Source organism: Palaemon carinicauda, chromosome 20, assembly GCF_036898095.1.
Source record: "Palaemon carinicauda isolate YSFRI2023 chromosome 20, ASM3689809v2, whole genome shotgun sequence".
Taxonomy (NCBI): Eukaryota; Metazoa; Arthropoda; class Malacostraca; order Decapoda; family Palaemonidae; genus Palaemon; species Palaemon carinicauda.
The window spans coordinates 33,176,777-33,248,865 of NC_090744.1; positions in this window are offsets into that span (position 1 = coordinate 33,176,777).

The window sequence follows — 72,089 nt, forward strand, 5'->3', positions numbered from 1 at the left end:
GTAGATGTTCCTCCTGAAGAATCAGATGACTGAATGTATCAAGTTCCTTCCGATGTTTTGTTTGAAAATTTGCAAAATTTAGGAATCTTGCAGGAAGGTTTGGAACATTTGGATGTTAATAAAAAAAAAAGATGTGCTTGATATAATTTATTCCTTTACAGATTTATTTCAGGATTCTCCAGGTAGAACTGAAATACCTTACATATATATTTATTTGATAGAACAAGAGTATAACTGGCTGTTACTGGTAATATAACAAAGTGTTTGTTTAAAGTAGAGTAATTTTATAAATATGTTGTTATATTGGGTTGGTGATCATTTACCGAAGAGCAGTTAACATTTACCTCTGGTATTGTAAATACTTATCTCTCGGGTCTGTATATAGATATTGGATTAACAGGATTACTGTAGCTTCGGTTGAAGACAAAATAAAGAAGGTTTACCGACATCGGTATTATCTCTGATTATTCCATCAAATACAAGTGGGATATAACAGATGGTAGCAGAGACGTCGTCGAATCTCGGACCTGGACATCGAGATTAACAAGTGTTTTCTTGTGATTAATAAGTTCCAAAAGTTTTGTGAAAATTTTTGTAAAGTCTAAAATGCCAGAAAACAATGGAGTAAAACACCCTTACCAAGGGGGTGGATGGGTCAACCATCAGCTATGTTTAGAAGAACAAAGGAACTTTAACTTTTCCCGCCAAAAAGCTCCCTCTAAGATGATATACGGAGTGTAAGGTTCCTCATGTATAAAGAAGACAACAAGAGGCATTACTTATATTACCAGCATTACTTTTTCTATTGAAAAGTTGACGCTGGTTGACATAAGTTGACGCTTCAAAGAAAATTCTGAGTGAGAAGTTTTACACCCAAGAAAATTTACGAGAACTCTAGTATGCGTGTATTTTTTTTCTTTTAATTCTATAAAGATAAATTAAGTTAACATTTTTCAAATTTAAACATTTAGAAATTTTAAGCTGAAGGTTACCCTGAAAATCCCCCTGGTGTTTAAGAAAAACTGAATTGAAATGGATGTTATGTACAGAGAAAGTATGGACTTGAACAAAGAGATTTGTGAACTTGAAAAATTTGGTCATATTCAGAAAACCGATGGTAGTTTTGTCTTTCATCATTGTAAAAATTGTGGAGGACCTTTGCTTGGCCACATAAAGGATGAAAAGGATTGTGACCCAAATAGGAAATGGACCCAGGATGAAGTAGATAGGATAGAAGATATTTTATCTGCACATGGAATGTTTTCTGTAAATGTGGCACGTATGGACACAAGAAAAACAGTTATTAAATGTGATATATGTAAAAAGAATTTCATGAACAGGAGGGAGAAGGAGTAGCATATCAAAATTATGCATAAAGATATTTCGACAAGTGTGGTAAAAGAAGGTGCTTATGATTTAACAGCAATCATTACAATGGGAAAAACTATTGGTGAAGAAATTGCCAAAGGATTGGAAGCGAAGAAATCAACACAGATTACTAAAGCGAAACCTCCTCCAATCTGGGTTGGTCAAACTTTTGAAAAGTTTTTCCAAGAAGTAGAAGCGTGGAATACCTCGAACAAGGATGATGATTTTACGAAGTATACTGATTTTGTTTGGGAAGTTATGTTTATCCTTAGTTTTTCCTTCTTATTAATATAAGAGATTTTCATTATTTTGCGTAATATTATTAGTTAGTCTCGTATTCTCATGGTTTGCTTTTATTGCTTCCTTATACTCTGAAATAAGCATTAATCATTAAAGTTATATCCTGCTGTTTGGGTGTCTTTGTTCTTCTGTTGTAATTGCTTGGTAAATATATGCATTTCCTTCATCATTTAAATAAATGTTTGGTAAATTGATTTTCTTTTAACTTAACTATACCAAGCACCAAGCAAACGGTAGCGAAGGTAGTTAATTACGTTAACCCTGTAACTAGTTACTGCCTAGTTTGGTTATCTTCCAGTGTCAACCCCGTTCCCAAAATACTTTGGAGCAGGAGTAGCTTGGAAGGAGAGGGACAGTGAAGACGTGACCACTACCTAGCACAGCGCGACTTTGAGATCGGTACTACGATCATACAAATCTTAAGTGCAGTGCATTCTAAAGGAACTATGAAGAGCTAAATGTATCTGTGACCTGGCCCATGTACCGAGGGTGGGGAGGCGGATAATGCTGCCTTTTATCCCCCTTAGGCCGCCACCATTTCCACGAAGAACAACTTGCCAACCGATACCATCTAGTTGCTAATACGATTATTCGGCTTAATTGGACCTGGAAAGGATAGCTGAAAATTTGAAGGTTCGTTGCAAATTTCGTTTGGTGCTTGTCATTTGCGATTTCAATTTCAGTAATTATTGTTGAACAATAATGTCCTTACAGAATTTCCCCATGAAATTTATCAGAGAATCATATTCGATTGGTACCCATGTATGTAATTATATTTACCAAGTAAGCCTATTATATGTCTTTTGGACCTTCATTTAAAGGCAACATTCATATTTCTGGAGCTAGCATATTACTTTTACTTATATTTAACAGGTAGTAATTCATATTTTTCAAGCCATAATTTTATATTTATGGTCTGCCGGGTTAACCCAGTAACTACTTGTTCATATCAGATAGTTTTGCTTAGCCTCTCAATCTCGTGCTTCGTTGCCTCATTGTTTTTACGTATGTTTGGATGGACATGCCCACTTATTTGCATTGCTCTTGAGCATTTAGAGGTTTACTTTATATATATATTTTACTTGAGTCATTTTCTTAAGTTTTACATTAATTTTGATTTAGTTAATTTGATTAGGAGTCCTTTCTTATATTAGGATTTCCCTCATTTCAGATTCTCTTGATTTATTCTGAAACTGTGAGTTGGCACCAGGGCCAGCACCATCCCTCTACCGCGTATGGTTTGGGATTACCTGTTGCAAACCAGGAAGCAAGGATATTCCCAACAGATTGATAAATTAAACTGTAGAATTTATTATTAAATTTCTTGTGTTTTTTCTTGGTGTATTATTCACAGTAATTAATTCAGAATATACTTAACACGTACAGTGCTATAGAAGTCAGGAGGTAGACTGGAAAGTAGACATCATACTTAACAGCTACATTATTGCAGAAGTTAGGAGGTAGACTAGAAAGTAGACAGCAGACTTAACACGTATTATTTATGTCTATTTTCCAGTCTACCTCCTGACTTCTGGAGCACTGTACGTGTTAAGTCTGCTGTCTACTTTCTAGTCTACCTCCTGACTTCTGCAATAATGTAGCTGTTAAGTATGATGTCTACTTTCCAGTCTACCTCCTGACTTCTATAGCACTGTACGTGTTAAGTATGCTGTCTACTTTCTAGTCTACCTCCTGACTTCTGCAGTAATGTAGCTGTTAAATATGATGTCTACTTTCTAGTCAACTTCCAGACTTCTACAGTACTGTACCAGTTAAGTATGCTGTCTACTTTCTAGTCTACCTCCTGATTTCTACAGCACTGTACCTCTTAAGTCTACCTCCTGACTTCTATAGCACTGTACGTGTTAAGTATGCTGTCTACTTTCCAGTCTACCTCCTGACTTCTACAGCACTGTACCTCTTAAGTCTACCTCCTGACTTCTATAGCACTGTACGTGTTAAGTATGCTGTCTACTTTCCAGTCTACCTCCTGACTTCTACAGTAATGTAGCTGTTAAATATGATGTCTACTTTCTAGTCAACTTCCACACTTCTATAGCACTGTACGTGTTAAGTATGCTGTCTACTTTCCAGTCTACCTCCTGACTTCTACAGTAATGTAGCTGTTAAATAGGATGTCTACTTTCTAGTCAACTTCCACACTTCTACAGTACTGTACCAGTTAAATATGCTGTCTACTTTCTAGTCTACCTCCTGACTTCTATAGCACTGTACGTGTTAAGTATGCTGTCTACTTTCTAGTCTACCTCCTGACTTCTATAGCACTTTGTGCTAAGTCTGCCGTCTACTTTCTAGTCTAATAAAAAGCATGAGTTTAATCTGAGCTTTCAAACTAACGGGATTTACTACTAGAAAAAAAAAATAATTCAGCCAAAAAAAAAATGATTTTTTGATTAGTTTGATTGAGTCCTATCACTTAAATTTCAATTTAAAGACTCCCCTTCCCGAAAATAATTCATACAATGGAAAACCAATATCCACAAATCCTAAACCTTCAAATTCAGATATTTACAGAGTCCAGTCCAATATTCCATCTCTATACTCTTATGATAACTTCACCCTAGTACCAAATGTCACAAAATCTAACCTAGGTTTTAAAAGCACACAACTTTCAAAATCAATTTGACCATCCTAAAGGAAGTTGACAGTATTGGATCATTGAAAATGGCAGACTTAACTCGGGTCATACTGGAGACAGGAGACTGAAGACCTTCATCACAATCTTTCAACTTGAGGATCAACAGCGTCTGTCTTCGCGTCCTCTAGGCTTCGGTGCCATACCACACAAACTGGATCACAAATCTGGAAAGAATTGAAAAGGACAATTCAACAGAATTTTTGTTTTTGCCTATTTTACAAAGTCATTTTTCCTAAAATTGTTTTGACAAAAAAAAAGTAAACTTTAAGTTTTGTTGTCTCAAAAAAGTAGGTCTAATGGAGACCTAGAATTAAACTTCTACAATAATATACCTATTAAGTAGGATGTCTACTTTCTAGTCCACCTCCTGATTTCTACAGCACTGTACCTCTTAAGTCTACCTCCTGACTTCTATAGCACTGTACGTGTTAAGTATGCTGTCTACTTTCCAGTCTACCTCCTGACTTCTACAGCACTGTACCTGTTAAGTCTACCTCCTGACTTCTATAGCACTGTACGTGTTAAGTATGCTGTCTACTTTCGAGTCTACCTCCTGACTTCTGCAGTAATGTAGCTGTTAAATATGATGTCTACTTTCTAGTCAACTTCCACACTTCTACAGTACTGTACCAGTTAAGTATGCTGTCTACTTTCTAGTCTACCTCCTGACTTCTATAGCACTGTACGTGTTAAGTATGCTGTCTACTTTCCAGTCTACCTCCTGACTTCTGCAATAATGTAGCTGTTAAGTATGATGTCTACTTTCCAGTCTACCTCCTGACTTCTATAGCACTGTACGTGTTAAGTATGCTGTCTACTTTCTAGTCTACCTCCTGACTTCTGCAGTAATGTAGCTGTTAAATATGATGTCTACTTTCTAGTCAACTTCCACACTTCTACAATACTGTACCAGTTAAGTATGCTGACTACTTTCTAGTCTACCTCCTGACTTCTATAGCACTGTACGTGTTAAGTATGCTGTCTACTTTCTAGTCTACCTCCTGACTTCTGCAATAATGTAGCTGTTAAGTATGCTGTCTACTTTCTAGTCTACCTTGTGACTTCTGCAATAATGTAGCTGTTAAGTATGATGTCTACTTTCCAGTCTACCTCCTGACTTCTATAGCACTGTACGTGTTAAGTATGCTGTCTCCTTTCTAGTCTACCTCCTGACTTCTGCAGTAATGTAGCTGTTAAATATGATGTCTACTTTCTAGTCAACTTCCACACTTCTACAGTACTGTACCAGTTAAGTATGCTGTCTACTTTCTAGTCTACCTCCTGACTTCTATAGCACTTTACGTGTTAAGTATGCTGTCTACTTTCTAGTCTACCTCCTGACTTCTACAATAATATACCTATTAGGTAGGATGTCTACTTTCTAGTCCACCTCCAGACTTCTACAGTACTGTACCAGTTAAGTATGCTGTCTACTTTCTAGTCTACCTCCTGATTTCTACAGCACTGTACCTCTTAAGTCTACCTCCTGACTTCTATAGCACTGTACGTGTTAAGTATGCTGTCTACTTTCCAGTCTACCTCCTGACTTCTACAGCACTGTACCTCTTAAGTCTACCTCCTGACTTCTATAGCACTGTACGTGTTAAGTATGCTGTCTACTTTCCAGTCTACCTCCTGACTTCTACAGCACTGTACCTCTTAAGTCTACCTCCTGACTTCTATAGCACTGTACGTGTTAAGTATACAGTCTACTTTCCAGTCTACCTCCTGACTTCAATAGCACTGTACCAGTTAAGTATGCTGTCTACTTTCTAGTCTACCTCCTGATTTCTACAGCACTGTACCTCTTAAGTCTACCTCCTGACTTCTATAGCACTGTACGTGTTAAGTATGCTGTCTACTTTCCAGTCTACCTCCTGACTTCTACAGCACTGTACCTCTTAAGTCTACCTCCTGACTTCTATAGCACTGTACATGTTAAGTATGCTGTCTACTTACTAGTCTACCTCCTGACTTCTATAGCACTGTATTTGTTAAGTATGCTGTCTACTTTCTAGTCTACCTCCTGACTTCTAGAGCACCATACGTGTTGAGTATGCTGTCTACTTTCTAGTCTACCTCCTGATTTCTACAGCACTGTACCTCTTAAGTCTACCTCCTGACTTCTATAGTACTGTACGTGTTAAGTATGCTGTCTACTTTCCAGTCTACCTCCTGACTTCTACAGCACTGTACCTCTTAAGTCTACCTCCTGACTTCTATAGCACTGTACGTGTTAAGTATGCTGTCTACTTACTAGTCTACCTCCTGACTTCTACAGTACTGTACCAGTTAAGTATGCTGTCTACTTTCTAGTCTACCTCCTGACTTCTATAGCACTGTACGTGTTAAGTATGCTGTCTACTTTCTGGTCTACCTCCTGACTTCTACAATAATATACCTATTAAGTAGGATGTCTACTTTCTAGTCAACTTCCAGACTTCTAGAGTACTGTACCAGTTAAGTATGCTGTCTACTTTCTACTCTACCTCCTGACTTCTATAGCACTGTACGTGTTAAGTATGCTGTCTACTTTCTACTCTACCTCCTGATTTCTACAGCACTGTACCTCTTAAGTCTACCTCCTGACATCTATAGCACTGTACTTAAGTATGCTGTCTACTTTCCAGTCTACCTCCTGACTTCTACAGCACTGTACCTCTTAAGTCTACCTCCTGACTTCTATAGCACTGTATGTGTTAATTATGCTGTCTACTTTCCAGTCTACCTCCTGACTTCTACAGCACTATACCTGTTAAGTCTACCTCCTGACTTCTATAGCACTGTACGTGTTAAGTATTCTGTCTACTTTCTACTCTACCTCCTGATTTCTACATCACTGTACCTCTTAAGTCTACCTCCTGACTTCTACAGTAATGTAGCTGTTAAATATGATGTCTACTTTCTAGTCAACTTCCACACTTCTAAAGTACTGTACCAGTTAAGTATGCTGTCTACTTTCTAGTCTACCTCCTGATTTCTACAGCACTGTACCTCTTAAGTCTACCTCCTGACTTCTATAGCACTGTACGTGTTAAGTATGCTGTCTACTTTCCAGTCTACCTCCTGACTTCTGCAGTAATGTAGCTTTTAAATATGATTTCTACTTTCTAGTCAACTTCCACACTTCAACAGTACTGTACCAGTTAGGTATGCTGTCTACTTTCTAGTCTACCTCCTGACTTCTATAGCACTGTACGTGTTAAGTATGCTGTCTACTTTCTAGTCTACCTCCTGACTTCTGCAATAATGTAGCTGTTTAGTATGATGTCTACTTTCCAGTCTACCTCCTGACTTCTATAGTACTGTACGTGTTAAGTATGCTGTCTACTTTCTAGTCTACCTCCTGACTTCTGCAGTAATGTAGCTGTTAAATATGATGTCTACTTTCTAGTAAACTTCCACACTTCTACAGTGCTGTACCAATTAAGTATGCTGACTACTTTCTAGTCTACCTCCTGACTTCTATAGCACTGTACGTGTTAAGTATGCTGTCTACTTTCTAGTCTACCTCCTGACTTCTGCAATAATGTAGCTGTTAAATATGATGTCTACTTTCCAGTCTACCTCCTGACTTCTATAGCACTGTACGTGTTAAGTATGCTGTCTACTTTCTAGTCTACCTCCTGAATTCTGCAGTAATGTAGCTGTTAAATATGATGTCTACTTTCTAGTCAACTTCCAAACTTCTACAGTACTGTACCAGTTAAGTATGCTATCTACTTTCTAGTCTACCTCCTGACTTCTATAGCACTGTACGTGTTAAATATGCTGTCTACTTTCTAGTCTACCTCCTGACTTCTACAATAATATACCTATTAGGTAGGATGTCTACTTTCTAGTCCACCTCCAGACTTCTACAGTACTGTACCAGTTAAGTATGCTGTCTACTTTCTAGTCTACCTCCTGATTTCTACAGCACTGTACCTCTTAAGTCTACCTCCTGACTTCTATAGCACTGTACGTGTTAAGTATGCTGTCTACTTTCCAGTCTACCTCCTGACTTCTACAGCACTGTACCTCTTAAGTCTACCTCCTGACTTCTATAGCACTGTACGTGTTAAATATGCTGTCTACTTTCCAGTCTACCTCCTGACTTCTACAGCACTGTACCTCTTAAGTCTACCTCCTGACTTCTATAGCACTGTACGTGTTAAGTATGCTGTCTACTTTCCAGTCTACCTCCTGACTTCTATAGCAGTGTACCAGTTAAGTATGCTGTCTACTTTCTAGTCTACCTCCTGATTTCTATAGCACTGTACCTCTTAAGTCTACCTCCTGACTTCTATAGCACTGTACGTGTTAAGTATGCTGTCTACTTTCCAGTCTACCTCCTGACTTCTACACCACTGTACCTCTTAAGTCTACCTCCTGACTTCTATAGCACTGTACGTGTTAAGTATGCTGTCTACTTTCCAGTCTACCTCCTGACTTCTACAGCACTGTACCTCTTAAGTGTACCTCCTGACTTCTATAGCACTGTACGTGTTAAGTATGCTGTCTACTTTCTAGTCTACCTCCTGACTTCTATAGCACTGTACGTGTTAAGTATGCTGTCTACTTTCTAGTCTACCTCCTGACTTCTACAGCACTGTACGTGTTAAGTATACTGTCTACTTTCTAGTCTACCTCCTGACTTCTAGAGCACTATACGTATTAAGTCTGCTGTCTACTTTCTAGTCTACCTCCTGACTTCTGCAATAATGTAGCTGTTAAGTATAATGTCTACTTTCCAGTCTACCTCCAGACTTCTATAGCACTGTACATGTTAAGTATGCTGTCTACTTTCTAGTCTACCTCCTGACTTCTGCAGTAATGTAGCTGTTAAATATGATGTCTACTTTCTAGTCAACTTCCAGACTTCTACAGTACTGTACCAGTTAAGTATGCTGTCTACTTTCTAATCTACCTCCTGACTTCTATAGCACTGTACGTGTTAAGTATGCTGTCTACTTTCTGGTCTACCTCCTGACTTCTACAATAATATACCTATTAAGTAGGATGTCTACTTTTTAGTCAACTTCCAGACTTCTACAGTACTGTACCAGTTAAGTATGCCGTCTACTTTCTACTCTATCTCCTGACTTCTATAGCACTGTACGTGTTAAGTATGCTGTCTACTTTCTACTCTACCTCCTGATTTCTACAGCACTGTACCTCTTAAGTCTACCTCCTGACATCTATAGCACTGTACTTGTTAAGTATGCTGTCTACTTTCCAGTCTACCTCCTGACTTCTACAGCACTGTACCTCTTAAGTCTACCTCCTGACTTCTATAGCACTGTACGTGTTAATTATGCTGTCTACTTTCCAGTCTACCTCCTGACTTCTAAAGCACTATACCTGTTAAGTCTACCTCCTGACTTCTATAGCACTGTACGTGTTAAGTATTCTGTCCACTTTCTACTCTACCTCTTGATTTCTACATCACTGTACCTCTTAAGTCTACCTCCTGACTTCTATAGCACTGTACGTGTTAAGTATGCTGTCTACTTTCAAGTCTACCTCCTGACTTCTACAGCACTATACTTGTTAAGTCTACCTCCTGACTTCTATAGCACTGTACGTGTTAAGTATGTTGTCTACTTTCCAGTCTACCTCCTGACTTCTACAGCACTGGACCTCTTAAGTCTACCTCCTGACTTCTATAGCACTGTACGTGTTAAGTATTCTATCTACTTTCTACTCTACCTCTTGATTTCTAAAGCACTGTACCTCTTAAGTCTACCTCCTGACTTCTACAGCACTATACTTGTTAAGTCTACCTCCTGACTTCTATAGCACTGTACGTGTTAAGTATGTTGTCTACTTTCCAGTCTACCTCCTGACTTCTACAGCACTGGACCTCTTAAGTCTACCTCCTGACTTCTATAGCACTGTACGTGTTAGGTATTCTGTCTACTTTCTACTCTACCTCCTGATTTCTACAACAATGTACCTCTTAAGTCTACCTCCGGACATCTATAGCACTGTACGTGTTAAGTATGCTGTCTACTTTCCAGTCTACCTCCTGACTTCTACAGCACTATACCTGTTAAGTCTACCTCCTGACTTCTATAGCACTGTATATGTTAAGTATTCTGTCTACTTTCTACTCTACCTCCTGATTTCTACAGCACTGTACCTCTTAAGTCTACCTCCTTACTTCTATAGCACTGTACGTGTTTAGTATTCTATCTACTTGCTACTCTACCTCCTGATTTCTACAGCACTGTACCTCTTAAGTCTACCTCCTGACTTCTATAGCACTGAACATGTTAAGTATGCTGTCTACTTTCCAGTCTACCTCCTGACTTCTACAATAATATACCTGTTAAGTATGATGTCTATTTTCTACTCCACCTCCAGACTTCTACAGTACTGTACCATTTAAGTATGCTGTCTACGTTCTACTCTACCTCCTGATTTCTACATCACTGTACCTCTTAAGTCTACCTCCTAACTTCTATAGCACTGTACGTGTTAAGTATGCTGTCTACTTTCCAGTCTACCTCCTGACTTCTACAGCACTGTACCTGTTAAGTCTACCTCCTGACTTCTATAGCACTGTACGTGTTAAGTATGCTGTCTACTGTCCAGTCTACCTCCTGACTTCTGCAGTAATGTAGCTGTTAAATATGATGTCTACTTTCTAGTCAACTTCCACACTTCTACAGTACTGTACCAGTTAAGTATGCTGTCTACTTTCTACTCTACCTCCTGACTTCTATAGCACTGTACGTGTTAAGTATGCTGTCTACTTTCTAGTCTACCTCCTGACTTCTGCAGTAATGTAGCTTTTAAATATGATGTCTACTTTCTAGTCAACTTCCACACTTCTACAGTACTGTACCAGTTAAGTATGCTGACTACTTTCTAGTCTACCTCCTGACTTCTATAGCACTGTACGTGTTAAGTATGCTGTCTACTTTCTAGTCTACCTCCTGACTTCTGCAATAATGTAGCTGTTAAGTATGCTGTCTACTTTCTAGTCTACCTTGTGACTTCTGCAATAATGTAGCTGTTAAGTATGATGTCTACTTTCCAGTCTACCTCCTGACTTCTATAGCACTGTACGTGTTAAGTATGCTGTCTCCTTTCTAGTCTACCTCCTGACTTCTGCAGTAATGTAGCTGTTAAATATGATGTCTACTTTCTAGTCAACTTCCACACTTCTACAGTACTGTACCAGTTAAGTATGCTGTCTACTTTCTAGTCTACCTCCTGACTTCTATAGCACTTTACGTGTTAAGTATGCTGTCTACTTTCTAGTCTACCTCCTGACTTCTACAATAATATACCTATTAGGTAGGATGTCTACTTTCTAGTCCACCTCCAGACTTCTACAGTACTGTACCAGTTAAGTATGCTGTCTACTTTCTAGTCTACCTCCTGATTTCTACAGCACTGTACCTCTTAAGTCTACCTCCTGACTTCTATAGCACTGTACGTGTTAAGTATGCTGTCTACTTTCCAGTCTACCTCCTGACTTCTACAGCACTGTACCTCTTAAGTCTACCTCCTGACTTCTATAGCACTGTACGTGTTAAGTATGCTGTCTACTTTCCAGTCTACCTCCTGACTTCTACAGCACTGTACCTCTTAAGTCTACCTCCTGACTTCTATAGCACTGTACGTGTTAAGTATACAGTCTACTTTCCAGTCTACCTCCTGACTTCAATAGCACTGTACCAGTTAAGTATGCTGTCTACTTTCTAGTCTACCTCCTGATTTCTACAGCACTGTACCTCTTAAGTCTACCTCCTGACTTCTATAGCACTGTACGTGTTAAGTATGCTGTCTACTTTCCAGTCTACCTCCTGACTTCTACAGCACTGTACCTCTTAAGTCTACCTCCTGACTTCTATAGCACTGTACATGTTAAGTATGCTGTCTACTTACTAGTCTACCTCCTGACTTCTATAGCACTGTATTTGTTAAGTATGCTGTCTACTTTCTAGTCTACCTCCTGACTTCTAGAGCACCATACGTGTTGAGTATGCTGTCTACTTTCTAGTCTACCTCCTGATTTCTACAGCACTGTACCTCTTAAGTCTACCTCCTGACTTCTATAGTACTGTACGTGTTAAGTATGCTGTCTACTTTCCAGTCTACCTCCTGACTTCTACAGCACTGTACCTCTTAAGTCTACCTCCTGACTTCTATAGCACTGTACGTGTTAAGTATGCTGTCTACTTACTAGTCTACCTCCTGACTTCTACAGTACTGTACCAGTTAAGTATGCTGTCTACTTTCTAGTCTACCTCCTGACTTCTATAGCACTGTACGTGTTAAGTATGCTGTCTACTTTCTGGTCTACCTCCTGACTTCTACAATAATATACCTATTAAGTAGGATGTCTACTTTCTAGTCAACTTCCAGACTTCTAGAGTACTGTACCAGTTAAGTATGCTGTCTACTTTCTACTCTACCTCCTGACTTCTATAGCACTGTACGTGTTAAGTATGCTGTCTACTTTCTACTCTACCTCCTGATTTCTACAGCACTGTACCTCTTAAGTCTACCTCCTGACATCTATAGCACTGTACTTAAGTATGCTGTCTACTTTCCAGTCTACCTCCTGACTTCTACAGCACTGTACCTCTTAAGTCTACCTCCTGACTTCTATAGCACTGTATGTGTTAATTATGCTGTCTACTTTCCAGTCTACCTCCTGACTTCTACAGCACTATACCTGTTAAGTCTACCTCCTGACTTCTATAGCACTGTACGTGTTAAGTATTCTGTCTACTTTCTACTCTACCTCCTGATTTCTACATCACTGTACCTCTTAAGTCTACCTCCTGACTTCTACAGTAATGTAGCTGTTAAATATGATGTCTACTTTCTAGTCAACTTCCACACTTCTAAAGTACTGTACCAGTTAAGTATGCTGTCTACTTTCTAGTCTACCTCCTGATTTCTACAGCACTGTACCTCTTAAGTCTACCTCCTGACTTCTATAGCACTGTACGTGTTAAGTATGCTGTCTACTTTCCAGTCTACCTCCTGACTTCTGCAGTAATGTAGCTTTTAAATATGATTTCTACTTTCTAGTCAACTTCCACACTTCAACAGTACTGTACCAGTTAGGTATGCTGTCTACTTTCTAGTCTACCTCCTGACTTCTATAGCACTGTACGTGTTAAGTATGCTGTCTACTTTCTAGTCTACCTCCTGACTTCTGCAATAATGTAGCTGTTTAGTATGATGTCTACTTTCCAGTCTACCTCCTGACTTCTATAGTACTGTACGTGTTAAGTATGCTGTCTACTTTCTAGTCTACCTCCTGACTTCTGCAGTAATGTAGCTGTTAAATATGATGTCTACTTTCTAGTAAACTTCCACACTTCTACAGTGCTGTACCAATTAAGTATGCTGACTACTTTCTAGTCTACCTCCTGACTTCTATAGCACTGTACGTGTTAAGTATGCTGTCTACTTTCTAGTCTACCTCCTGACTTCTGCAATAATGTAGCTGTTAAATATGATGTCTACTTTCCAGTCTACCTCCTGACTTCTATAGCACTGTACGTGTTAAGTATGCTGTCTACTTTCTAGTCTACCTCCTGAATTCTGCAGTAATGTAGCTGTTAAATATGATGTCTACTTTCTAGTCAACTTCCAAACTTCTACAGTACTGTACCAGTTAAGTATGCTATCTACTTTCTAGTCTACCTCCTGACTTCTATAGCACTGTACGTGTTAAATATGCTGTCTACTTTCTAGTCTACCTCCTGACTTCTACAATAATATACCTATTAGGTAGGATGTCTACTTTCTAGTCCACCTCCAGACTTCTACAGTACTGTACCAGTTAAGTATGCTGTCTACTTTCTAGTCTACCTCCTGATTTCTACAGCACTGTACCTCTTAAGTCTACCTCCTGACTTCTATAGCACTGTACGTGTTAAGTATGCTGTCTACTTTCCAGTCTACCTCCTGACTTCTACAGCACTGTACCTCTTAAGTCTACCTCCTGACTTCTATAGCACTGTACGTGTTAAATATGCTGTCTACTTTCCAGTCTACCTCCTGACTTCTACAGCACTGTACCTCTTAAGTCTACCTCCTGACTTCTATAGCACTGTACGTGTTAAGTATGCTGTCTACTTTCCAGTCTACCTCCTGACTTCTATAGCAGTGTACCAGTTAAGTATGCTGTCTACTTTCTAGTCTACCTCCTGATTTCTACAGCACTGTACCTCTTAAGTCTACCTCCTGACTTCTATAGCACTGTACGTGTTAAGTATGCTGTCTACTTTCCAGTCTACCTCCTGACTTCTACACCACTGTACCTCTTAAGTCTACCTCCTGACTTCTATAGCACTGTACGTGTTAAGTATGCTGTCTACTTTCCAGTCTACCTCCTGACTTCTACAGCACTGTACCTCTTAAGTGTACCTCCTGACTTCTATAGCACTGTACGTGTTAAGTATGCTGTCTACTTTCTAGTCTACCTCCTGACTTCTATAGCACTGTACGTGTTAAGTATGCTGTCTACTTTCTAGTCTACCTCCTGACTTCTACAGCACTGTACGTGTTAAGTATACTGTCTACTTTCTAGTCTACCTCCTGACTTCTAGAGCACTATACGTATTAAGTCTGCTGTCTACTTTCTAGTCTACCTCCTGACTTCTGCAATAATGTAGCTGTTAAGTATAATGTCTACTTTCAGTCTACCTCCAGACTTCTATAGCACTGTACATGTTAAGTATGCTGTCTACTTTCTAGTCTACCTCCTGACTTCTGCAGTAATGTAGCTGTTAATATGATGTCTACTTTCTAGTCAACTTCCAGACTTCTACAGTACTGTACCAGTTAAGTATGCTGTCTACTTTCTAATCTACCTCCTGACTTCTATAGCACTGTACGTGTTAAGTATGCTGTCTACTTTCTGGTCTACCTCCTGACTTCTACAATAATATACCTATTAAGTAGGATGTCTACTTTTAGTCAACTTCCAGACTTCTACAGTACTGTACCAGTTAAGTATGCCGTCTACTTTCTACTCTACCTCCTGACTTCTATAGCACTGTACGTGTTAAGTATGCTGTCTACTTTCTACTCTACCTCCTGATTTCTACAGCACTGTACCTCTTAAGTCTACCTCCTGACTTCTATAGCACTGTACTTGTTAAGTATGCTGTCTACTTTCCAGTCTACCTCCTGACTTCTACAGCACTGTACCTCTTAAGTCTACCTCCTGACTTCTATAGCACTGTACGTGTTAAGTATGCTGTCTACTTTCCAGTCTACCTCCTGACTTCTAAGCACTATACCTGTTAAGTCTACCTCCTGACTTCTATAGCACTGTACGTGTTAAGTATTCTGTCCACTTTCTACTCTACCTCTTGATTTCTACATCACTGTACCTCTTAAGTCTACCTCCTGACTTCTATAGCACTGTACGTGTTAAGTATGCTGTCTACTTTCAAGTCTACCTCCTGACTTCTACAGCACTATACTTGTTAAGTCTACCTCCTGACTTCTATAGCACTGTACGTGTTAAGTATGTTGTCTACTTTCCAGTCTACCTCCTGACTTCTACAGCACTGGACCTCTTAAGTCTACCTCCTGACTTCTATAGCACTGTACGTGTTAAGTATTCTATCTACTTTCTACTCTACCTCTTGATTTCTAAAGCACTGTACCTCTTAAGTCTACCTCCTGACTTCTACAGCACTATACTTGTTAAGTCTACCTCCTGACTTCTATAGCACTGTACGTGTTAAGTATGTTGTCTACTTTCCAGTCTACCTCCTGACTTCTACAGCACTGGACCTCTTAAGTCTACCTCCTGACTTCTATAGCACTGTACGTGTTAGTATTCTGTCTACTTTCTACTCTACCTCCTGATTTCTACAACACTGTACCTCTTAAGTCTACCTCCTGACTTCTATAGCACTGTACGTGTTAAGTATGCTGTCTACTTTCCAGTCTACCTCCTGACTTCTACAGCACTATACCTGTTAAGTCTACCTCCTGACTTCTATAGCACTGTATATGTTAAGTATTCTGTCTACTTTCTACTCTACCTCCTGATTTCTACAGCACTGTACCTCTTAAGTCTACCTCCTACTTCTATAGCACTGTACGTGTTAAGTATTCTGTCTACTTTCTACTCTACCTCCTGATTTCTACAGCACTGTACCTCTTAAGTCTACCTCCTGACTTCTATAGCACTGTACATGTTAAGTATGCTGTCTACTTTCCAGTCTACCTCCTGACTTCTACAATAATATACCTGTTAAGTATGATGTCTATTTTCTACTCCACCTCCAGACTTCTACAGTACTGTACCATTTAAGTATGCTGTCTACTTTCTACTCTACCTCCTGACTTCTACATCACTGTACCTCTTAAGTCTACCTCCTGACTTCTATAGCACTGTACGTGTTAAGTATGCTGTCTACTTTCCAGTCTACCTCCTGACTTCTACAGCACTGTACCTGTTAAGTCTACCTCCTGACTTCTATAGCACTGTACGTGTTAAGTATGCTGTCTACTTTCCAGTCTACCTCCTGACTTCTGCAGTAATGTAGCTGTTAATATGATGTCTACTTTCTAGTCAACTTCCACACTTCTACAGTACTGTACCAGTTAAGTATGCTGTCTACTTTCTAGTCTACCTCCTGACTTCTATAGCACTGTACGTGTTAAGTATGCTGTCTACTTTCTAGTCTACCTCCTGACTTCTGCAATAATGTAGCTGTTAAGTATGATGTCTACTTTCAGTCTACCTCCTGACTTCTATAGCACTGTCCGTGTTAAGTATTCTGTCTACTTTCTACTCTACCTCCTGATTTCTACAGCACTGTACCTCTTAAGTCTACCTCCTGACTTCTATAGCACTGTACGTGTTAAGTATGCTGTCTACTTTCCAGTCTACCTCCGGACTTCTACAGCACTGTACCTCTTAAGTCTACTTCCTGACTTCTACAGCACTGTACCTCTTAAGTCTACCTCCTGACTTCTATAGCACTGTACGTGTTAAGTATTCTGTCTACTTTCTACTCTACCTCCTGATTTCTACAGCCCTCTACCTCTTAAGTCTACCTCCTGACTTCTATAGTACTGTACGTGTTAAGTATTCTGTCTACTTTCTACTCTACCTCCTGACTTCTACAGCACTGTACCTCTTAAGTCTGCTGTCTACTTTCTAGTCTACCTCCTGACTTCTACAATAATGTACCTGTTAAGTATGAGGTCTACTTTCTAGTCCACCTCCAGACTTCTACAGTACTCTACCTATTGGGTATGATGTCTACTTTCCAGTCTACCTCCAGACTTCTACAGCACTGTACCTCTTAAGTCTACCTCCTGACTTCTATAGCACTGTATGTGTTAAGTATGCTGTCTACTTTCCAGTCTACCTCCTGACTTCTACAGCACTGTACCTCTTAAGTCTACCTCCTGACTTCTATAGCACTGTATGTGTTAAGTATGCTGTCTACTTTCTAGTCTACCTCCTGACTTCTGCAATAAGGTAGCTGTTAAGTATAATGTCTACTTTCCAGTCTACCTCCTGACTTCTATAGCACTGTACGTGTTAAGTATGCTGTCTACTTTCTAGTCTACCTCCTGACTTCTGCAGTAATGTAGCTGTTAAGTATGATGTCTACTTTCTAGTCTACCTCCAGACTTCTACAGTACTGTACCAGTTATGTATGCTGTCTACTTTCTAAGTCTACCTCCTGACTTCTATAGCACTGTACCAGTTAAGTATGCTGTCTACTTTCTAGTCACCTCCTAACTTCTACAGTAATGTACCAGTTAAGTATGCTCTCTACTTTCTAGTCTACCTCCTGACTTCTACAATAATATACCTGTTAAGTATGATGTCTACTTTCTAGTCCACCTCTAGACTTCTACAGTACTCTACCTATTGGGTATGATGTCTACTTTCTAGTCTACCTCCATGACTTCTACATCACTGTACCTCCTAAGTCTGCCGTCTACTTTCTAGTCTACCTCCTGACTTCTACAATAATATACCTATTAAGTATGATGTCTACTTTCTAGTCCACCTCCAGACTTCTACAGTACTCTACCTATTGGGTATGATGTCTACTTTCTAGTCTACCTCCAGACTTCTACAGCACTGTACCTCTTAAGTCTGCCGTCTACTTCTACTCTACATCCTGACTTCTACAATAATATATCTATTAAGTAGGATGTCTACTTTCTAGTCTACCTCCAGACTTCTACAGTACTCTACCTATTGGGTATGCTGTCTACTTTCTAGTCTACCTCCTGACTTCTACAGCACTGTACCTCTTAAGTCTGCCGTCTACTTTCTAGTCTACCTCCTGACTTTTGCAGTAATATACCCATCAAGTATGATGTCTACTTTCTAGTCTACCTCCTGACTTCTATAGCACTGTATGTGCTAAGTCTGCGTCTACTTTCTAGTCTACCTCCTGACTTCTACAATAATTTACCTGTTAAGTATGATGTCTACTTTCTAGTCCCTCCAGACTTCTACAGTACTGTACCAGTTAAGTATGCTGTCTACTTTCTAGTCTACCTCCTGCTTCTATAGCACTTTATGTGCTAAGTCTGCCGTCTACTTTCTAGTCTACCTCCTGACTTCTACAATAATTTACCTGTTAAGTATGATGTCTACTTTCTAGTCTACCTCCAGACTTCTACAGTACTGTACCAGTTAAGTATGCTGTCTACTTTCTAGTCTACCTCCTGACTTCTATAGCACTTACGTGTTAATTCTGCCGTCTACTTTCTAGTCTACCTCCTGACTTCTACAATAATATACCTATTAAGTATGCTGTCTACTTTCTAGTCTACCTCCTGACTTCTATAGCACTTTACGTGTTAATTCTGCCGTCTACTTTCTAGTCTACCTCCTGACTTCTACAATAATATATCTGTTAAGTATGATGTCTACTTTCTAGTCACCTCCAGACTTCTACAGTACTGTACAGTTAAGTATGCTGTCTACTTTCTAGTCTACCTCCTGACTTCTATAGCACTTTACGTGTTAAGTCTGCCGTCTACTTTCTAGTCTACCTCCTGACTTCTACAATAATATACCTATTAAGTATGCTGTCTACTTTCTAGTCTACCTCCTGACTTCTATAGCACTTTATGTGCTAAGTCTGCCGTCTACTTTCTAGTCTACCTCCTGACTTCTACAATAATATACCTATTAAGTAGATGTCTACTTTCTAGTCCACCTGACTTCTATAGCACTGTACGTGTTAAGTATGCTGTCTACTTTCCAGTCTACCTCCAGACTTCTGCAATAATGTAGCTGTTAAGTATGATGTCTACTTTCCAGTCTACCTCCTGACTTCTATAGCACTGTACGTGTTAAGTATTCTGTCTACTTTCTACTCTACCTCCTGATTTCTACAGCACTGTACCTCTTAAGTCTACCTCCTGACTTCTATAGCACTGTACGTGTTAAGTATGCTGTCTACTTTCTAGTCTACCTCCGGACTTCTACAGCACTGTACCTCTTAAGTCTACCTCCTGACTTCTACAGCACTGTACCTCTTAAGTCTACCTCCTGACTTCTATAGCACTGTATGTGTTAAGTATTCTGTCTACTTTCTAGTCTACCTCCTGATTTCTACAGCACTGTACCTCTTAAGTCTACCTCCTGACTTCTATTGTACTGTACGTGTTAAATATTCGGTCTACTTTCTACTCTACCTCCTGACTTCTACAGCACTGTACCTTTTAAGTCTGCTGTCTACTTTCTAGTCTACCTCCTGACTTCTACAATAATATACCTGTTAAGTATGATGTCTACTTTCTAGTCCACCTCCAGACTTCTACAGTACTGTACCTATTGGGTATGATGTCTACTTTCCAGTCTACCTCCTGACTTCTACAGCACTGTACCTCTTAAGTCTACCTCCTGACTTCTATAGCACTGTATGTGTTAAGTATGCTGTCTACTTTCCAGTCTACCTCCTGACTTCTACAGCACTGTACCTCTTAAGTCTACCTCCTGACAACTATAGCACTGTACGTGTTAAGTATGCTGTCTACTTTCTAGTCTACCTCCTGACTTCTATAGCACTGTACGTGTTAAGTATGCCGTTCTACTTTCTAGTCTACCTCCTGACTTCTAGAGCACTATACGTATTAAGTCTGCTGTCTACTTTCTAGTCTACCTCCTGACTTCTGCAATAATGTAGCTGTTAAGTATAATGTCTACTTTCCAGTCTACCTCCTGACTTCTATAGCACTGTACGTGTTAAGTATGCTGTCTACTTTCTAGTCTACCTCCTGACTTCTGCAGTAATGTAGCTGTTAAATATGATGTCTACTTTCTAGTCAACTTCCAGACTTCTACAGTACTGTACCAGTTAAGTATGCTGTCTACTTTCTAGTCTACCTCCTGACTTCTATAGCACTGTACCAGTTAAGTATGCTGTCTATTTCTAGTCTACCTCCATAGACTTCTACAGTAATGTACCAGTTAAGTATGCTCTCTACTTTCTAGTCTACCTCCTGACTTCTACAATAATATACCTGTTAAGTATGATGTCTACTTTCTAGTCCACCTCTAGACTTCTACAGTACTCTACCTATTGGGTATGATGTCTACTTTCTAGTCTACCTCCATGACTTCTACATCACTGTACCTCTTAAGTCTGCCGTTTACTTTCTAGTCTACCTCCTGACTTCTACAATAATATACCTATTAAGTATGATGTCTACTTTCTAGTCCACCTCCAGACTTCTACAGTACTCTACCTATTGGGTATGATGTCTACTTTCTAGTCTACCTCCAGACTTCTACAGCACTGTACCTCTTAAGTCTGCCGTCTACTTCCTACTCTACTCCTGACTTCTACAATAATATATCTATTAAGTAGGATGTCTACTTTCTAGTCCACCTCCAGACTTCTACAGTACTCTACCTATTGGGTATGCTGTCTACTTTCTACTCTACCTCTTGACTTCTACAGCACTGTACCTCTTAAGTCTGCCGTCTACTTTCTAGTCTACCTCCTGACTTTTGCAGTAATATACCCATCAAGTATGATGTCTACTTTCTAGTCTACCTCTGACTTCTATAGCACTTTATGTGCTAAGTCTGCCGTCTACTTTCTAGTCTACCTCCTGACTTCTACAATAATTTACCTGTTAAGTATGATGTCTACTTTCTAGTCCACCTCCAGACTTCTACAGTACTGTAACAGTTAAGTATGCTGTCTACTTTCTAGTCTACCTCCTGGCTTCTATAGCACTTAACGTGTTAATTCTGCCGTCTACTTTCTAGTCTACCTCCTGACTTCTACAATAATATATCTGTTAAGTATGATGTCTACTTTCTAGTCCACCTCCAGACTTCTACAGTACTGTAACAGTTAAGTATGCTGTCTACTTTCTAGTCTACCTCCTGCTTCTATAGCACTTTACGTGTTAATTCTGCCGTCTACTTTCTAGTCTACCTCCTGACTTCTACAATAATATACCTATTAAGTATGCTGTCTACTTTCTAGTCTACCTCCTGACTTCTATAGCACTTTATGTGCTAAGTCTTCCGTCTACTTTCTAGTCTACCTCCTGACTTCTACAATAATATACCTGTTAAGTATGATGTCTACTTTCTAGTCCACCTCCAGACTTCTACAGTACTGTACCAGTTAAGTATGCTGTCTACTTTCTAATCTACCTCCAGGACTTCTATAGCACTTTATGTGCTAAGTCTGCCGTCTACTTTCTAGTCTACCTCCTGACTTCTACAATAATATACCTATTAAGTAGATGTCTACTTTCTAGTCCACCTGACTTCTATAGCACTGTACGTGTTAAGTATGCTGTCTACTTTCCAGTCTACCTCCTGACTTCTGCAATAATGTAGCTGTTAAGTATGATGTCTACTTTCCAGTCTACCTCCTGACTTCTATAGCACTGTACGTGTTAAGTATCTGTCTACTTTCTACTCTACCTCCTGATTTCTACAGCACTGTACCTCTTAAGTCTACCTCCTGACTTCTATAGCACTGTACGTGTTAAGTATGCTGTCTACTTTCCAGTCTACCTCCTGACTTCTAAAGCACTATACCTGTTAAGTCTACCTCCTGACTTCTATAGCACTGTACGTGTTAAGTATTCTGTCCACTTTCTACTCTACCTCCTGATTTCTACATCACTGTACCTCTTAAGTCTACCTCCTGACTTCTATAGCACTGTACGTGTTAAGTATGCTGTCTACTTTCAAGTCTACCTCCTGACTTCTACAGCACTATACTTGTTAAGTCTACCTCCTGACTTCTATAGCACTGTACGTGTTAAGTATGTTGTCTACTTTCCAGTCTACCTCCTGACTTCTACAGCACTGGACCTCTTAAGTCTACCTCCTGACTTCTATAGCACTGTACGTGTTAAGTATTCTATCTACTTTCTACTCTACCTCTGATTTCTAAGCACTGTACCTCTTAAGTCTACCTCCTGACTTCTACAGCACTATACTTGTTAAGTCTACCTCCTGACTTCTATAGCACTGTACGTGTTAAGTATGTTGTCTACTTTCCAGTCTACCTCCTGACTTCTACAGCACTGGACCTCTTAAGTCTACCTCCTGACTTCTATAGCACTGTACGTGTTAGTATTCTGTCTACTTTCTACTCTACCTCCTGATTTCTACAACACTGTACCTCTTAAGTCTACCTCCGGACATCTATAGCACTGTACGTGTTAAGTATGCTGTCTACTTTCCAGTCTACCTCCTGACTTCTACAGCACTATACCTGTTAAGTCTACCTCCTGACTTCTATAGCACTGTATATGTTAAGTATTCTGTCTACTTTCTACTCTACCTCCTGATTTCTACAGCACTGTACCTCTTAAGTCTACCTCCTTACTTCTATAGCACTGTACGTGTTTAGTATTCTATCTACTTGCTACTCTACCTCCTGATTTCTACAGCACTGTACCTCTTAAGTCTACCTCCTGACTTCTATAGCACTGTACATGTTAAGTATGCTGTCTACTTTCCTAGTCTACCTCCTGACTTCTACAATAATATACCTGTTAAGTATGATGTCTATTTTCTACTCCACCTCCAGACTTCTACAGTACTGTACCATTTAAGTATGCTGTCTACGTTCTACTCTACCTCCTGACTTCTACATCACTGTACCTCTTAAGTCTACCTCCTAACTTCTATAGCACTGTACGTGTTAAGTATGCTGTCTACTTTCCAGTCTACCTCCTGACTTCTACAGCACTGTACCTGTTAAGTCTACCTCCTGACTTCTATAGCACTGTACGTGTTAAGTATGCTGTCTACTTCCAGTCTACCTCCTGACTTCTGCAGTAATGTAGCTGTTAATATGATGTCTACTTTCTAGTCAACTTCCACACTTCTACAGTACTGTACCAGTTAAGTATGCTGTCTACTTTCTAGTCTACCTCATGACTTCTATAGCACTGTACGTGTTAAGTATGCTGTCTACTTTCCAGTCTACCTCCTGACTTCTGCAATAATGTAGCTGTTAAGTATGATGTCTACTTTCAGTCTACCTCCTGACTTCTATAGCACTGTCCGTGTTAAGTATCTGTCTACTTTCTAGTCTACCTCCTGATTTCTACAGCACTGTACCTCTTAAGTCTACCTCCTGACTTCTATAGCACTGTACGTGTTAAGTATGCTGTTACTTTCCAGTCTACCTCCGGACTTCTACAGCACTGTACCTCTTAAGTCTACTTCCTGACTTCTACAGCACTGTACCTCTTAAGTCTACCTCCTGACTTCTATAGCACTGTACGTGTTAAGTATTCTGTCTACTTTCTACTCTACCTCCTGATTTCTACAGCACTCTACCTCTTAAGTCTACCTCCTGACTTCTATAGTACTGTACGTGTTAATATTCTGTCTACTTTCTACTCTACCTCCTGACTTCTACAGCACTGTACCTCTTAAGTCTGCTGTCTACTTTCTAGTCTACCTCCTGACTTCTACAATAATATACCTGTTAAGTATGAGGTCTACTTTCTAGTCCACCTCCAGACTTCTACAGTACTCTACCTATTGGGTATGATGTCTACTTTCCAGTCTACCTCCAGACTTCTACAGCACTGTACCTCTTAAGTCTACCTCCTGACTTCTATAGCACTGTATGTGTTAAGTATGCTGTCTACTTTCCAGTCTACCTCCTGACTTCTACAGCACTGTACCTCTTAAGTCTACCTCCTGACTTCTATAGCACTGTATGTGTTAAGTATGCTGTCTACTTTCTAGTCTACCTCCTGACTTCTGCATAAGGTAGCTGTTAAGTATAATGTCTACTTTCCAGTCTACCTCCTGACTTCTATAGCACTGTACGTGTTAAGTATGCTGTCTACTTTCTAGTCTACCTCCTGACTTCTGCAGTAATGTAGCTGTTAAGTATGATGTCTACTTTCTAGTCAACCTCCAGACTTCTACAGTACTGTACCAGTTAGTATGCTGTCTACTTTCTAAGTCTACCTCCTGACTTCTATAGCACTGTACCTGTTAAGTATGCTGTCTACTTTCTAGTCCACCTCCTAGACTTCTACAGTAATGTACCAGTTAAGTATGCTCTCTACTTTCTAGTCTACCTCCTGACTTCTACAATAACTGTACCTGTTAAGTATGATGTCTACTTTCTAGTCCACCTCTAGACTTCTACAGTACTCTACCTATTGGGTATGATGTCTACTTTCTAGTCTACCTCCATGACTTCTACATCACTGTACCTCCTAAGTCTGCGTCTACTTTCTAGTCTACCTCCTGACTTCTACAATAATATACCTATTAAGTATGATGTCTACTTTCTAGTCCACCTCCAGACTTCTACAGTACTCTACCTATTGGGTATGATGTCTACTTTCTAGTCTACCTCCAGACTTCTACAGCACTGTACCTCTTAAGTCTGCCGTCTACTTTCTACTCTACCTCCTGACTTCTACAATAATATATCTATTAAGTAGGATGTCTACTTTCTAGTCTACCTCCAGACTTCTACAGTACTCTACCTATTGGGTATGCTGTCTACTTTCTACTCTACCTCCTGACTTCTACAGCACTGTACCTCTTAAGTCTGCCGTCTACTTTCTAGTCTACCTCCTGACTTTGCAGTAATATACCATCAAGTATGATGTCTACTTTCTAGTCTACCTCCTGACTTCTATAGCACTGTATGTGCTAAGTCTGCCGTCTACTTTCTAGTCTACCTCCTGACTTCTACAATAATTTACCTGTTAAGTATGATGTCTACTTTCTAGTCCCTCCAGACTTCTACAGTACTGTACCAGTTAAGTATGCTGTCTACTTTCTAGTCTACCTCCTGACTTCTATAGCACTTTATGTGCTAAGTCTGCCGTCTACTTTCTAGTCTACCTCCTGACTTCTACAATAACTTACCTGTTAAGTATGATGTCTACTTTCTAGTCACCTCCAGACTTCTACAGTACTGTACCAGTTAAGTATGCTGTCTACTTTCTAGTCTACCTCCTGACTTCTATAGCACTTACGTGTTAATTCTGCCGTCTACTTTCTAGTCTACCTCCTGACTTCTACAATAATATACCTATTAAGTATGCTGTCTACTTTCTAGTCTACCTCCTGACTTCTATAGCACTTACGTGTTAATTCTGCCGTCTACTTTCTAGTCTACCTCCTGACTTCTACAATAATATATCTGTTAAGTATGATGTCTACTTTCTAGTCTACCTCCAGACTTCTACAGTACTGTAACAGTTAAGTATGCTGTCTACTTTCTAGTCTACCTCCTGACTTCTATAGCACTTTACGTGTTAAGTCTGCCGTCTACTTTCTAGTCTACCTCCTGACTTCTACAATAATATACCTATTAAGTATGCTGTCTACTTTCTAGTCTACCTCCTGACTTCTATAGCACTTTATGTGCTAAGTCTGCCGTCTACTTTCTAGTCTACCTCCTGACTTCTACAATAATATACCTATTAAGTAGATGTCTACTTTCTAGTCCACCTGACTTCTATAGCACTGTACGTGTTAAGTATGCTGTCTACTTTCTAGTCTACCTCCTGACTTCTGCAATAATGTAGCTGTTAAGTATGATGTCTACTTTCCAGTCTACCTCCTGACTTCTATAGCACTGTACGTGTTAAGTATGCTGTCTACTTTCTAGTCTACCTCCTGATTTCTACAGCACTGTACCTCTTAAGTCTACCTCCTGACTTCTATAGCACTGTACGTGTTAAGTATGCTGTCTACTTTCCAGTCTACCTCCGGACTTCTACAGCACTGTACCTCTTAAGTCTACCTCCTGACTTCTACAGCACTGTACCTCTTAAGTCTACCTCCTGACTTCTATAGCACTGTACGTGTTAAGTATTCTGTCTACTTTCTACTCTACCTCCTGACTTCTACAGCACTGTACCTCTTAAGTCTACCTCCTGACTTCTATGTACTGTACGTGTTAATATTCGGTCTACTTTCTACTCTACCTCCTGACTTCTACAGCACTGTACCTTTTAAGTCTGCTGTCTACTTTCTAGTCTACCTCCTGACTTCTACAATAATATACCTGTTAAGTATGATGTCTACTTTCTAGTCCACCTCCAGACTTCTACAGTACTCTACCTATTGGGTATGATGTCTACTTTCTAGTCTACCTCCTGACTTCTACAGCACTGTACCTCTTAAGTCTACCTCCTGACTTCTATAGCACTGTATGTGTTAAGTATGCTGTCTACTTTCTAGTCTACCTCCTGACTTCTACAGCACTGTACCTCTTAAGTCTACCTCCTGACAACTATAGCACTGTACTGTTAAGTATGCTGTCTACTTTCTAGTCTACCTCCTGACTTCTATAGCACTGTACGTGTTAAGTATGCCGTGTCTACTTTCTAGTCTACCTCCTGACTTCTACAGCACTATACGTATTAAGTCTGCTGTCTACTTTCTAGTCTACCTCCTGACTTCTGCAATAACTGTAGCTGTTAAGTATCTGTCTACTTTCTAGTCTACCTCCTGACTTCTATAGCACTGTACGTGTTAAGTATGCTGTCTACTTTCTAGTCTACCTCCTGACTTCTACAGTAACTGTACCTGTTAAAGTATGATGTCTACTTTCTAGTCTACCTCCAGACTTCTACAGTACTGTACCTGTTAAGTATGCTGTCTACTTTCTAGTCTACCTCCTGACTTCTATAGCACTGTACCAGTTAAGTATGCTGTCTACTTTCTAGTCCACCTCCTGACTTCTACAGTAATGTACCAGTTAAGTATGCTGTCTACTTTCTAGTCTACCTCCTGACTTCTACATAACTGTACCTGTTAAGTATGATGTCTACTTTCTAGTCTACCTCCTGACTTCTACAGTACTCTACCTATTGGGTATGATGTCTACTTTCTAGTCTACCTCCATGACTTCTACATCACTGTACCTCTTAAGTCTGCCGTTCTACTTTCTAGTCTACCTCCTGACTTCTACAATAATATACCTGTTAAGTATGATGTCTACTTTCTAGTCCACCTCCAGACTTCTACAGTACTCTACCTATTGGGTATGATGTCTACTTTCTAGTCTACCTCCAGACTTCTACAGCACTGTACCTCTTAAGTCTGCCGTCTACTTTCTAGTCTACCTCCTGACTTCTACAATAATATATCTATTAAGTATGATGTCTACTTTCTAGTCCACCTCCAGACTTCTACAGTACTCTACCTATTGGGTATGCTGTCTACTTTCTAGTCTACCTCCTTGACTTCTACAGCACTGTACCTCTTAAGTCTGCCGTCTACTTTCTAGTCTACCTCCTGACTTCTACATAATATACCATTAAGTATGATGTCTACTTTCTAGTCTACCTCCTGACTTCTATAGCACTTTATGTGCTAAGTCTGCCGTCTACTTTCTAGTCTACCTCCTGACTTCTACAATAATTACCTGTTAAGTATGATGTCTACTTTCTAGTCCACCTCCAGACTTCTACAGTACTGTAACAGTTAAGTATGCTGTCTACTTTCTAGTCTACCTCCTGGCTTCTATAGCACTTTACGTGTTAATTCTGCCGTCTACTTTCTAGTCTACCTCCTGACTTCTACAATAATATACCTGTTAAGTATGATGTCTACTTTCTAGTCCACCTCCAGACTTCTACAGTACTGTAACAGTTAAGTATGCTGTCTACTTTCTAGTCTACCTCCTGGCTTCTATAGCACTTTACGTGTTAATTCTGCCGTCTACTTTCTAGTCTACCTCCTGACTTCTACAATAATATACCTATTAAGTATGCTGTCTACTTTCTAGTCTACCTCCTGACTTCTATAGCACTTTATGTGCTAAGTCTCCGTCTACTTTCTAGTCTACCTCCTGACTTCTACAATAATATACCTGTTAAGTATGATGTCTACTTTCTAGTCCACCTCCAGACTTCTACAGTACTGTACCTATTAAGTATGCTGTCTACTTTCTAGTCTACCTCCAGGACTTCTATAGCACTTTATGTGCTAAGTCTGCCGTCTACTTTCTAGTCTACCTCCTGACTTCTACAATAATATACCTATTAAGTAGATGTCTACTTTCTAGTCCACCTCCAGACTTCTACAGTACTGTACGTGTTAAGTATGCTGTCTACTTTCAGTCTACCTCCTGACTTCTGCAATAATGTAGCTGTTAAGTATGATGTCTACTTTCTAGTCTACCTCCTGACTTCTATAGCACTGTACGTGTTAAGTATCTGTCTACTTTCTACTCTACCTCCTGATTTCTACAGCACTGTACCTCTTAAGTCTACCTCCTGACTTCTATAGCACTGTACGTGTTAAGTATGATGTCTACTTTCCAGTCTACCTCCTGACTTCTACAGCACTGTACCTCTTAAGTCTACCTCCTGACTTCTACAGCACTGTACCTCTTAAGTCTACCTCCTGACTTCTATAGCACTGTACGTGTTAAGTATTCTGTCTACTTTCTACTCTACCTCCTGACTTCTACAGCACTATACCTCTTAAGTCTACCTCCTGACTTCTATAGTACTGTACGTGTTAATATTCTGTCTACTTTCTACTCTACCTCCTGACTTCTACAGCACTGTACCTCTTAAGTCTGCGTCTACTTTCTAGTCTACCTCCTGACTTCTACAATAATATACCTGTTAAGTATGATGTCTACTTTCTAGTCTACCTCCTGACTTCTACAGTACTCTACTATTAAGTATGATGTCTACTTTCCAGTCTACCTCCTGACTTCTACAGCACTGTACCTCTTAAGTCTACCTCCTGACTTCTATAGCACTGTACGTGTTAAGTATGCTGTCTACTTTCTAGTCTACCTCTGACTTCTATAGCACTGTACTGTTAAGTATGCCTTTACTTTCTAGTCTACCTCCTGACTTCTATAGCACTGTACGTGTTAAGTCTGCTGTCTACTTTCTAGTCTACCTCCTGACTTCTCAATAATGTACTGTTAAGTAATGTCTACTTTCAGTCTACCTCCTGACTTCTATAGCACTGTACGTGTTAAGTATGCTGTCTACTTTCTAGTCTACCTCCTGACTTCTACAGTAACTGTACCTGTTAATATGATGTCTACTTTCTAGTCCTCCAGACTTCTACAGTACTGTACCTGTTAAGTATGCTGTCTACTTTCTAGTCTACCTCCTGACTTCTATAGCACTGTACCAGTTAAGTATGCTGTCTACTTTCTAGTCCACCTCCATAGTTCTACAGTAATGTACCAGTTAAGTATGCTGTCTACTTTCTAGTCTACCTCCTGACTTCTACAATAATATACCTGTTAAGTATGATGTCTACTTTCTAGTCCACCTCTAGACTTCTACAGTACTCTACCTATTGTATGATGTCTACTTTCTAGTCTACCTCCTGACTTCTACATCACTGTACCTCTTAAGTCTGCCGTCTACTTTCTAGTCTACCTCCTGACTTCTACAATAATATACCTGTTAAGTATGATGTCTACTTTCTAGTCCACCTCCAGACTTCTACAGTACTGTACCATTAAGTATGCTGTCTACTTTCTAGTCTACCTCCTGACTTCTACAGCACTGTACCTCTTAAGTCTGCCGTCTACTTCCTAGTCTACCTCCTGACTTCTACAATAATATATCTATTAAGAGATGTCTACTTTCTAGTCCACCTCCAGACTTCTACAGTACTGTACCTATTAAGTATGCTGTCTACTTTCTACTCTACCTCCTGACTTCTACAGCACTGTACCTCTTAAGTCTGCCGTCTACTTTCTAGTCTACCTCCTGACTTTGCAGTATGTACCAGTTCAAGTATGATGTCTACTTTCTAGTCTACCTCTGACTTCTATAGCACTGTATGTGCTAAGTCTGCCGTCTACTTTCTAGTCTACCTCCTGACTTCTACAATAATTACCTGTTAAGTATGATGTCTACTTTCTAGTCCACCTCCAGACTTCTAGTACTGTACCTATTAAGTATCTGTCTACTTTCTAGTCTACCTCCTGACTTCTACAGCACTGTACCTCTAAGTCTGCCGTCTACTTTCTAGTCTACCTCCTGACTTCTACAATAATATACTGTTAAGTATGATGTCTACTTTCTAGTCCACCTCCAGACTTCTACAGTACTGTAACAGTTAAGTATGCTGTCTACTTTCTAGTCTACCTCCTGACTTCTATATCACTTTACATGTTAATTCTGTCTACTTTCTAGTCTACCTCCTGACTTCTACAAAAATATACCTATTAAGTATGCTGTCTACTTTCTAGTCTACCTCCTGACTTCTACAGCACTGTACCTCTTAAGTCTGCCGTCTACTTTCTAGTCTACCTCCTGACTTCTACAATAATATACCTGTTAAGTATGATGTCTACTTTCTAGTCCACCTCCAGACTTCTACAGTACTGTACCAGTTAAGTATGCTGTCTACTTTCCAGTCTACCTCCTGACTTCTACAGCACTGTACCTCTTAAGTCTACCTCCTGACTTCTATAGCACTGTACGTGTTAAGTATGCTGTCTACTTTCCAGTCTACCTCCTGACTTCTACAGTAATGTACCTGTTAATATGATGTCTACTTTCTAGTCACTTCCACACTTCTACAGTACTGTACCAGTTAAGTATGCTGTCTACTTTCTAGTCTACCTCCTGACTTCTATAGCACTGTACGTGTTAAGTATGCTGTCTACTTTCCAGTCTACCTCCTGACTTCTGCAATAATGTACCTGTTAAGTATGATGTCTACTTTCTAGTCTACCTCCTGACTTCTATGCACTGTCCGTGTTAAGTATCTGTCTACTTTCTACTCTACCTCCTGACTTCTACAGCACTGTACCTCTTAAGTCTACCTCCTGACTTCTATAGCACTGTACCGTGTTAAGTATGCTGTCTACTTTCTAGTCTACCTCCGGACTTCTACAGCACTGTACCTCTTAAGTCTACTTCCTGACTTCTACAGCACTGTACCTCTAGTCTACCTCCTGACTTCTATAGCACTGTACCTGTTAAGTATCTGTCTACTTTCTACTCTACCTCCTGATTTCTACAGACTACCTCTTAAGTCTACCTCCTGACTTCTATAGTACTGTACGTGTTATATTCTGTCTACTTTCTACTCTACCTCCTGACTTCTACAGCACTGTACCTCTTAAGTCTGCCGTCTACTTTCTAGTCTACCTCCTGACTTCTACAATAATATACCTGTTAAGTATGATGTCTACTTTCTAGTCCACCTCCAGACTTCTACAGTACTCTACCTATTGGGTATGATGTCTACTTTCTAGTCTACCTCCAGACTTCTACAGCACTGTACCTCTTAAGTCTACCATCCTGACTTCTATAACTGTATGTGTTAAGTATGCTGTCTACTTTCCAGTCTACCTCCTGACTTCTACAGCACTGTACCTCTTAAGTCTACCTCCTGACTTCTATAGCACTGTATGTGTTAAGTCTGCTGTCTACTTTCTAGTCTACCTCCTGACTTCTGCAATAAGTACCTGTTAAGTATAATGTCTACTTTCTAGTCTACCTCCTGACTTCTATAGCACTGTACGTGTTAAGTATGCTGTCTACTTTCTAGTCTACCTCCTGACTTCTACAGTAATGTACCTGTTAAGTATGATGTCTACTTTCTAGTCTACTCCAGACTTCTACAGTACTGTACCAGTTAAGTATGCTGTCTACTTTCTAGTCTACCTCCTGACTTCTATAGCACTGTACCAGTTAAGTATGCTGTCTACTTTCTAGTCCACCTCCTGACTTCTACAGTAATGTACCTGTTAAGTATGCTGTCTACTTTCTAGTCTACCTCCTGACTTCTACATAACTGTACCTGTTAAGTATGATGTCTACTTTCTAGTCTACCTCCTGACTTCTACAGTACTTACCTATTGGGTATGATGTCTACTTTCTAGTCTACCTCCATGACTTCTACATACTGTACCTTAAGTATGCTGTCTACTTTCTAGTCTACCTCCTGACTTCTACAATAATATACCTGTTAAGTCTGATGTCTACTTTCTAGTCACCTCCTGACTTCTACAGTACTCTACCTATTAAGTATGATGTCTACTTTCTAGTCTACCTCCAGACTTCTACAGTACTGTACCTCTTAAGTATGCGTCTACTTTCTAGTCTACCTCCTGACTTCTACATAATATACTATTAAGTGATGTCTACTTTCTAGTCCACCTCCAGACTTCTACAGTAACTCTACCTATTAAGTATGCTGTCTACTTTCTAGTCTACCTCCTGACTTCTACAGCACTGTACCTCTTAAGTCTGCCGTCTACTTTCTAGTCTACCTCCTGACTTCTACAGTAATATACCATTAAGTATGATGTCTACTTTCTAGTCTACCTCTGACTTCTATAGCACTGTACGTGTTAAGTATGCTGTCTACTTTCTAGTCTACCTCCTGACTTCTACAATAATGTACCTGTTAAGTATGATGTCTACTTTCTAGTCTACCTCCTGACTTCTATAGCACTGTACAGTTAAGTATGCTGTCTACTTTCTAGTCTACCTCCTGCTTCTATAGCACTTATGTGTAAGTCTGCGTCTACTTTCTAGTCTACCTCCTGACTTCTACATAGCACTGTACCTGTTAAGTATGATGTCTACTTTCTAGTCCTACCTCCAGACTTCTACAGCACTGTACCTCTTAAGTATGCTGTCTACTTTCTAGTCTACCTCCTGACTTCTATAGCACTTAACGTGTTAATTCTGGTCTACTTTCTAGTCTACCTCCTGACTTCTACAATAACTATACCTATTAAGTATGTGTCTACTTTCTACTCTACCTCCTGACTTCTACAGCACTGTACCTTTTAAGTCTGCCGTCTACTTTCTAGTCTACCTCCTGACTTCTACAATAATATACCTGTTAAGTATGATGTCTACTTTCTAGTCCACCTCCAGACTTCTACAGTACTGTACAGTTAAGTATGCTGTCTACTTTCTAGTCTACCTCCTGACTTCTACAGCACTGTACCTCTTAAGTCTGCCGTCTACTTTCTAGTCTACCTCCTGACTTCTACAATAATATACCTATTAAGTATGCTGTCTACTTTCTAGTCTACCTCCTGACTTCTATAGCACTGTATGTGCTAAGTCTGCGTCTACTTTCTAGTCTACCTCCTGACTTCTACAATAGCACTGTACCTATTAAGTAAGATGTCTACTTTCTAGTCCACCTGACTTCTATAGCACTGTACGTGTTAAGTATGCTGTCTACTTTCCAGTCTACCTCCAGACTTCTGCAATAATGTAGCTGTTAAGTATGATGTCTACTTTCCAGTCTACCTTCTGACTTCTATAGCACTGTACGTGTTAAGTATTCTGTCTACTTTCTACTCTACCTCCTGATTTCTACAGCACTGTACCTCTTAAGTCTACCTCCTGACTTCTATAGCACTGTACGTGTTAAGTATGCTGTCTACTTTCCAGTCTACCTCCGGACTTCTACAGCACTGTACCTCTTAAGTCTACCTCCTGACTTCTACAGCACTGTACCTCTTAGGTCTACCTCCTGACTTCTATAGCACTGTATGTGTTAAGTATTCTGTCTACTTTCTACTCTACCTCCTGATTTCTACAGCACTGTACCTCTTAAGTCTACCTCCTGACTTCTATTGTACTGTACGTGTTAAATATTCGGTCTACTTTCTACTCTACCTCCTGACTTCTACAGCACTGTACCTTTTAAGTCTGCTGTCTACTTTCTAGTCTACCTCCTGACTTCTACAATAATATACCTGTTAAGTATGATGTCTACTTTCTAGTCCACCTCCAGACTTCTACAGTACTCTACCTATTGGGTATGATGTCTACTTTCCAGTCTACCTCCTGACTTCTACAGCACTGTACCTCTTAAGTCTACCTCCTGACTTCTATAGCACTGTATGTGTTAAGTATGCTGTCTACTTTCCAGTCTACCTCCTGACTTCTACAGCACTGTACCTCTTAAGTCTACCTCCTGACAACTATAGCACTGTACGTGTTAAGTATGCTGTCTACTTTCTAGTCTACCTCCTGACTTCTATAGCACTGTACGTGTTAAGTATGCCGTTTACTTTCTAGTCTACCTCCTGACTTCTAGAGCACTATACGTATTAAGTCTGCTGTCTACTTTCTAGTCTACCTCCTGACTTCTGCAATAATGTAGCTGTTAAGTATAATGTCTACTTTCCAGTCTACCTCCTGACTTCTATAGCACTGTACGTGTTAAGTATGCTGTCTACTTTCTAGTCTACCTCCTGACTTCTGCAGTAATGTAGCTGTTAAAAATGATGTCTACTTTCTAGTCAACTTCCAGACTTCTACAGTACTGTACCAGTTAAGTATGCTGTCTACTTTCTAATCTACCTCCTGACTTCTATAGCACTGTACCAGTTAAGTATGCTGTCTAATTTCTAGTCCACCTCCATAGTTCTACAGTAATGTACCAGTTAAGTATGCTCTCTACTTTCTAGTCTACCTCCTGACTTCTACAATAATATACCTGTTAAGTATGATGTCTACTTTCTAGTCCACCTCTAGACTTCTACAGTACTCTACCTATTGGGTATGATGTCTACTTTCTAGTCTACCTCATGACTTCTACATCACTGTACCTCTTAAGTCTGCCGTTTACTTTCTAGTCTACCTCCTGACTTCTACAATAATATACCTATTAAGTATGATGTCTACTTTCTAGTCCACCTCCAGACTTCTACAGTACTCTACCTATTGGGTATGATGTCTTACTTTCTAGTCTACCTCCAGACTTCTACAGCACTGTACCTCTTAAGTCTGCCGTCTACTTCCTACTCTACATCCTGACTTCTACAATAATATATCTATTAAGTAGGATGTCTACTTTCTAGTCCACCTCCAGACTTCTACAGTACTCTACCTATTGGGTATGCTGTCTACTTTCTACTCAACCTCTTGACTTCTACAGCACTGTACCTCTTAAGTCTGCCGTCTACTTTCTAGTCTACCTCCTGACTTTTGCAGTAATATACCCATCAAGTATGATGTCTACTTTCTAGTCTACCTCGTGACTTCTATAGCACTTTATGTGCTAAGTCTGCCGTCTACTTTCTAGTCTACCTCCTGACTTCTACAATAATTTACCTGTTAAGTATGATGTCTACTTTCTAGTCCACCTCCAGACTTCTACAGTACTGTAACAGTTAAGTATGCTGTCTACTTTCTAGTCTACCTCCTGGCTTCTATAGCACTTAACGTGTTAATTCTGCCGTCTACTTTCTAGTCTACCTCCTGACTTCTACAATAATATATCTGTTAAGTATGATGTCTACTTTCTAGTCCACCTCCAGACTTCTACAGTACTGTAACAGTTAAGTATGCTGTCTACTTTCTAGTCTACCTCCTGGCTTCTATAGCACTTTACGTGTTAATTCTGCCGTCTACTTTCTAGTCTACCTCCTGACTTCTACAATAATATACCTATTAAGTATGCTGTCTACTTTCTAGTCTACCTCCTGACTTCTATAGCACTTTATGTGCTAAGTCTTCCGTCTACTTTCTAGTCTACCTCCTGACTTCTACAATAATATACCTGTTAAGTATGATGTCTACTTTCTAGTCCACCTCCAGACTTCTACAGTACTGTACCAGTTAAGTATGCTGTCTACTTTCTAATCTACCTCCAGGCTTCTATAGCACTTTATGTGCTAAGTCTGCCGTCTACTTTCTAGTCTACCTCCTGACTTCTACAATAATATACCTATTAAGTAAGATGTCTACTTTCTAGTCCACCTGACTTCTATAGCACTGTACGTGTTAAGTATGCTGTCTACTTTCCAGTCTACCTCCTGACTTCTGCAATAATGTAGCTGTTAAGTATGATGTCTACTTTCCAGTCTACCTCCTGACTTCTATAGCACTGTACGTGTTAAGTATTCTGTCTACTTTCTACTCTACCTCCTGATTTCTACAGCACTGTACCTCTTAAGTCTACCTCCTGACTTCTATAGCACTGTACGTGTTAAGTATGCTGTCTACTTTCCAGTCTACCTCCGGACTTCTACAGCACTGTACCTCTTAAGTCTACCTCCTGACTTCTACAGCACTGTACCTCTTAAGTCTACCTCCTGACTTCTATAGCACTGTACGTGTTAAGTATTCTGTCTACTTTCTACTCTACCTCCTGATTTCTACAGCACTGTACCTCTTAAGTCTACCTCCTGACTTCTATAGTACTGTACGTGTTAAATATTCTGTCTACTTTCTACTCTACCTCCTGACTTCTACAGCACTGTACCTCTTAAGTCTGCTGTCTACTTTCTAGTCTACCTCCTGACTTCTACAATAATATACCTGTTAAGTATGATGTCTACTTTCTAGTCCACCTCCAGACTTCTACAGTACTCTACCTATTGGGTATGATGTCTACTTTCCAGTCTACCTCCTGACTTCTACAGCACTGTACCTCTTAAGTCTACCTCCTGACTTCTATAGCACTGTACGTGTTAAGTATGCTGTCTACTTTCTAGTCTACCTTCTGACTTCTATAGCACTGTACGTGTTAAGTATGCCGTTTACTTTCTAGTCTACCTCCTGACTTCTAGAGCACTATACGTATTAAGTCTGCTGTCTACTTTCTAGTCTACCTCCTGACTTCTGCAATAATGTAGCTGTTAAGTATAATGTCTACTTTCCAGTCTACCTCCTGACTTCTATAGCACTGTACGTGTTAAGTATGCTGTCTACTTTCTAGTCTACCTCCTGACTTCTGCAGTAATGTAGCTGTTAAATATGATGTCTACTTTCTAGTCAACTTCCAGACTTCTACAGTACTGTACCAGTTAAGTATGCTGTCTACTTTCTAATCTACCTCCTGACTTCTATAGCACTGTACCAGTTAAGTATGCTGTCTACTTTCTAGTCCACCTCCATAGTTCTACAGTAATGTACCAGTTAAGTATGCTCTCTACTTTCTAGTCTACCTCCTGACTTCTACAATAATATACCTTGTTAAGTATGATGTCTACTTTCTAGTCCACCTCTAGACTTCTACAGTACTCTACCTATTGGGTATGATGTCTACTTTCTAGTCTACCTCATGACTTCTACATCACTGTACCTCTTAAGTCTGCCGTCTACTTTCTAGTCTACCTCCTGACTTCTACAATAATATACCTATTAAGTATGATGTCTACTTTCTAGTCCACCTCCAGACTTCTACAGTACTCTACCTATTGGGTATGATGTCTTACTTTCTAGTCTACCTCCAGACTTCTACAGCACTGTACCTCTTAAGTCTGCCGTCTACTTCCTACTCTACATCCTGACTTCTACAATAATATATCTATTAAGTAGGATGTCTACTTTCTAGTCCACCTCCAGACTTCTACAGTACTCTACCTATTGGGTATGCTGTCTACTTTCTACTCAACCTCCTGACTTCTACAGCACTGTACCTCTTAAGTCTGCCGTCTACTTTCTAGTCTACCTCCTGACTTTTGCAGTTATATACCCATCAAGTATGATGTCTACTTTCTAGTCTACCTCGTGACTTCTATAGCACTTTATGTGCTAAGTCTGCCGTCTACTTTCTAGTCTACCTCCTGACTTCTACAATAATTTACCTGTTAAGTATGATGTCTACTTTCTAGTCCACCTCCAGACTTCTACAGTACTCTACCTATTGGGTATGATGTCTACTTTCTAGTCTACCTCATGACTTCTACATCACTGTACCTCCTAAGTCTGCCGTCTACTTTCTAGTCTACCTCCTGACTTCTACAATAATATATCTGTTAAGTATGATGTCTACTTTCTAGTCCACCTCCAGACTTCTAGAGTACTGTAACAGTTAAGTATGCTGTCTACTTTCTAGTCTACCTCCAGGCTTCTATATCACTTTACATGTTAATTCTGCCGTCTACTTTCTAGTCTACCTCCTGACTTCTACAAAAATATACCTATTAAGTATGCTGTCTACTTTCTAGTCTACCTCCTGACTTCTATAGCACTTTATGTGCTAAGTCTGCCGTCTTCTTTCTAGTCTACCTCCTGACTTCTACAATAATATACCTGTTAAGTATGATGTCTACTTTCTAGTCCACCTCCAGACTTCTACAGTACTGTACCAGTTAAGTATGCTGTCTACTTTCTAGTCTACCTCCAGGCTTCTATAGCACTTTATGTGCTAAGTCTGCCGTCTACTTTCTAGTCTACCTCCTGACTTCTACAATAATATACCTATTAAGTATGATGTCTACTTTCTAGTCCACCTCCAGACTTCTACAGTACTCTACCTATTGGATATGATGTCTACTTTCTAGTCTACCTCCAGACTTCTACAGCACTGTACCTCTTAAGTCTGCCCTCTACTTTCTAGTCTACCTCCTGACTTCTACAATAATATACCTATTAAGTATGATATCTACTTTCTAGTCCACCTCCAGACTTCTACAGTACTATACCTATTGGGTATGATGTCTACTTTCTAGTCTACCTCTTGACTTCTACAATAATATACCTGTTAAGTATGATGTCTACTTTCTAGTCCACCTCCAGACTTCTAGAGTACTCTACCTATTGGGTATGATGTCTACTTTCTAGTCTGTCTCCAGACTTCTACAGCACTGTACCTCTTAAGTCTGCCGTCTACTTTCTAGTCTACCTCCTGACTTCTACATTAATATACCTGTTAAGTATGATGTCTACTTTCTAGTCCACCTCCAGACTTCTACAGTACTCTACCTATTGGGTATGATGTCTACTTTCTAGTCTACCTCCAGACTTCTACATCACTGTACCTCTTAAGTCTGCCGTCTACTTTCTAGTCTACCTCCTGACTTCTACAATAATATACCTGTTAAGTATGATGTCTACTTTCTAGTCCACCTCCAGACTTCTACAGTACTCTACCTATTGGGTATGATGTCTACTTTCTAGTCTACCTCCGGACTTCTACAGCACTGTACCTCTTAAGTCTACCGTCTACTTTCTACTCTACCTACTGATTTCTACAATAATATACCTATTGAGTATGATGTCTACTTTCTAGTCCACCTCCAGACTTCTACAGTACTGTACCTATTGTGTATTCTGTCTACTTTCTAGTCTACCTCCTGACTTCTACAGCACTGTACCTCTTAAGTCTGCCGTCTACTTTCTAGTCTACCTCCTGTCTTCTACAATAATATACCTGTTAAGTATGATGTCTACTTTCTAGTCCACCTCCAGACTTCAACAGTACTCTACCTATTGGGTATGATGTCTACTTTCTAGTCTACCTCAAGACTTCTACAGTACTGTATCAGTTAAGTATTCTGTCTACTTTCTACTCTACCTCCTGACTTCTACAGCACTGTACCTCTCAAGTATGCCGTCTACTTTCTAGTCTACCTCCTGACTACTACAATAATATACCTATTAAGTAGGATGTCTACTATCTAGTCTACCTCTTCACTTTTACAATAATATACCTATTAAGTAGGATGTCTACTTTCTAGTCCACCTCCAGACTTCTATAGTACTCTACCAGTTAAGTAGCTGTCTACTTTCCAGTCTACCTCCTGACTTCTACAGCACTATACTTGTTAAGTCTGCTGTCTACTTTTTAGTCCACCACCAGACTTCTACAGTACTGTACCAGTTAAGTATGCTGTCTACTTTCCAGTCTACCTCCTGACTTCTACAACACTATACTTGTTAAGTCTGCTGTCTACTTTCTAGTCCATTTCCAGACTTCTACAGTACTGTACCAGTTAAGTATGCTGTCTACTTTCTATTCTACCCCTGACTTCTACAGCACTGTACGTGTTAAGTATGCTGTCTACTTTCTACTCTACCTCCTGACTTCTATAGCACTGTACGTGTTAAGTATGCTGTCTATTTTCTACTCTACCTTCCTGACTTCTATAGCACTGTACGTGTTAAGTATGCTGTCTACTTTCTAGTCTGCCTCCTGACTTCTACAATAATATACCTGTTAAGTATGATGTCTACTTTCTAGTCCACCTCCAGACTTCTACAGTACTGTACCTATTGGGTATGATGTCTACTTTCTAGTCTACCTCCAGACTTCTACAGTACTGTATCAGTTAAATATTCTGTCTACTTTCTACTCTACCTCCTGACTTCTATAGCACTGTACGTGTTAAGTATGCTGTCTACTTTCTACTCTACCTCCTGACTTGTACAGCACTGTACGTGTTAAGTATGCTGTCTACTTTCTACTCTACCTCCTGACTTCTAAAATATTTTACGTGTTAAGTATGCTGTCTACTTTCTACTCTACCTCCTGACTTCTATAGCACTATACATGTTAAGTATGCTGTCTACTTTCTAGTCTGCCTCCTGACTTCTACAATAATATACCTGTTAAGTATGATGTCTACTTTCTAGTCCACCTCCAGACTTCTACAGTACTGTACCTATTGGGTATGATGTCTACTTTCTACTCTACCTCCAGACTTCTACAGTACTGTATCAGTTAATATTCTGTCTACTTTCAACTCTACCTCCTGACTTCTATAGCACTGTACGTGTTAAGTATGCTGTATACTTTCTACGTTACCTCCTGACTTGTACAGCACTGTACGTGTTAAGTATGCTGTCTACTTTCTACTCTACCTCCTGACTTCTACAATATTTTACGTGTTAAGTATGCTGTCTACTTTCTACTCTACCTCCTGACTTCTATAGCACTGTACATGTTAAGTATGCTGTCTACTTTCTAGTCTGCATCCTGACTTCTACAATAATATACCTGTTAAGTATGATGTCTACTTTCTAGTCCACCTCCAGACTTCTGCAGTACTCTACCTATTGGGTATGATGTTTACTTTCTAGTCTACCTCCAGACTTCTACAGTACTGTATCAGTTAAGTATTCTGTCTACTTTCTACTCTACCTCCTGACTTCTACAGCACTGTACCTCTTAAGTATGATGTCTACTTTCTAGTCTACCTCCTGACTTCTACAATAATATACCTATTAAGTCTGCTGTCTACTTTCTAGTCCACCTCCAGACTTCTACAGTACTGTACCAGTTAAGTAAGCTGTCTACTTTCTACTCTACCTCCTGACTTCTACAGCACTGTACCTCTCAAGTCTGCTATCTACTTCCTAGTCTACCTCTGACTTCTACAATAATATACCTATTAAGTAGGATGTCTACTTTCTAGTCCACCTCCAGACTCTACAGTAATGTACCAGTTAAGTATGCTGTCTTCTTTCCAGTCTACCTCCTGACTTCTACAGCACTATACCTTGTTACGTCTGCTGTCTACTTTCTAATCCACCTCCAGACTTCTACAGTACTGTACCAGTTAAGTCTGTTGTCTACTTTCTAGTCCACCTCCTGACTTCTACAGTACTGTACCAGTTAAGTATGCTGTCTACTTTCTACTCTACCTCCTGACTTCTACAATAATATACCTATTAAGTCTGCTGTCTACTTTCTAGTCCACCTCCAGACTTCTACAGTACTGTACCAGTTAAGTATGCTGTCTACTTTCTACTCTACCTCCTGACTTCTACAGCACTGTACCTCTCAAGTCTGCTATCTACTTCCTAGTCTACCTCTTGACTTCTACAATAATATACCTATTAAGTAGGATGTCTACTTTCTAGTCCACCTCCAGACCTCTACAGTAATGTACCAGTTAAGTATGCTGTCTTCTTCCCAGTCTACCTCCTGACTTCTACAGCACTATACTTGTTACGTCTGCTGTCTACTTTCTAATCCACCTCCAGACTTCTACAGTACTGTACCAGTTAAGTATGCTGTCTACTTTCCAGTCTACCTCCTGACTTCTACAGCACTATACTTGTTGAGTCTGCTGTCTACTTTCTAGTCCACCTCCAGACTTCTACAGTACTGTACCAGTTAAGTATGCTGTCTACTTTATACTCTACCTCCTGACTTCTACAATAATATACCTATTAAGTAAGATGTCTCCTTTCTAGTCCACCTCCAGACTTCTACAGTACTGTACCAGTTAAGTATGCTGTCTACTTTCTAGTCCACCTCCAGACTTCTACAGTAATGTACCAGTTAAGTATGCTGTCTACTTTCTAGTCCACCTCCCGACTTCTACAGTACTGTACCAGTTAAGTATGCTGTCTACTTTCTAGTCCACCTCCAGACTTCTACAGTACTGAACCAGTTAAGTATGCTGTCTACTTTCTAGTCTACCTCCTGACTTCTACAATAATATACCTATTAAGTAGGATGTCTACTTTCTAGTCCACCTCCAGACTTCTACAGTACTGTACCAGTTAAGTATGCTGTCTAATTTCTAGTCCACCTCCTGATTTCTACAGCACTGTACCTCTTAAGTCTACCTCCTGACTTCTATATAGCACTGTACGTGTTAAGTATGCTGTCTACTTTCCAGTCTACCTCCTGACTTCTACAGCACTGTACCTCTTAAGTCTACCTCCTGACTTCTATAGCACTGTACGTGTTAAGTATGCTGTCTACTTTCCAGTCTACCTCCTGACTTCTATAGCACTGTACCAGTTAAGTATGCTGTCTACTTTCTAGTCTACCTCCTGAATTCTACAGCACTGTACCTCTTAAGTCTACCTCCTGACTTCTATAGCACTGTACGTGTTAAGTATGCTGTCTACTTTCCAGACTACCTCCTGACTTCTACAGCACTGTACCTCTTAAGTCTACCTCCTGACTTCTATAGCACTGTACGTGTTAAGTATGCTGTCTACTTTCCAGTCTACCTCCTGACTTCTACAGCACTGTACCTCTTAAGTCTACCTCCTGACATCTATAGCACTGTACGTGTTAAGTATGCTGTCTACTTTCTAGTCTACCTCCTGACTTCTATAGCACTGTACGTGTTAAGTATGCTGTCTACTTTCTAGTCTACCTCCTGACTTCTAGAGCACTATACGTATTAAGTCTGCTGTCTACTTTCTAGTCTACCTCCTGACTTCTGCAATAATGTAGCTGTTAAGTATAATGTCTACTTTCCAGTCTACCTCCTGACTTCTATAGCACTGTACGTGTTAAGTATGCTGTCTACTTTCTAGTCTACCTCCTGACTTCTGCAGTAATGTAGCTGTTAAATATGATGTCTACTTTCTAGTCAACTTCCAGACTTCTACAGTACTGTACCAGTTAAGTATGCTGTCTACTTTCTAATCTACCTCCTGACTTCTATAGCACTGTACCAGTTAAGTATGCTGTCTACTTTCTAGTCCACCTCCATAGTTCTAGAGTAATGTACCAGATAAGTATGCTCTCTACTTTCTAGTCCACCTCCAGACTTCTACAGTACTGTACCAGTTAAGTATGCTGTCTACTTTCTAGTGTACCTCCTGACTTCTACAATAATATACCTATTAAGTAGGGTGTCTACTTTCTAGTCAACTTCCAGACTTCTACAGCACTGTGCGTGTTAAGTATGCTGTCTACTTTCTACTCTACCTCCTGACTTCTATAGCACTGTACGTGTTAAGTATGCTGTCTACTTTCTACTCTACCTCCTGATTTCTACAGCACTGTACCTCTTAAGTCTACCTCCTGACATCTATAGCACTGTACTTGTTAAGTATGCTGTCTACTTTCCAGTCTACCTCCTGACTTCTACAGCACTGTACCTCTTAAGTCTACCTCCTGACTTCTATAGCACTGTACGTGTTAATTATGCTGTCTACTTTCCAGTCTACCTCCTGACTTCTACAGCACTATACCTGTTAAGTCTACCTCCTGACTTCTATAGCACTGTATGTGTTAAGTATTCTGTCTACTTTCTACTCTACCTCCTGATTTCTACATCACTGTACCTCTTAAGTCTACCTCCTGACTTCTATAGCACTGTACGTGTTAAGTATGCTGTCTACTTTCCAGTCTACCTCCTGACTTCTACAGCACTATACTTGTTATGTCTACCTCCTGACTTCTATAGCACTGTACGTGTTAAGTATGCTGTCTACTTTCCAGTCTAACTCCTGACTTCTACAGCACTGTACCTCTTAAGTCTACCTCCTGACTTCTATAGCACTGTACGTGTTAAGTATTCTATCTACTTTCTACTCTACCTCCTGATTTCTAAAGCACTGTACCTCTTAAGTCTACCTCCTGACTTCTATAGCACTGTACGTGTTAAGTATTCTGTCTACTTTCTACTCTACCTCCTGATTTCTACAACACTGTACCTCCTAAGTCTACCTCCTAACTTCTATAGCACTGTACGTGTTAAGTATGCTGTCTACTTTCCAGTCTACCTCCTGACTTCTACAGCACTGTACCTCTTAAGTCTACCTCCTGACTTCTATAGCACTGTACGTGATAAGTATCCTGTCTACTTTCCAGTCTACCTCCTGACTTCTACAGCACTATACCTGTTAAGTCTACCTCTTGACTTCTATAGCACTGTACATGTTAAGTATTCTGTCTACTTTCTACTCCGCCTCCTGATTTCTACAGCACTGTACCTCTTAAGTCTACCTCCTTACTTCTATAGCACTGTACGTGTTTACTATTCTATCTACTTGCTACTCTACCTCCTGATTTCTACAGCACTGTACCTCTTAAGTCTACCTCCTGACTTCAATAGCACTGTACATGTTAAGTATGCTGTCTACTTTCCAGTCTACCTCCTGACTTCTACAATAATATACCTGTTAAGTATGATGTCTACTTTCTAGTCCACCTCCAGACTTCTACAGTACTGTACCATTTAGATATGCTGTCTACTTTCTACTCTACCTCCTGATTTCTACAGCACTGTACCTCTTAAGTCTACCTCCTGACTTCTATAGCACTGTACGTGTTAAGTATGCTGTCTACTTTCCAGTCTACCTCCTGACTTCTACAGCACTGTACCTCTTAAGTCTACCTCCTGACTTCTACAGCACTGTACCTCTTAAGTCTACCTCCTGACTTCTATAGCACTGTACGTGTTAAGTATTCTGTCTACTTTCTACTCTACCTCCTGATTTCTACAGCACTGTACCTCTTAAGTCTACCTCCTGACTTCTATAGCACTGTACGTGTTAAATATTCTGTCTACTTTTTACTCTACCTCCTGACTTCTACAGCACTGTACCTCTTAAGTCTGCTGTCTACTTTCTTGTCTACCTCCTGACTTCTACAGTACTCTACCTATTGGGTATGATGTCTACTTTCTAGTCTACCTCCAGAGTTCTACAGCACTGTACCTCTTAAGTCTGCCGTCTACTTTCTAGTCTACCTCCGGACTTCTACAATAATATACCTGTTAAGTATGATGTCTACTTTCTAGTCCACCTCCAGACTTCTACAGTACTCTACCTATTGGGTATGATGTCTACTTTCTAGTCTACCTCCAGAGTTCTACAGCACTGTACCTCTTAAGTCTGCCGTCTACTTTCTAGTCTACCTCCGGACTTCTACAATAATATACCTGTTAAGTATGATGTCTACTTTCTAGTACACCTCTAGACTTCTACAGTACTCTACCTATTGGGTATGATGTCTACTTTCTAGTCTACCTCCAGACTTCTACATCACTGTACCTCTTAAGTCTGCCGTCTACTTTCTAGTCTACCTCTTGACTTCTACAATAATATACCTGTTAAGTATGATGTCTACTTTCTATTCCACCTCCAGACTTCTACAGTACTCTACCTATTGGGTATGATGTCTTACTTTCTAGTCTACCTCCAGACTTCTACAGCACTTTACCTCTTAAGTCTGACGTCTACTTTCTACTCTACATCCTGACTTCTACAATAATATATCTATTAAGTAGGATGTCTACTTTCTAGTCCACCTCCAGACTTCTACAGTACTCTACCTATTGGGTATGATGTCTACTTTCTACTCAACCTCCTGACTTCTACAGCACTGTACCTCTTAAGTCTGCCGTCTACTTTCTAGTCTACCTCCTGACTTCTACAATAATATACCCATTAGGTATGATGTCTACTTTCTAGTCTACCTCCTGACTTCTATAGCACTTTATGTGCTAAGTCTGCCGTCTACTTTCTAGTCTACCTCCTGACTTCTACAATAATTTACCTGTTAAGTATGATGTCTACTTTCTAGTCCACCTCCAGACTTCTACAGTACTGTACCAGTTAAGTATGCTGTCTACTTTCTAGTCTACCTCCAGGCTTCTATAGCACTTTATGTGCTAAGTCTGCCGTCTACTTTCTAGTCTACCTCCTGACTTCTACAATAATATATCTGTTAAGTATGATGTCTACTTTCTAGTCTACCTCCTGACTTCTATAGCACTTTATGTGCTAAGTCTGCCGTCTACTTTCTAGTCTACCTCCTGACTTCTACAATAATATACCTGTTAAGTATGATGTCTACTTTCTAGTCCACCTCCAGACTTCTATAGCACTTTATGTGCTAAGTCTGCCGTCTACTTTCTACTCTACCTCCTGACTTTTACAATAATATACCTGTTAAGTATGATGTCTACTTTCTAGTCCACCTCCAGACTTCTACAGTACTGTAACAGTTAAGTATGCTGTCTACTTTCTAGTCTACCTCCTGGCATCTATAGCACTTTACGTGTTAATTCTGCCGTCTACTCTCTAGTCTACCTCCTGACATCTACAATAATATACCTATTAAGTATGCTGTCTACTTTCTAGTCTACCTCCTGACTTCTATAGCACTTTATGTGCTAAGTCTGCCGTCTACTTTCTAGTCTACCTCCTGACTTCTACAATAATATACCTGTTAAGTATGATGTCTACTTTCTAGTCCACCTCCAGACTTCTACAGTACTGTACCAGTTAAGTATGCTGTCTACTTTCTAGTCTACCTCCAGGCTTCTATAGCACTTTATGTGCTAAGTCTGCCGTCTACTTTCTAGTCTACCTCCTGACTTCTACAATAATATACCTATTAAGTCAGATGTCTACTTTCTAGTCCACCTCCAGACTTCTACAGTACTCTACCTATTGGGTAGGATGTCTACTTTCTAGTCTACCTCCAGACTTCTACAGCACTGTACCTCTTAAGTCTGCCCTCTACTTTCTAGTCTACCTCCTGACTTCTACAATAATATACCCGTTAAGTATGATGTCTACCTTCTAGTCCACCTCCAGACTTCTACAGTACTATACATATTGGGTATGATGTCTACTTTCTAGTCTACCTCTTGACTTCTACAATAATATACCTGTTAAGTATGATGTCTACTTTCTAGTCCACCTCCAGACATCTAGAGTACTCTACATATTGGGTATGATGTCTACTTTCTAGTCTACCTCCAGACTTCTACATCACTGTACCTCTTAAGTCTGCCGTCTACTTTCTAGTCTACCTCCTGACTTCTACAATAATATACCTGTTAAGTATGATGTCTACTTTCTAGTTCACCTCCAGACTTCTACAGTACTCTACCTATTGGGTATGATGTCTACTTTCTAGTCTACCTCCAGACTTCCACAGCACTGTACCTCTTAAGTCTACCGTCTACTTTCTACTCTACCTCCTGACTTCTACAATAATATACCTATTAAGTATGATGTCTACTTTCTAGTCCACCTCCAGACTTCTACAGTACTGTACCTATTGTGTATGATGTCTACTTTCTACTCTACCTCCTGACTTCTACAGCACTGTACCTCTTAAGTCTGCCGTCTACTTTCTAGTCTACCTCCTGACTTCTACAATAATATACCTGTTAAGTATGATGTCTACTTTCTAGTCTACCTTCTGACTTCTATAGCACTTTGTGCTAAGTCTGCCGTCTACTTTCTAGTCTACCTCCTGACTTCTAAAATAATATACCTATTAAGTAGGATGTCTACTTTCTAGTTTACCTCCAGACTTCTACAGTACTGTGCCAGTTAAGTATGCTGTCTACTTTCTACTCTACCTCCTGACTTCTACAGCACTGTACCTCTTAAGTCTGCCGTCTACTTTCTAGTCTACCTCCTGACTTCTACAATAATATACCTGTTAAGTATGATGTCTACTTTCTAGTCCACCTCCAGACTTCTACAGTACTGTACCAGTTAAGTATGCTGCCTACTTTCTACTCTACCTCCTGACTTCTACAGCACTGTACCTCTTAAGTCTGCCGTCTACTTTCTAGTCTACCTCCTGACTTCTACAATAATATACCTGTTAAGTATGATGTCTACTTTCTAGTCCACCTCCAGACTTATACAGTACTGTACCAGTTCAGTATTCTGTCTACTTTCTACTCTACCTCCTGACTTCTAGAGCACTGTATCTCTTAAGTCTGCCATCTACTTTCTAGTCTACCTCCTGACTTCTACAATAATATACCTATTAAGTAAGATGTCTACTTTCCAGTCCACCTCCAGACTTCTACGGTACTGTACCAGTTCAGTATTCTGTCTACTTTTTACTCTACCTCCTGACTTCTACAGCACTGTACCTCTTAAGTCTGCCATCTACTTTCTAGTCTACCTCCTGACTTCTACAATAATATACCTGTTAAGTATGATGTCTACTTTCCAGTCCACCTCCAGACTTCTAGAGTACTGTACCAGTTAAGTATGCTGTCTACTTTCTACTCTACCTCCTGACTTCTAGAGCACTGTACCTCTTAAGTCTGCCATCTACTTTCTAGTCTACCTCCTGACTTCTACAATAATATACCTATTAAGTAAGATGTCTACTTTCCAGTCCACCTCCAGACTTCTACAGTACTGTACCAGTTAAGTATGCTGCCTACTTTCTACTCTACCTCCTGACTTCTACAGCACTGTACCTCTTAAGTCTGCCGTCTACTTTCTAGTCTACCTCCTGACTTCTACAATAATATACCTGTTAAGTATGATGTCTACTTTCTAGTCCACCTCCAGACTTATACAGTACTGTACCAGTTCAGTATTCTGTCTACTTTCTACTCTACCTCCTGACTTCTAGAGCACTGTATCTCTTAAGTCTGCCATCTACTTTCTAGTCTACCTCCTGACTTCTACAATAATATACCTATTAAGTAAGATGTCTACTTTCCAGTCCACCTCCAGACTTCTACGGTACTGTACCAGTTCAGTATTCTGTCTACTTTTTACTCTACCTCCTGACTTCTACAGCACTGTACCTCTTAAGTCTGCCATCTACTTTCTAGTCTACCTCCTGACTTCTACAATAATATACCTGTTAAGTATGATGTCTACTTTCTAGTCCACCTCCAGACTTCTACAGTACTGTACCAGTTCAGTATTCTGTCTACTTTTTACTCTACCTCCTGACTTCTACAGCACTGTACCTCTTAAGTCTGCCATCTACTTTCTAGTCTACCTCCTGACTTCTACAATAATATACCTATTAAGTAAGATGTCTACTTTCCAGTCCACCTCCAGACTTCTACAGTACTGTACCAGTTAAGTATGCTGCCTACTTTCTACTCTACCTCCTGACTTCTACAGCACTGTACCTCTTAAGTCTGCCGTCTACTTTCAAGTCTACCTCCTGACTTCTACAATAATATACCTATTAAAAAAGATGTCTACTTTCCAGTCCACCTCCAGACTTCTACAGTACTGTACCAGTTAAGTATGCTGTCTACTTTTTACTCTACCTCCTGACTTCTACAGCACTGTACCTCTTAAGTCTGCCGTCTACTTTCTAGTCTACCTCCTGACTTCTACAATAATATACCTATTAAGTAAGATGTCTACTTTCCAGTCCACCTCCAGACTTCTAGAGTACTGTACCAGTTAAGTATGCTGTCTACTTTCTACTCTACCTCCTGACTTCTACAGCACTGTACCTCTTAAGTCTTCCGTCTACTTTCTAGTCTACCTCCTGACTTCTACAAAAATATACCTATTAAGTAAGATGTCTACTTTCTAGTCCACCTCCATTTTTCTACAGTACTGTACCAGTTAAGTATGCTGTCTACTTTCTACTCTACCTCCTGACTTCTACAGCACTGTACCTCTTAAGTCTGCCGTCTACATTCTAGTCTACCTCCTGACTTCTACAATAATATACCTGTTAAGTATAATGTCTACTTTCTAGTCCACCTCCAGACTTCTACAGTAATGTACCAGTTAAGTATGCTGTCTACTTTCTATTCTACCTCCTGACTTCTACAGCACTGTACGTGTTAAGTATGCTGTCTACTTTCTACTCTACCTCCTGACTTCTACAGCACTGTACCAGTTAAGTATGCTGTATACTTTCTATTCTACCTCCTGACTTCTACAATAATATACCTATTAAGTAAGATGTCTACTTTCCAGTCCACCTCCAGACTTCTACAGTACTGTACCAGTTCAGTATTCTGTCTACTTTTTACTCTACCTCCTGACTTCTACAGCACTGTACCTCTTAAGTCTGCCATCTACTTTCTAGTCTACCTCCTGACTTCTACAATAATATACCTGTTAAGTATGATGTCTACTTTCTAGTCCACCTCCAGACTTCTACAGTACTGTACCAGTTCAGTATTCTGTCTACTTTTTACTCTACCTCCTGACTTCTACAGCACTGTACCTCTTAAGTCTACCATCTACTTTCTAGTCTACCTCCTGACTTCTACAATAATATACCTATTAAGTAAGATGTCTACTTTCCAGTCCACCTCCAGACTTCTACAGTACTGTACCAGTTAAGTATGCTGCCTACTTTCTACTCTACCTCCTGACTTCTACAGCACTGTACCTCTTAAGTCTGCCGTCTACTTTCTAGTCTACCTCCTGACTTCAACAATAATATACCTATTAAAAAAGATGTCTACTTTCCAGTCCACCTCCAGACTTCTACAGTACTGTACCAGTTAAGTATGCTGTCTACTTTTTACTCTACCTCCTGACTTCTACAGCACTGTACCTCTTAAGTCTGCCGTCTACTTTCTAGTCTACCTCCTGACTTCTACAATAATATACCTATTAAGTAAGATGTCTACTTTCCAGTCCACCTCCAGACTTCTACAGTACTGTACCTGTTAAGTATGCTGTCTACTTTGTACTCTACCTCTTGACTTCTACAGCACTGTACCTCTTAAGTCTGCCGTCTACTTTCTAGTCTACCTCCTGACTTCTACAAAAATATACCTATTAAGTAAGATGTCTACTTTCTAGTCCACCTCCATTTTTCTACAGTACTGTACCAGTTAAGTATGCTGTCTACTTTCTACTCTACCTCCTGACTTGTACAGCACTGTACCTCTTAAGTCTGCCGTCTACATTCTAGTCTACCTCCTGACTTCTACAATAATATACCTGTTAAGTATGATGTCTACTTTCTAGTCCACCTCCAGACTTCTACAGTACTCTACCTATTGGGTATGATGTCTACTTTCTAGTCTACCTCCAGACTTCTACAGCACTGTACCTCTTAAGTCTGCTGTCTACTTTTTAGTCCACCTCCAGACTTCTACAGTAATGTACCAGTTAAGTATGCTGTCTACTTTCCAGTCTACCTCCTGACTTCTACAGCACTATACTTGTTAAGTCTGCTGTCCACTTTCTAATCCACCTCCAGACTTCTACAGAACTGTACCAGTTAAGTATGCTGTATACTTTCTATTCTACCTCCTGACTTCTACAGCACTGTACGTGTTAAGTATGCTGTCTACTTTCTACTCTACCTCCTGACTTCTACAGCACTGTACGTGTTAAGTATGCTGTCTACTTTCTACTCTACCTCCTGACTTTTATAGCACTGTACATGTTAAGTATGCTGTCTACTTTCTAGTCTGCCTTCTGACTTCTACAAAAATATACCTGTTAAGTATGATGTCTACTTTCTAGTCCACCTCCAGACTTCTACAGTACTGTACCTATTGGGTATGATGTCTACTTTCTAGCCTACCTCCAGACTTCTACAGCACTGTACCTCTTAAGTCTGCCGTCTACTTTCTAGTCTACCTCCTGACTTCTACAATAATATACCTATTAAGTAGGATGTCTACTTTCTAGTCCACCTCCAGACTTCTACAGTACTCTACCTATTGAGTATGGTGTCTACTTTCTACTCTACCTCCTGACTTCTACAGCACTGTACCTTTTAAGTCTGCCGTCTACTTTCTAGTCTACCTCCTGACTTCTACAATAATATACCTGTTAAGTATGATGTCTACTTTCTAGTCCACCTCCAGACTTCTACAGTACTGTATCAGTTCAGTATTCTGTTTACTTTCTACTCTACCTCCTGAATTCTAGAGCACTGTACCTCTTAAGTCTGCCATCTACTTTCTAGTCTACCTCCTGACTTCTACAATAATATACCTGTTAAGTATGATGTCTACTTTCTAGTCCACCTCCAGACTTATACAGTACTGTACCAGTACAGTATTCTGTCTACTTTCTACCCTACCTCCTGACTTCTACAGCACTGTACCTCTTAAGTCTACCATCTACTTTCTAGTCTACCTCCTGACTTCTACAATAATATACCTATTAAGTAAGATGTCTACTTTCCAGTCCACCTCCAGACTTCTACAGTACTGTACCTGTTAAGTATGCTGTCTACTTTGTACTCTACCTCTTGACTTCTACAGCACTGTACCTCTTAAGTCTGCCGTCTACTTTCTAGTCTACCTCCTGACTTCTACAAAAATATACCTATTAAGTAAGATGTCTACTTTCTAGGCCACCTCCATTTTTCTACAGTACTGTACCAGTTAAGTATGCTGTCTACTTTCTATTCTACCTCCTGACTTCTACAGCACTGTACGTGTTAAGTATGCTGTCTACTTTCTACTCTAAGTATGATGTCTACTTTCTAGTCCACCTCCAGACTTATACAGTACTGTACCAGTACAGTATTCTGTCTACTTTCTACCCTACCTCCTGACTTCTAGAGCACTGTACCTCTTCAAGTCTGCCGTCTACTTTCTAGTCCACCTCATGACTTCTACAATAATATACCTATTAAATAGGATGTCTACTTCCTAGTTCACCTCCTGACTTTTACAATAATATACCTATTAAGTAGGATGTCTACTTTCTAGTCCACCTCCTGACTTCTACAATAATATACCTATTAAGTAGGATGTCTACTTTCTAGTCCACCTCCAGACTTCTACAGTACTCTACCAGTTAAGTATGCTGTCTACTTGCCAGTCTACCTCCTGACTTGTACAGCACTATACTTGTTAAGTCTGCTGTCTACTTTTTAGTCCACCTCCAGACTTCTACAGGAATGTACCAGTTAAGTATGCTGTCTACTTTCCAGTCTACCTCCTGACTTCTACAGCACTATACTTGTTAAGTCTGCTGTCTACTTTCTAGTCCACCTCCAGACTTCTACAGTACTGTACCAGTTAAGTATGCTGTCTACTTTCTATTCTACCTCCTGACTTCTACAGCACTGTACGTGTTAAGTATGCTGTCTACTTTCTACTCTACCTCCTGACTTTTATAGCACTGTAAGTGTTAAGTATGCTGTCTACTTTCTACTCTACCTCCTGACTTTTATAGCACTGTAAGTGTTAAGTATGCTGTCTACTTTCTACTCTACCTCCTGACTTCTATAGCACTGTACATGTTAAGTATGCTGTCTACTTTCTAGTCTGCCTCCTGACTTCTACAATAATATACCTGTTAAGTATGATGTCTACTTTCTAGTCCACCTCCAGACTTCTACAGTACTGTACCTATTGTGTATGATGTCTACTTTCTAGTCTACCTCAAGACTTTTACAGTACTGTATCAGCTAAGTATTCTGTCTACTTTCTACTCTACCTCCTGACTTCTATAGCACTCTACGTGTTAAGTATGCTGTCTACTTTCTACTCTACCTCCTGACTTGTACAGCACTGTACGTGTTATGTATGCTGTCTACTTTCTACTCTACCTCCTGACTTCTATAGCACTATACAAGTTAAGTATGCTGTCTACTTTCTAGTCTGCCTCCTGACTTCTACAATAATATACCTGTTAAGTATGATGTCTACTTTCTAGTCCACCTCCAGACTTCTACAGTACTGTACCAATTGGGTATGATGTCTACTTTCTACTCTACCTCCAGACTTCTACAGTACTGTATCAGTTAAGTATTCTGTCTACTTTCAACTCTACCTCCTGACTTCTATAGCACTGTACTTGTTAAGTATGCTGTCTACTTTCTACTCTACCTCCTGACTTGTACAGCACTGTAGGTGTTATGTATACTGTCTACTTTCTACTCTACCTCATGACTTCTACAATATTTTACGTGTTAAGTATGCTCTCTACTTTCTACTCTACCTCCTGACTTCTATAGCACTGTACATGTTAAGTATGCTGTCTACTTTCTAGTCTGCCTCCTGACTTCTACAATAATATACCTGTTAAGTATGATGTCTACTTTCTAGTCCACCTCCAGACTTCTGCAGTACTCTACCTATTGGGTATGATGTCTACTTTCTAGTCTACCTCCAGACTTCTATAGTACTGTATCAGTTAAGTATTCTGTCTACTTTCTACTCTACCTCCTGACTTCTACAGCACTGTACATCTTGAGTATGCCGTCTACTTTCTAGTCTACCTCCTGACTTCTACAATAATATACCTATTAATTAGGATGTCTACTTTCTAGTCCACCTCCAGACTTCTACAGTACTGTACCAGTTAAGTATGCTGTCTACTTTCTACTCTACCTCCTGACTTCTACAATAATATACCTATTAATTAGGATGTCTACTTTCTAGTCCACCTCCAGACTTCTACAGTAATGTACCAGTTAAGTGTGTTGTCTACTTTCTAGTCCACCTCCAGACTTCTACAGTACTGTACCAGTTAAGTATGCTGTCTACTTTCTACTCTACCTCCTGACTTTTACAATAATATACCTATTAATTAGGATGTCTACTTTCTAGTCCACCTCCAGACTTCTACAGTAATGTACCAGTTAAGTATGCTGTCTACTTTCTAGTCCACCTCCAGACTTCTACAATAATGTACCAGTTAAGTATGCTGTCTACTTTCTAGTCTACCTCCTGACTTCTATACCACTTTACGTGTTAAGTATGCTTTCTACTTTCTAGTCTACCTCCTGACTTCTGCAATAATCTAGCTGTTAAGTCTGCTGTCTACTTTCTGCTCTGCCAACTAACTTCTACAGCACTGTACCTCCTAAGTCTGCCGTCTACTTTCTAGTCTACCTCCTGACTTCTACAATAATACCCCTATTAAGTAGTATGTCTACTTTCTATTCTGCCTCCTGACTTCTGCAATAATGTAGCTGTTAAGTATGATGTGTTGTTTCTAGTCCACCTCCAGACTTCTGCAGTACTCTACCTATTGGGTATGATGTCTACTTTCTAGTCTACCTCCAGACTTCTACAGTACTGTATCAGTTGATTATTTTGTCTACTTTCTACTCTTCCTCCTGACTTCTAGAGCACTGTACCTCTTATGTCTGCCGTCTACTTTCTAGTCTACCTCCTGACTTCTACAATAATATACCTATTAAGTAGGTTGTCTACTTTCTAGTCCACCTCCAGACTTCTACAGTACTGTACCAGTTAAGTATGCTGTCTACTTTCTACTCTACCTCCTGACTTCTACAGCACTGTACCTCTTAAGTCTGCCGTCTACTTTCTAGTCTACCTCCTGACTTCTACAATAATATACCTATTAAGTAGGTTGTCTACTTTCTAGTCCACCTCCAGACTTCTATAGTACTGTACCAGTTAAGTATGCTGTCTACTTTCTACTCTACCTCCTGACTTCTACAGCACTGTACCTCTTAAGTCTGCCGTCTACTTTCTAGTCTACCTCCTGACTTCTACAATAATATACCTATTAAGTAGGTTGTCTACTTTCTAGTCCACCTCCAGACTTCTACAGTACTGTACCAGTTAAGTATGCGGTCTACTTTCTACTCTACCTCCTGACTTCTACAGCACTGTACCTCTTAAGTCTGCCGTCTACTTTCTAGTCTACCTCCTGACTTCTACAATAATATACCTATTAAGTAGGTTGTCTACTTTCTAGTCCACCTCCAGACTTCTACAGTACTGTACCAGTTAAGTATGCTGTCTACTTTCTACTCTACCTCCTGACTTCTACAGCACTGTACCTCTTAAGTCAGCCGTCTACTTCCTAGTCTACCTCCTGACTTCTACAATAATATACCTTTTTCAATATTAAACTTACCCGATGATCATATAGCTGTCAGCTCTGCTGCCCGACAGAAAAACCTACGGGCGGAATACGCCAGCGATCGCTATACAGGTGGGGGTGTACATCAACAGCGCCATCTGTCAAGTAGGTACTCAAGTACTCGATGTCAACAAAGAACCAATTTTCTCTCTGTCGTGCCACTGGCAAGATCTACTAAATACGCTGTTACTAACTGGATTTGTTTTCACAACTATTTGGTGAAGTACACTATTCCAGTTTTGAGCTTTCGCTATGCAGGGGTTTTATCTTCATTTCAAAACTTGAACTCGTTTTGGATAGATTTTATTTTGGTGACAAAGAGAGTATGGACTCTTTCACTTTTAAATGGCCGACCCTTCCCTTAGACGGAAGTGTGTTTAGGTTTTTAGTAATTTTGCTTAACACGTTATAGATCTTTATATTTTATATCTCTCCGCCTTTATTAGGCCTCTTCGATTAACTTTCCTTTTATTATAAACATATAAAAATAAATTTTTATGTTTTGTTTATTTGCGACCTTTCCTTTTAGTAGGCGGTCCTAACTTGGAACCAAAGTTAATCAACGTTGAGCCCGTTATATCGTATTTAACCTTTAAAGAATTTAAAACTTTTTAAATTTAATGTTTTATGAAAGAATTTCTTTGATAGTCTCGTACTGTTTTCAAAGATGAACTAACGTTTAGTTTTTTAGTCTCGCAGTTGTTGACGTTCAGGACGTTCAACTTGCGCTCTATCGTTACGATAGAGAGAGAGAGTGTATCACGGTTTCACTTTGCAGTAAGAGTAAACCTATTCTAGCGTTTCGTTCATTCTTTCTTAGCTTAAATGGTTTAAATTCTAAATTAAAGGAACTTTTTATTTGGAAAACCTTTCAGTTTTTTCCTTTAGCAAATCACATGTTTTGACGATATATAATTGCGCTCTTCTCTCAGGTGCGAAATCTAGAGAGAAAGAGAGAGATAGAGACGGAGGGAGAGAGAGGAGATAAAACGTTTCGTTCAAGCTGGTAACGTTGTTCTCGTTTTACTCTCCTCCCTAGTCGCTGTAGGGGAAGAAGGTAAAACGTTTCTAGGGTTTTATTCTTGTTCCCAGGCTATGTGCGGTGAGAGATTGTAAACGTAGTATATTTGATCTAGTGTTTAGTCTCTTTCCCAGCCACTGAATTCTTTATCTTTATATATGTTTTCTGTTGCATTATACGTCTGTTTTCGCAATTACTACCTTTTAATGAAGGGTAGGATTGCGTGTTTCAGGTAGAAATCAGTAAAAGTTTCGATTTCAGTGAAATAAGTGCAAAACAGAAAATCAAAGTGATAAAGTGATATGCGCAAAGTGTTACAGTGTTGCGTCCGAGGGTTCGTCTGTTCGTGCCTGTCGTTCACCTAGTCCGGGACCTCTTGCAAGCTCCCAAGCCCAGGGGAGAAGTAATGTCGAACGACTTATGGGTTCCTCAGGCCTTGATCAGCGAACAGACGATTTTCCCTCCGTGGTTTCGGGCATATCTACCCAAGATCGCCCCACCCACACAAAGACGAGAGAGCCCATTTACTTCTCGTCTGCGGAAGAGGTTTCTCGTAAGAAACCTTGGACCAAGGTCTCGCAGCTTATTAAGTGCAAGTCGGTCCCTTCCGCGCAAGTCCAACGGCCCAGGTGTAGCCACTGGGTCAGTTCGGACTCGCTGCAGTCATCCGACGACTGCACACCTCCCAAGAGAGGCAAGGTGGTACCGCAACAGGCAGTAACTCCGTCTGTTGCCGCACCCGCTGTTTTAGACCCTCAGTCACAACGGACAGTAGCTCCGTCTGTTGCCGCTTTTGTAGACCCTGAGTGGTCTTTACTGCAGTCTATGCAGACTCGGTTAGCTGCGGTTATGCAGGAGTTTCGTGCGGAGAAGGTTAACGCTGCACCCGTTAGCCTACAACCTGCCACGGTTGTGCGCCGAGCGCACGCTGAGGCTGCCTGCTCCCACACTCCGGCTGCGGAGAGGTTGGCGCTGCACCCATTAGCCTACAACCTGCCACGGTTGTGCGCCCAGCTCACGCTGAGGCTGCCTGCTCCCACACTCCGGCTGTGAGAGCTCCACCAACGATGCGCAGTCGACCCTGCCAGACGCATGTTGACGTTAGCCGACGTGCGGCACCCTCCGTTGACATGCGTGAGCTACCGCATCAGCAGTGGGAAGGTGCAGTCAAGCTGCCGTGTTTTGACGCGATGCGGCAGTCTCCGCAACCCACGGCAGTCCCCACCACGCACCACCACTCCGCTTTGGTTGTTGCCAGCTCTCAGACTGACCAGCAGCGGCATGATGTTGGATCCAGTGCAGCTACGCATGCACCCGTGCTGTATGTCCTCACGCACCTGTTGTGGTTGACAGTTCAGTTTTTTGACAGTTCACAGACTGTCAAGCAGTTACATAACGTTGCCTTCTGGTCTGCTGCTAATGCACCAGTGCTGTATGTCCTCACGCAGCTGTTGTGGTTGACAGTTCAGTTTTTGACAGTTCACACACTGTCAAGCAGTTACATAACGTTGCCTTCTGTTCTGCTGCTTATGCACCAGTGAGACCCTCACTGAGATAACCTAGCTTTTCTCGGACAAGGTTCCTGTGGATGAGAAAGTGCTGTTCTCCCTCCTACTGATATTCCTTTGAGGACTCTGTCATTTGGAGAGGAGCCTTAAGCTGCTTAGCCTCCTATGGACTTTAATTAAAGCATAACAAGGCTTCCAGGGATGGTAAATGGTTCCGCTTCAGTCGCTAACCCCATCTGTTGCCACACCTGCTCCCGTAGACCCTAATGGGCTTTGCTGCAAGACATGCAGTCCAAGCTTGTGTCCTTGATAGAGGATTTTTTACGGAGAAGAACCTTCTGGCCAACAACCTTCCTACCGGTTGGTTGTGCGCCCTGTTGACACTGAGGTATCCTACTCGCGTCCGCCAGTTGAGGTGGTTCCTCCACCGATGCGACCCAGTGTGGGTTGCCAGTCGCACGTTGACGTTAAGCGACGCTCGGAGGTGGGTGTTGAAGTGTGTCACTAGGAAGACGTTCAACAACCAGCAGAGGTGACTTGTTGTGACGCAGTGCGTCAACCTCAGCAACCCGGTAGGGTGTTGACTGCACAACCCAGACAGTCTAGACAGTTTCGGGTTGACGCTGTACTTCCTCGCGTCCCCATGGTTGACAGTTCACAGACTGTGCAGCAGTACCATGATATTGTGTCCGGCTCCGTCACGCATCCACCAGTGCGACCGGATTCAGCGAGTCAGACGTTACCCACTCCGTTGCCGTTTCCTCATCAGTTTCGGATAAGGAACCCTCTGATGAGGACGTTGCTGAACTAGACGATCAACCCCCAGCCCTGCTATCCATCCAGAAGATGCTGAAGAAGGAACGCTGCCCTGTCAGGCTGTGGATGAGTCTGGTAAGGACACTGTCATCCGTGGTTCTTTTGTGTCACTTGGAAGACTACTCCTCCGTCCTCTTCTGTATCATCTAGCTTTTCACTGGAAAAAGGACAAGACGCTAGAAGCGGTCTCGATCCCGGTTTCCGGAAAGATAAAGTCTGGTCTGACTTGGTGAAAGGACTTTATCAACCTTAGAAAGGGTCTTCCCCTGACTGTTCAGACTTCCAACCACGTTCTCTTCTCGGACGCATCGGACGTAGGCTGGGGTGCGACATTAGGCGGTAGGGAATGCTCAGGATTATGGAACTCGAGTCAAAGGACAATGCATTTCAACTGCAAGAAGCTACTGGCAGTACGTCTGACCTGGAAAAGCTTCAGGTCTCTCCTTCAAGGCAAAGTGGTGGAGGTGAACTCGGACAACACCCGGCTTTGACGTACATCTCCAAGCAAGGAGGGACCTACTCTCTGACATGGTACGAGATCGCAAGGGACCTCCTCACCTGGTCAACAGGTCTAGACTTTTCACTAGTAACGAGGTTCATCCAAGGCAACTTGAATGTCATAGCAGATTGTCTCAGTAGGAAGGGACAAATAATTCCAACAGATTGGACCCTCCACAAGGATGTATGCAAGAGACTTTGGGCCACCTGGGACCAGCCAACCATAGATCTCTTCGCAACCTCGATGACCAAGAGGCTCCCAATAGTTTGCTCACCTATCCCGGACCCAGCAGTAGTTCATATAGATGCCTTTCTACTAGATTGGTCACATCTAGATCTATATGCATTCCCTCCGTTCAAGATTGTCAACAAGGTACTGCAGAAGTTCGCCTCTCACGAAGGGACAAGGTTGACGCTAGTTGCTTCCCTCTGGCCCGCGAGAGAATAACTCACCGAGGTACTTCGATGGCTAGTAGACGTTCCCAGAACACTTCCCCTAAGGGTGGACCTTCTACGTCAGCCACGCGTAAAGAAGGTACACCAAGGCCTCCACGCTCTTCGTCTGACTGCCTTCAGATTATCGAAAGACTCTCGAGAGCTAGAGGCTTTTCGAAGGAGGCAACCAGAGCGTTTGCTAGAGCAAGGAGAACATCCACCCTTAGAATCTACCAATCGAAGTGGGAAATCTTCCGAAACTGGTGCAAGTCAGTATCCGTATCCTCGACCAGTACCTCTGTAACTCAAATAGCTGACTTTCTCTTATATCTGAGGAAAGAACGATCTCTTTCAGCTCCCACTATCAAGGGTTACAGAAGCATGTTGGCATCAGTCTTCCGTCACAGAGGCTTAGATCTTTCCAACAATAAAGATCTACAAGACCTCCTTAAGTCTTTTGAGACCACGAAGGAGCGTCGTTTGGTTACACCTGGTTGGAATTTAGACGTGATACTAAGATTCCTTATGTCAGACAGGTTCGAACCGCTTCAATCAGCCTCCCTGAAAGATCTCACCTTTAAGACTCTTTTCCTGATATGCTTAACCACAGCTAAAAGAGTCAGTGAGATTCATGCCTTCAGCAAGAACATCGGATTCTCATCCGAAACGGCTACATGTTCTACAACTTGGTTTTCTAGCCAAACACGAGCTGCCTTCTCGGCCTTGACCAATATCGTTCGATATTCCAAACTTATCGCATGGTTTGAAATGAACTAGAAAGAGTATTATGTCCTGTAAGAGCTCTTAAGTTCTATTTAAAAACCTTTACGAGGCCCGTCTGAAGCTTTATGGTGTTCAGTTAAGAATCCATCTTTGCCTTTGTCAGAGAATTCTTTATCCTATTTTATCAGACTGTTAATATGAGAAGCTCATTCCCATCTGAATGAGGAAGACCAAGCTTTGCTGAAGGTAAGGACACACGAAGTTAGAGCTGTCGCAACTTCCGTGGCCTTTAAACAAAATAGATCTCTGCAAAGTATATTCGACGCAACCTATTGGTAAAGCAAATCAGTGTTCGCGTCTTTTATCTTAAGAATGTCCAGTCTCTTTACGAGACCTGCTACACTCTGGGACCATTCGTAGCAACGAGTGCAGTAGTGGTGAGGGCTCCACCACTACAATTCCCTAATTCCATAACCTTTTTAATCTTTCTCTTGAAATGTTTTATTATTGTTTTGGGTTGTCCGGAAGGCTAATGTTATGTATTATTGTAACAATGTACTATATTATTTCAAGTGTTTCAGGTATTGCACAACATTACATCATATTGCATGAATAAGACATGTTATGCTTTGATCATAAGAGTAATGATTTATTTTGGTATTAGGATTCAAACATTTGTTGATTACCTCAGATAAGATGTGATTCTTTATGATTTGTACTGGAGTAGGATTTAAGTCTTTTCAGAGCGATGCTCTTTTGTTTAGCAATGTTTTGGTTTATGAGATTTGTGTAAGACGCTCCATATGCACTTGAGAGTCAGCTGTCACAAAGTGAAGTTCATAATGTAGTCTTTTATACATTAAACGTATTTTAATAATACCAACGTATTATTATCCATCAAGCACACATCGACGAAGATGGGATTAGCTGAGAAATAATTACTAACACTTGATCATCTATGTTCCAGGTAATTATTATGGTTAATAGAACTTCCTACCTAAGCATCCATATATTATATTTGGCGACGAAGATGGGATCAGCTGAGAAATAATTACTAACACTTGATCATCTATTTTCCAGGTAATTATTATGGTTAATAGAACTTCCTACCTAAGCATCCATATATTATATTTGGCGACGTTTGAGGACGACGGACAAGCAGGGAGAAGCATTGGAGCCTATGCACAAAGACGGCCAGCACAAGAGAAGGTTTTGTACATCGGGAAACAAGAGTAAAATCACCCAATGAAGATTTTATCAGCAGCAGAATATGAATTTCATCAAATACACAAAAGGGTGAAATTTAAAGTTGGGTAGGTAGGAAGTATACTTGTGACTGCAAAACAGTAACTTAACCTACCACAGTTATTAAGGTAAGCAAACAAAATGCCTTTTAATATTGAACCACCTCAAGCTTTCAGCGTCACTGCTGAGCCTAATTCTGTTGCAACACGATGGCAACAGTGGTGTGAGGAATTTAAGATTTATTTAGAAGCATTAGGGAACATGAAGGATGCACAAAAGAAGGCATTATTACTTCATACAGCAGGTAGGGAAGTTCGGGAAGTGTTTAAGACTTTGCAGCCTACAGATGACACAAGTGAAGCTGCAATTAAGGCTCTTACCACATATTTTGCTCCTCAGGTCAATAAATTTTTTGAAAGATACCAGTTTTCAGCGCAAGCTTATCAGAAAGAAAATGAAAGTTTAGATGCATTTGTGACTAGACTAAAGAATTTAGCTGTTTCATGTGAATTTCTAGAGTTAGAGAATGTTATCATAGATCAAGTAATTGCACATTGCACATCTGAAGAACTAAGAAAGAAATTATTGCAAGATAAAGATTTAACATTAGAAAAGGTATTGATAACAGGCAGAGCTTTAGAAACATCAAATAGGCAAAGTCACATAATAGGTAGTTCTACAAGCAATAGAATGGAAAATTCTAAAATTAATACAGTAGGTTCTAAGTGGAAAACCAATGAGAATCAGAGAAGGAATATGTCAAAGCCTAGTCATAGAAAAGTGCCTAACACTAATGTTCATAAATATCAGAATCAGGCTTATACACAGAAACAACAGGAAAAACCCAAGTGTTTTAGGTGTGGTAAAACTGATCATTTTGCATACGAAGCAAAGAAATGCCCTGCTACTGGACAGACATGCCAGAATTGCAGAAAGCTAGGTCATTTTGCAACTGCTTGTAGATTTCCTAAACAGTACGCAAAGAAAATAAATGCTACAGTTGATACTATGGGTCAAGAAAATAATGAGGAAAATGTTCATGATAATCAGGTTAGTTCAGAAACTGATTTTGCGTTTCACATAAACTCAGTCAACAAAGGTGCAAAGAAACATATCATGGTAGAAGTAATCATAAATGGTAAACCAATTTTGATGCAAGTTGACACAGCAGCCGATGTATCAATTATGTCTGAGAAAATGGCTAAAAGCATTCCAGAGTTTTGAAAGGTTATAATGGTTTTGATATTCAGGTAATAGGTGCTTCGAACGTAGAAGTACAGTACAAAGAACAGAAATTAGAGAGAATGCCATTAACAGTAGTAAAAGGTAATGGACAAACTTTGCTAGGTTTAGATTGGCTACAGTATTTGAAGTTAGATTGGCCTAGTATTTTGAAGGTTGCAGGTAGACAAGATGAAAACAAAAATGAAATGTCTATGGATGATATCATATCAGAGTTTCAAGACGTATTTGAAGATAAAATAGGTACAGCAAAGAACGCAAAGGCAATTTTAGTTTTGAAACCTGACAGTTCTCCTAGATTTTTTGCTCCGAGACCAGTACCGTATGCATTGAAAAGTGCAGTTGAAACAGAAATCAGGAGATTAGAAAGTGAAGGTTCTTGGGAAAAGGTTACATATTCAGATTGGGCTACACCATTAGTTCCTATTGTGAAGGAAAGTGGACAGGTTAGGTTATGTGGAGATTACAAAGTAACGTTAAATCCACAACTGCAAGTAGCTCAACATCCCTTACCAAATCCGAAAGACATGTTTGCAACTATGTCAGGATGCAGTGTTTTTTCTAAATTAGATTTAAGACAAGCATTTCAACAGCTTCCCATGGATGAAACTTCACAAGAATTATGTACAGTAAATACATCCTTAGGTTTGTTTAGGCCAAAGAGATTACCTTATGGAGTTGCAAGTAGTCCAGCTATATGGCAACAAACTATGGATAAGATTTTTTCAGGAATGCAAGGAGTATTCATTTTTATAGATGATATTTTAATTGCGAGTAAAGACACAAGAGAACATAGAGAAAGATTGCGAACAGTTCTGAAGAAGTTGAAGGAACATAATATTAGAGTAAATAAGAACAAATGTATTTTAGAAGTTGATTCAGTGGAATACTTAGGTTTTGTAATAAATGGCAAGGGTATTCACAAAACTAAAGAGAAGATTAAAGCAGTACAATCAACAAAAGTGCCAGAAAATGTTAAGGAATTACAATCATTTCTAGGTTTAGTAACATTTTATGGGAATTTCATTCAGAATTTGTCTACAATTGCACATCCATTGTATAATCTGTTGAATAAGGGTGTAGAATGGAAGTGGACAAAAGAGTGTCAGGAATCTTTTGAAAGAATCAAGCAGGAAATAACATCACCTACATTCTTAGTACATTATCAAATGGATTTACCAGTTAAATTAGTTTGTGATGCATCAAACATAGGTTTAGGTGCAGTAATATCTCATGTAATGCCAGATGGAACAGAAAAACCAATTGCATTCACTTCTAGAGTATTGAACAAGGCAGAAAGGAATTACTCTCAAATAGAAAAGGAAGGTTTAGCATTAGTTTATGGAGTTAAAAAATTCCATATGTATCTTTATGGTAGGAAAAAGTTCACACTTGTTACAGATCATAAACCTTTATTAGCAATATTGGGTCCAAAAGCAAGTTTACCTACGTTGGTAGCTGCAAGACTACAACGTTGGGCAGTTACGTTAGCAGCGTACCACTATGATATAGAATACCGTCCAACATCAAATATGGGTAATGCAGATGCTTTATCCAGATTACCCGTAGACAAAGCTCCAGAAGAGTATGATGACAGTGTTCTATTAATTTCAGTATATAATGTACCAATTACTGCAAAAGATGTAGCACACAGTACCAAGCAAGACCCAGTACTTAGTAAGGTTTTGGAGAGTTTAATGACAGGTAGGGACTTATGTGGAAAGGAGGAAAATTGTAAACCGTATAAGGATATATGGTATGAACTGAGTGTGACACAAGGAATAGTGATGAGAGGTTCCAGGGTAGTTATTCCTAATTCACTGAGAAATAAGGTTTTGTCTGAAATACATGCTGATCACCAAGGTATTGTAAGATCAAAGTCAATTGCGAGAACTTTTGTATGGTGGCCAGGTGTAGATAAAGATGTGGAATGTTATATAAAGAATTGTATGAATTGTGTTATGCAACAAAACAATCCTCAATTTGCTAGAATGCACCCGTGGGAGTTACCCAGATATCCATGGCAAAGAGTGCATATAGATTTTGCAGGTCCTTTTTTGAGTTATTTGTTTTTGATAGTAGTAGATGCTTACAGTAAGTGGCCAGAAATTATCCCAATGAAGACAACAACGTCTTACGCCACAATAAAAGAGTTGATGCAAATTTTTTTAACGCATGGTATTCCAGAAAGAATTGTTACAGATAATGGTCCACAGTTTACCTCACAAGAGTTTAAAGAATTTTGTAATGTCAATGGTATAAAGCATACATTTTCAGCTACATATCATCCATCCACTAATGGAGAGGCTGAAAGATTTGTTCAAACGTTTAAGCACAATATGAAGTGTAGAAAGGCTAATTCAAGTAATATATTTTTGCATGTGTCAAAATTTTTATTGTCTTATAGAACAACGCCGCACAGCACAACAGGCGTGGCACCCTCAAATTTGTTAATGGGAAGGTGGATAAGGTGTAAGTTAGATTTGTTGTATCCAAGTTTGCAAAGTGATTTAGAAGATAAAGGGTATAAACAAGTAGCAAAGCTTCCTAATATAAGACATTTTTTACCTTTGTCTGATGTCATGGTAAGATCGTACAACACCCCAGAGAAGTGGGTACCAGGAGAGATTGTAAGAGAGATAGGAAATTTACATTATGATGTTCGTGTTGGTGATAATGTTGTAAAACGTCATGTTGATCAATTACAGCCGTTAAACAGAAAGACAGTAGAGCATGTGAATGTTAGAGATGAGAAACTTAATGAAGTAGTTAGATCAAATGAGTCAAGTATTAACCAAGATGGTCCAACATCCGATGTAGATTCAGAACCAATTCATGTACCAGTACAAGATGAGGTTAAAGTGCTTCCTAATGGGATTAACAGAGGAAAGCCCCCTGAGAGATTAGATTTATGAATATTTTTACAATGTCAAGTTAAGGGGGAGGAGACTGTTATGTATTATTGTAACAATGTACTATATTATTTCAAGTGTTTCAGGTATTGCACAACATTGCATCATATTGCATGAATAAGACATGTTATGCTTTGATCATAAGAGTAATGATTTGTTTTGGTATTAGGATTCAAACATTTGTTGATTACCTCAGATAAGATGTGATTCTTTATGATTTGTACTGGAGTAGGATTTAAGTCTTTTCAGAGCGATGCTCTTTTGTTTAGCAATGTTTTGGTTTATGAGATTTGTGTAAGACGCTCCATATGCACTTGAAAGTCAGCTGTCACAAAGTGAAGTTCATAATGTAGTCTTTTATACATTAAACTTATTTTAATAATACCAACGTATTATTATCCATCAAGCACACATCGACGAAGATGGGATCAGCTGAGAAATAATTACTAACACTTGATCATCTATGTTCCAGGTAATTATTATGGTTAATAGAACTTCCTACCTAAGCATCCATATAGCTAAGAAGCCTTTCGCATCCTACTTGATTTGGCGGGTGGTCAAAGTCATTTCTTGAGAAGCGCCTAGATTAGAGGTTTTGATGAGGACCTTTAGTATGGGTTGCAACCCTTCATACTTCAGCTCCTAGGAGTCGCTCAGCATCCTATGAGGATCGCGAGGCTCAGTAAGGAAGACGTACTTAAAAAGGCAGAGTAATTGTTCAAGTCGACTTCCTTGCCAGGTACTTATTTATTTTATGTTTGTTATTTTGAATAACTGCTAAAATAAAATACGGAATACTTAGCTCATAATAATGTCAACATGTAATGCTGGTCTCTACCCACCCCCCTGGGTGTGAATCAGCTATATGATCATCGGGTAAGTTTAATATTGAAAAATGTTATTTTCCTTAGTAAAATAAATTTTTGAATATACTTACCCGATGATCATAAATTAAAGGACCCACCCATCCTCCCCAATAGAGACCCAGTGGACAAAGGAGAAAATTGGTTCTTTGTTGACATCGAGTACTTGAGTACCTACTTGACAGATGGCGCTGTTGATGTACACCCCCACCTGTATAGCGATCGCTGGCGTATTCCGCCCGTAGGTTTTTCTGTCGGGCAGCAGAGCTGACAGCTATATGATCATCGGGTAAGTATATTCAAAAATTTATTTTACTAAGGAAAATAACATATTAAGTAGGATGTCTACTTTCTAGTCTACCTCCTGACTTCTAAAATAATATACCTATTAAGTAGGATGTCTACTTTCTAGTCCACCTCCAGACTTCTACAGTAATGTACCAGTTAAGTATGCTGTCTACTTTCTAGTCCACCTCTAGACTTCTACAGTACTGTACCAGTTAAGTATGCTGTCTACTTTCTAGTCCACCTCCAGACTTCTACAGTACTGTACCAGTTAAGTATGCTATCTACTTTCTATTCTACCTCCTGACTTCTATAGCACTTTACGTGTTAAGTATGCTGTCTACTTTCTAGTCTACCTCCTGACTTCTGCAATAATCTAGCTGTTAAGTCTGCTGTCTACTTTCTACTCTACCACCTAACTTCTACAGCACTGTACCTCCTAAGTTAGCCGTCTACTTTCTAGTCTACCTCCTGACTTCTACAATAATACCCCTATTAAGTAGTATGTCTACTTTCTAGTCTGCCGCCTGACTTCTGCAATAATGTAGCTGTTAAGTATGATGTGTTGTTTCTAGTCCACCTCCAGACTTCTACATTACTATACCTATTGGGTATGATGCCTACTTTCTAGTCTACCTCCAGACTTCTATAGTACTGTATCAGTTAAGTATTCTGTCTACTTTCTACTCTACCTCCTGACTTCTAGAGCACTGTACCTCTTAAGTCTGCCGTCTACTTCCTAGTCTACCTCCTGACTTCTACAATAATATACCTATTAAGTAGGATGTCTACTTTCTAGTCCACCTCCAGACTTCTACAGTACTGTACCAGTTAAGTATGCTGTCTACTTTCTAGTCTACCTCCTGACTTCTGCAGTACTCTACCTATTGGGTATGATGTCTACTTTCTAGTCTACCTCCTGACTTCTGCAGTACTCTACCTATTGCGTATGATTTCTGATTTCTAGTCTACCTCCAGACTTCTACAGTACTGTATCAGTTAAGTATTCTGTCTACTTTCTACTCTACCTCCTGACTTCTACAGCACTGTACGTGTTAAGTATGCTGTCTACTTTCTAGTCTGCCTCCTGACTTCTACATTACTCTGCCTATTTGGTATGATGTCTTTCTAGTCTACCTCCAGACTTCTACAGTACTGTATCAGTTAAGTATTCTGTCTACTTTCTACTCTACCACCTGACTTCTACAGCACTGTACCTCTTAAGTATGCCGTCTACTTTCTAGTCTACCTCCTGACTTCTACAATAATATACCTATTAAGTAGGATGTCTACTTTCTAGTACACCTCTAGACTTCTACAGTACTGTACCAGTTAAGTATGCTGTCTACTTTCTAGTCTACCTCTTGACTTCTGCAGTACTCTACCTATTGGGTATGATGTCTACTTTCTAGTCTACCTCCTGACTTCTGCAGTACTCTACCTATTGGGCATGATGTCTGATTTCTAGTCTACCTCCAGACTTCTACAGTACTGTATCAGTTAAGTATTCTGTCTACTTTCTACTCTACCTCCTGACTTCTACAGCACTGTACGTGTTAAGTATGCTGTCTACTTTCTACTCTACCTCCTGACTTCTATAGCACTGTATGTGTTAAGTATGCTGTCTACTTTCTAGTCTGCCTCCTGACCTCTACAGTACTCTGCCTATTTGGTATGATGTCTACTTTCTAGTCTACCTCCAGACTTCTACAGTACTGTATCAGTTAAGTATTCTGTCTACTTTCTACTCTACCTCTTGACTTCTACAGCACTGTACCTCTTAAGTCTGCCGTCTACTTTCTAGTCTACCTCCTGACTTCTACAATAATATACCTATTAAGTAGGATGTCTACTTTCTAGTCTACCTCCTGACTTCTACAATAATATACCTATTAAGTAGGATGTCTACTTTCTAGTCTACCTCCAGACTTCTATAGTACTGTACCAGTTAAGTATGCTGTCTAATTTCTACTCTACCTCCTGACTTCTACAGCACTGTACCTCTTAAGTCTGCCGTCTACTTTCTAGTCTACCTCCTGACTTCTACAATAATATACCTATTAAGTAGGATGTCTACTTTCTAGTCCACCTCCAGACTTCTACAGTAATGTACCAGTTAAGTATGCTGTCTACTTTCCAGTCTACATCCTGACTTCTACATTACTATACTTGTTAAGTCTGCTGTCTACTTTCTACTCTACCTCCTGACTTCTACAATTATATACCTATTAATTAGGATGTCTACTTTCTAGTTTACCTCCTGAATTCTACAATAATATACCTATTAAGTAGGATGTCTACTTTCTAGTACACCTCCAGACTTCTATAGTACTGTACCAGTTAAGTATGCTGTCTAATTTCTACTTTACCACCTGACTTCTACAGCACTGTACCTCTTAAGTCTGCCGTCTACTTTCTAGTCTACCTCCTGACTTCTACAATAATATACCTATTGAGTAGGATGTCTACTTTCTAGTCCACCTCCAGACTTCTACAGTACTGTACCAGTTAAGTATGCTGTCTACTTTCCAGTCTACATCCTGACTTCTATATTACTATACTTGTTAAGTCTGCTGTCTACTTTCTACTCTACCTCCTGACTTCTACAATTATATACCTATTAATTAGGATGTCTACTTTCTAGTCTACCTCCTGACTTCTACAATAATATACCTATTAAATAGGATGTTTACTTTCTAGTCTACCTCCAGACTTCTATAGTACTGTACCAGTTAAGTATGCTGTCTAATTTCTACGCTACCTCCTGACTTCTACAGCACTGTACCTCTTAAGTCTGCCGTCTACTTTCTAGTCCACCTCCTGACTTCTACAATAATATACCTATTGAGTAGGATGTCTACTTTCTAGTCCACCTCCAGACTTCTACAGTACTGTACCAGTTAAGTATGCTGTCTACTTTCCAGTCTACATCCTGACTTCTACAGCACTATACTTGTTAAGTCTGCTGTCTACTTTCTAGTCCACCTCCAGACTCCTACAGTACTGTACCAGTTAAGTATGCGGTCTACTTTCTATTCTACCTCCTGACTTCTATAGCACTGTACGTGTTAAGTCTGCTGTCTACTTTCTAGTCTACCTCCTGACTTCTACAATAATATACCTGTTAAGTATGATGTCTACTTTCTAGTCTACCTCCTGACTTCTGCAGTACTGTATCATTTAAGTATGCTGTCTACTTTCTACTCTACCTCCTGACTTCTATAGCACTGTACGTGTTAAGTATGCTGTCTACTTTCTAGTCTACTTCCTGACTTCTGCAGTACTCTACCTATTGGGTATGATGTCTACTTTCTAGTCTACCTCCTGACTTCTGCAGTACTCTACCTATTGGGTATGATGTCTGATTTCTAGTCTACCCCCAGACTTCTACAGTACTGTATCAGTTAAGTATTCTGTCTACTTTCTACTCTACCTCCTGACTTCTACAGCACTGTACGTGTTAAGTATGCTGTCTACTTTCTACTCTACCTCCTGACTTCTATAGCACTGTACGTGTTAAGTATGCTGTCTACTTTCTAGTCTGCCTCCTGACTTCTACAGTACTCTACCTATTTGGAATGATGTCTACTTTCTAGTCTACCTCCAGACTTCTACAGTACTGTATCAGTTAAGTATTCTGTCTACTTTCTACTCTACCTCCTGACTTCTACAGCACTGTACCTCTTAAGTCTGCCGTCTACTTTCTAGTCTACCTCCTGATTTCTTCAATAATATACCTATTAAGTAGGATGTCTACTTTCTAGTCTACCTCCAGACTTCTACAGTACTGTACCAGTT